Raw genomic sequence first — 72,089 nt, 5'->3', positions numbered from 1 at the left:
ATCAAGATTTTGAAGAGAAAAACATCAAGTTCCTTTAAAAGCATCATGTAAACCTTCTAGATTTATCTATAGTTTTAAAAGCCCACATTTAAGCCCTACAATTCACCACTCACTGTGTTAAATTTCAGGTATGCAATGATTAATGTTTTGCCCCTGCCCTCAAAGAGCACTTATTCTGGTGGGGAAAAAACTGACATTAAGACATAATTACAATTCAATCTCAAGAGCATTACAGAATAGGGTCAGAGAGAATGAACTTAACAACTCTAAAGGAGTCAAGGGATAAAACTTGTGCTGAGAAGTGGATGGGGATTTAGAAGTCCCCAGTCAGAAAAACCAGAAAAGATAAATGCAAATAATGAATGGAGGTGTGAGAGAGCAAGGTTACAATAGGGTCAAAAACTTAGTAGTTTACATTCTGAAGAAAATTGATGAAAGTTGCAGAATCTTGTTAAAACCTCTAAAACCCATCACAGTAAAATCACAGTAGTAACGCAATAATTTTAAAGTTTATATGTAAAATATTTTGATTTTTTCCTATCATTTGATATGACTTTTGGTTAGATACGTTAGGCCAAGTAAGGAAATAGCTCTTTGTTCTTAAATTGCTAACATTTTTTATTTAGAAATATTACCAAATTCTTAAACATTCATCAAGATGATCATATGAATTTTATCATACTTACCCTTCTATTGTAAACTCTATTCATAGATATCCAAAGAATGAGATAACCCTTATTCCATTCCTGAGATAAAATACGTTAATTGATAATTTTATTGATATTTATTGATATTATTATTTGAAGTGGGCATACTTATATGTTTAAGTCATTATTTCAGATTTTTGTCAATGTTCATAAATTTTATTTAAACTCTTTATTCTTCTGTCTAGTTTTGTCTAATCCTGGAGAAAAGGGAAGAAACCACTTTGGAAGCCGATTCCTTACCCCCAGCTCATGCAACAGACACCTCGCGAATCAGAAAGGAAGCCATCAGAGAAGTTCTCTCCAAACTCCTGACTCACCAAAGCACAGGTGAAAACAAATGGTGCCTTAAAACCATTAAGTCCTGGGAGGGTTTGTAATATAACCAGAGATACCCAAACACCAATTCACTTGTGTACACTTTATGTTCTTGACAAATAAATCAGAGGCTCCTACTGAGAATGGATGGTCCCTTAGCACCAGTTCATAATCCATCCTGCAAGGCTACTGCCATTCACAACCACCCGACTCTGTTGTTCTACAGGAGCAAGGATACAGTTTCCTACCTACTCAATTTTTCTATGTTGTTGGCACATTCTGTTTCCAACTCTATTCTGAGTCAATACCACTGAAGTGGAAGCTCACCCTTTTCAATGATCTTTTCAAACGAATATGTAGAAAATCTCATACTGAAAGAAGGGGTAAGTACTTACAGCTTGTTTGCTCCCCTCCTTGACATTCAGCTGAAATAAGAAATTTCCTCTGTTTTTTGACGCTGGCCCACAAAAATGGTCTTCTTCTCTGTTGAAGGTGGTAAGGGGAACGAATAGAGACCTAAAGAAGTTAAAAAAAAAAAGTGAAGCAATGACTTTATACTAAAAATATGCAGATTACTATCTGCTATGTCGCAGTCTGTCATCTCTATTTCTCTAGATTTGTAACCTTTGTCACAAACGTCTATGTATACTACATAACTTCAAAGAGCTGGTATAGATATCAAGATTTCTAAATGCCTATTTTACTAGTTAAGGGTGTGCAGATATACAGTAAAACAGGGATTTAAAACTGTTGAGGGGCACCTGGGTGGCTCAGTTGGTTAAACATCTGACTCAGTTTCAGCTCAGGTCATGATGCCACCTTTTTGAGTTGGAGCCCCATGTTGGGCCCTGTGCTGACAGTGTGGAGCTTGCTTGGGATTCTCTCTTTCTCTCCCTGTTTCCGCCCCTCTCCCCCCAACACAAAAGAATAAACTTTAAAAAAACAAAATAAACTCTTTTGAGGTCTCCATCCATCTATCTATCTATGAAAAACAAAGCATCACTAAACATAACAGGAGTAGGGGCGCCTGGGTGGCTCAGTCAGTTAAATGACAGACTTTGGCTCAGGTCATGATCTCATAGTTTATGAGTTCAAGCCCCGTGTCAGGCTCTGTGCTGACAGCTCAGAGCCTAGAGCCTGCTTCGGATTCCATGTGTCCTCTCTCTCTCCGCCTCTCCCACACTCATATTGTCTCTCTCTCTCTCAAAAATAAACATTTAAAAAATTTTAAAAATTATAAATAAACATAACAGGAGTAATATTCACCCATGACAGAATGGATGGATCTAACGACTATAATGCTAGGTGAAACAAGTCAGAGAAAGACAAATACGGTATGATTTCACTCATATGTGTAATTTAAGAAAAAGAATAAATGAACAAAGGGGAAGAAAAAAACCCAGACAAGCCAAGAAAGAGTCTTAATTATAGAGAACGGACGGTTACCTGAGGGAAGGTAGGAAGGGGTGAAATAGGTGAAGGGGATTAAAAATATACTTATTGTGATGAGCACTGAGTAATTTATAGAATTGTTGAATCACTATATTGTACATCTGAAGTATAATACTGTATGCTAACCATATTGGAACTAAATTTTTAAAAAAATGTAAAGCCAAGCATACCAAAATAGAGAAACAGAGTAGCAGGTTTGCACATACTTTTCCAAGAAATGGGTATTATCAAGCTCATAATGTTAACAGCGCCTCCACAGAGAACCCCCAATTTCCATCTACATATTTTTTATACCTATGTATATAAATGCCTCTGTATTTGACATCTAGGGGATCCTCTGGGGCATCTCCTCCCACCGCCGTATTCAGTGGTTAACGTTGATGACAGACTATAGAAATTCAATACAAGAAGGATCGTGAAGAATTTCTATCCTTCAGGATAAGGACTTAGGTAAACTAAGCCAGAAAGCCAAAATGACAAACAAGGAAATATTTAAAGAATACATTGTTGCCTTGTGACCAGTGGCAGAAAAAAAGGATGATAGGAGCTATTTATGTGTTCTACTTCTAGAGATCTTCTACGTTTTTATTTTTATTATTTTATTTCTCCTTCTGTCTCTTCATTTTTTCAGTTTATAGATATAATTGGCACATAAGATTGTGTTAGTTCATGGTATACATCATAATGATAGATGTACAGATTGCAAAATGATGACCACAGCAAGTTTTGTTAACATCCATCTCCTCACGTGGTTACAATTTTAATTTCTTGTGATGACAATTCTTACCTCCTACTCTTAGCAACTTTCAAATATACAGAGTACTGGTGACTGTAGTCACCATGATGCACGTTTCATCCCCAGAACTCTTTCGTCTTATAACTGGAAGTCCTTGTCCTTTGACCATTTTCACCTCTTCCCTTCTATTCCATTAAAAAAATTTTTTTTTTCACACTGGGAGTCTTGGTGATGGTTAACTTCATAATCCAGTTCATACATTTTACATGGTCAAGACCCAAAGACTAAACAAGGAGTTTGTGACTGTCTACAGTTTAAAGCAGAGGCTATTTGAGGCTGCCATTTTGGGAGAATCTTGACATGTAAGTTCACATTTCCCATCGTGGCTACATGATTAATTTCTCACAAAGTCACAGGCAGCCAAAGAACCACAAGGGACACACATGGGGTATTCTGATAGGGAAAAGGAATTATGATCTTTGCTCCATTTTTTTTTTAAAGCTACTTTGAAGTTGAACATGTAGTGTGGAACTCAAAAAACCCTTGAACCATGAAAGACAGTCTTGTGCTAAAGATGGCTGCACAGAGGCACTGGCAAACATTTTCTTTCCAGGGCTACAGAATCAACGTTTTAAACTTTCTAGTCTGTCCACATAGTCTCTGTTAAATCTACTCTGGCATTTTAGTGGTGGAGGGGGGGCGGGGAGGAGAAGTTATCACAGACAATATAGAAGCCAATAGATGTGCTGTGCTCTAATAAAAGTTTACAAAAGCAGATGGTCATCTGGATTGGCCCAAAGACCATTGTTCACTGATATCTAGCCCAGCACCATGAAGAAAGGATCTGGATACGGAGACACCATGGAGCATCTCACTATCCTAGGCTACTTTCCTCTAATCTTACATGTAAGTGTTGATCTTAAGACATGACTTCTTTTTTGGTCATTTCCTGTGTATCTAGAGAGAGACAGAAAGAAACAAAAGAGGACCTCTCCAGGCAAGAGGCGGTTGTGTTAAAGTTTTCACTTGCTTGAAGAAGAAGGAGGAGGAGGAGAAGGAGGAAAAGACTAAGAGTTGTCTCATTCTTCTTTGTTCCTACTGAACTCCCTTTTCCCCTTTTTCTCTTTTCATTCCAGGGTAGTTAACACACAGTGCTATTTTACTTTCACATTTCCATAAATTAATCCATGCTTATCAAGGTAAGTGTACTTTTAACCCCTTCACCTATTTCATTCATCCTATCCATATCCCTGTTGGTAACCATCGGTTTATTCTCTATAGTTAATAGTCTGTGTGTGTGCGAGTGTGTGTGTGTGTGTGTGTGAAATACCTTTTGACATGAAGTAAGAAGAGGTTGTGTCCTTGATGGCATCTTTGAACAGTTTAACCAAATCTACGACAGTCTGTTTTCAGATCTCTCAGTTCTGGGAGAAAATTCAATTTGTCTTGTTCAGGTTCCTGTCAGGTTGTCTTTGTTACTTGCGGTCGAAATTATTTCCCACTAGTAACAGATTTCAAAGATTGCTGTTGTTTCAGTTGCTGTCGTTTTTTTAGTGTTCAAATATATTATTTATGTTTTAAAAAAATTATTCACATTCTTTTATTGCTAGTACTGCAAATTTTCAGTATTTATGCATATTTTCAAGTATTAGTTTTCTTAGAAATGACTCAGCTCAACATTTCTTTCTTTGTTCAGGTTGGCTTTGACTGTGAAGATTCACAAGTGCAAAAATGCTCCTGGTTTACTTCTTAATAGATTATAAGCACAGTTACAATGTTCTTGGGTTCTTGGATATATTGGGTATCAGACATCTAGGGTGAGCATTCTTGCAAAATTGACTTCCCTAGATTCTGGCTGTTAGTGATCCAGGAGGCCCAACAAGAACAGACCATGAAGCCGTGGTCTATGGGGCTTATTTGGCTGAGGAGAGTCTTTGTCTATACGCGCAGCAAATATTTTCTCTACTTAAAGGAAAAATATATATTTGCAGGAGATAATTTACCTTCCAGGAAGGTGATTATTATTGTATGAAGGCTTTTAAGATTTTTCTGCAATGTAATTAATGTGATTTTAGACAAGGATTCCCTTTGGAGGATGGTTATGCAGTTCATGGACCTAAGTCTTCGCTGTACAAATATGGCCCATGGACCAACAGCACTATACTACTTGAAGCTGCTTATTGAAATGCTGATTTCCATACCCTGCCCCAGACCTACTGAATCACAACCCACACTTCCAAAAGATCTCCAGGAATTCCTACACAGATCTAGGTTTGAAAAGAAATGCTTTAAGAAACCAATGAAGAGAATCTTCCTAAATATTCTCTGAGGTTTTTATACAGGATAACAGTGTACCTGTGACCTTCATATCTGTAATTCAATTTTGTTTTCTACATGTAAAGGCCTTGGCACACATTTCATTTCCTTTAGCCTCTCAATTAGGTTATTTCATGTTCTTTTTGATATATCCTTGTTATCAGTCTTGTAATTTTATTTTTAAGTTTGCAAACCTTACTGTTTTCTGTGTGGACATTTGAGGATATTAGAAATTCTGCCATGCCCCAGGTGTCATCTTCCCCTTCTAATGTGCTGTTATAAACATTTTAATATTTATGTTTTACCTTCGCAGTCCAAAAAGCTTATTGTAACCCCCTTTATATATGGTTTTAGCGATAAAGCTTAACTGATTCATAAAGCATTACTTGGTAGATGAGTAAGCTATTGCCACCAGTATTACTAAAAGAGACAAGTATTTTCCAAGTTTTCAGAATAATAAAATAGCTTTTCTTAATGCTTAGTTATTTATTTTGAGAGAGGATGAGAAAGAGAACATAAGCAAGGAGAGGGGCAGAGAGAGAATCCTAAGCAGCCTCTACAGAGACAGCAAGGAGCCTGACTCGGGTCTTTATCTCATGAAGTGAACTGTGAGATCATGATCTGTGAGATCATGACCTGAGCCAAAATTAAGAGGTGCACACTTAACTGAGCCACCCAGGAAGTAGTTTCAATTCAGAGGTCTCTCTTATATTCTCTTCTGATGGACTTTTTCTCCACTCTTTCTATTTGAATCTTACAGATATACACAACAGGTATGCAACATGGTACCTGTTAACAAGTAATTCTGGTTTTTTAATGTTCCCTAGTATTCTGATGAATTTAATACTTTTTATGATGTTCAAAGTCTAGAACTATTGGGGCGCCTGGGTGGCTCAGTCGGTTAAGTGTCCAGCTTCAGCTCAGGTCACGATCTCATGGCTTGTGAGTTTGAGCCTTGTGTCAGGCTCTGGGCTGACAGCTCAGAGCCTGGAGCCTGCTTTGGATTCTGTGTCTCCTTCTCTCTCTCTACCCCTCCCTGCTCATGTTCTGTCTTTCTCTTCTCAAAAATAAACACATTAAACAAAAATCCAAAAAAAAAAATCTAGAATTATTTTGAACTGATGTCTGAATTAAATAACATATAAATTAGATTTGATGTAATTTTTGCACAAATTATCTTAGTGGGTTTTCATATTTGAAAATAAGTACTTGAGAACTATGTGCATGTGGCATTTCTTAGTATAATATATTCAATTTAAGGGATAATGTGATATTCGCAGCAGCTTCAGGCTTCAAGCATACTTAATAAATCCAATCATCCTGTTCCTCACTCTACCAGGTACACAGATTACAGAATAAAAGAACAACCTCTAAGTTGACATTAGATGTACATTAACTGAGTATGTGAGAGGTGCATTTCATGTTTTAAAAGAGTTTTATTTTCTGACACTGTAAATTATTGTACTGAAATAATCTATTTCATCTGTATGCTTCCAGATTAACATTTTATGTATAGACATTGTGGTGGATACATAGTGTTTTCTGCCCCACATGTACTTATTTGAATAATTAGGTTTCAAACTGAACCCAAAATAGAGAAGTCTCCCTATTTTCCATTGCTACGCTGAAAGATTATTAAGTACAATATATAAACAGACATAGATGTATAGATATAGATACAGATATAGAGATAGAGATATGTATATACACAGATATAGATGATATAGATATAGATATATAGATCCAATATACCAAAGAAGAAAAAAGGTTAAAACCCACAGGCTTATATAGCTTGAATGATTATTCAAGGTTATTCCATTTTATGTATTAACTTAGCAAAAACAAAGAAGGCAAAAAGCACAATCACCAACTCCTACAACCAAAATACACAGCAAAGCAAGTGTGGGACTCCTGCAGAAATTAATTGCAATGTTGTCAGGACTCCCTTTCTCTGCTTCTCATCCCAGCTAACACAGGCATGCTGTTTTTATTTTCTTCTACTATAGCTGCTTTTTTCCCCCCGTGGCAGAAAACAGCTGCACTGGGAGATGTGCATTTTTAGAGTGTCACCATCACTAGGAAAAAGAAATTCCCACACTCCCGCTAGAGTCAGGTGTGAACAGAGAAATGATGGAGGGGCCTGGGTTGACCCTGAATAAGGGTGATAAGGCATCACAACTGATATACTGTTTATCACAGTCAGTGTATCTTATGAAGGTCTGTGATCCTGGTCTGAAACACACAGCTGGAGGGCAGAACCCAGGCCCATAAAAAAAAAGCACAGGGTCATTGTTATAGGCTGAGCAGTATCCTTCCCTAAATACATATGGTGAAGTCCTAACACCCAGGCCCTCACAATCGAACTTTATTTGGAGATAGGGCCTTTAAAGCAGTCATTAGTCTAACATGAAATCATCAGAGTGGGCCTTAATCCACTAGGACCAGTGTCTTTATAAGAAGAGTAAATAGGATGCAGACATGTCCGTGTGCAAAAACATAGGGAGAAGATTGCCAGGGAGAATGTCTCAGAAAGAACCCAAATCCCAACACCTTGACTTTGGACTTCTGGCTTCCAGAACTGTGAGAAAGTAAATGTCTCTTGTTTAAGACACCCAGTCTATGAGACTTTGTTAAGGCAGCCCCAGCAAATTAATACAATCACTCAGAGAAGGGAAATCTCCTATTATAACCAACACACATTTTATGGTAAGAAATACCAGTATTACCTCAATGGATACCCATTAGGAGAGTATTCAATCAATTGGCGAACATACAGAAAATAGTAAGACTTTTTCAACTACTCACCCTAAGGAATTGTAGCATCAGACTGACTTAACACATTGCACAAAACAGGGGTCCTTCCCCACTGTTCACCTATTTACCTGTTATGTATCTTCTGTCAATTCTGTTCATAAAAATACTTATGTTTAATACAACAACTAAGTACATAATAATTTAGCACACAAAAACAGCATTTCAGTTATCCTACCTCTGAGTCAGTTTAGTGACTTGGTCTGGATCTAGGGAATTTTTCTGGCAAGTTCTCTGCACATTCTACCTTTCTACTTTGCTCATGAAAACAAACTGTCATATTCAGTGGAAATTTCTCTTCAATTTAATGCAAAACAAAAACCATGTACATGTATGAATTACATGAACAGGGAGCACATATCCTGTATTAATTTCAACAATTATCTTTATTCAACGAAGACCAAAGTACCACGTGTTTCTAGAAAAGCTTTAAGTCACCTCAGTGTACAAGACACTGCAGACAATATATCTTGCTTGGTGTTTCAAGAAAAATGTACCACTCAAATGAAATTTACTTCACAGTTATATAAGTGTAAATCATTTTTTTCTTTTGCTGTTGTTGTTATTATTTATTTATTTATTTATTTATTTATTTATTTATTTGAATTTTGAGAGCGAGAGAATGCATGCAGGGAAGGAACAGAGAGAGAATGGGAAAGAAAATCTCAAGTAGGCTCCGTGCTGATATAGCACGTAGCCCAATGCAGGACTGGATCCCATGAACCATGAGATCATGACCTGAGCCAAAATCAACAGTCAGATGTTTAACAGGCTAAGCCACCCAGACTGAGCCCCAATTAATCTATTTAGAGGATTATTTGAAATCCTCCAAGCAAAAAAGTCTACAACATCCTTTTTTCCCTGGTGAGCATACAGATGAGCTGCAGACAAGTATCTCTGTATAAGAAAAATTGCCAAACTCTAAATATAAACAGGGAATTGTTTTTCCTCTCTTGACTTCGTGATATCCAAAACCCTGGGTATAGATTGAAACTGTGAACAACCAATTTCAAATGGCATCTAGAGCAATGAATGCTTCTTTCCAAACATATTTAAGAATTACAAAAACAATTTATCTTCCACACATTCCTACTCATGGACAAGTTATTTACACTGAATCTGTTGAACTGTGCTCTCACAGTGAGATATAATTTGGGAAGAAATTGAGTGTAATAAAGGTCTTTTGTTTCCTAAAGATCTTTTTCTTTAAGATCTTCACAAGTGTCAGAGCACCTGGGAGGCTCAGTAGGTTCAAGTATCTGACTGGTAGTTTTGGGCTCAAGTCATGATCTCACAGTTCCTGAGATAGATCCCCACATTGGGCTCTGTGCTTTCAGTGCAGAGCCTGCTTGGGATTTTCTTTCTCTCCCTTTCTGTCTGCCCCTCCCCCACTTGTGTATGTATTTGTGTGTGCACAATCTCTTTCTCTGTCAAAATAAATAAACATAAAAAAATATTCTCATGTATCAATATATGTATATACCCTAGGCCACCTTTGTATTTTAATGGACTCCCAGAAACAATTATCATTACTTGAGATGTTTTTCTGATTTAAGACACACTTAAACATGTGTACAATTCCTTGTCATCCATATTTGATAGCCAGATTTTAATTCATAAAGAATCAAACCTCTTTCTATCTTTAATCATTATTTCTTTTTTAAAAATATCAATAAAGTTTTATTGAGAGAATCTAAGATGATAGTCCCAATTTGGAGATCATATTTGCACTGCCGTAATTTTAAATAATGAAAATACCTTCCCAGATATTCCCAGGTGGGATGATAGTGTATTCAGGAGAAAAATACTTGTTATTTCTGATAAGCTAAGTATCAGAGGAAAACAAGTGGTAATAGCATTTTATCTGACTGAATTCTTTTTTTTTGATTAGGCATACCCATGGCACAATGCCAAGCTGAGGGATTTGGTTTTGAAAGGCAGAAAGCGCCTAAAGGAAAATTACTGATCATACCTTGGAACCAAAGTAAGAACGTTTTGCTTTATCTTTTTTATATGGCACTGGATATTCCAATTCGTAACAATCTGCTTGTAGACAGGCAAGGCAGGTCAAATTAAATCAGAATTTTAAGATCCAATTTGATCTAATCTGTTCATGGAGATAAAACCTCCATGTTCCATCATGCCAAATATACCGTCTTAACCAATTTGTTTCCTTATCTCCCTTTTGACATTTTATCATGTGACAGACCAAGAAACAACACTGATATCCCTTGAAGAGTTTAATTCACATCTGGTATCTTTTAGAAAGCTTTCCTGACAGGAATAGCAATCATAATATGAAATCACTCACTTTTAATCACCTCTTTAAATATCACATGATTTACATGCACACAAATTAAAGTTTTGGAAAGAATATGTCAAAGTGGCTTCAAGGCTGATAGAGTTGAATTCCTCCCCAAGGCCTCAAGAGAGATTTTGTGACCTGAGACACACACTCAACTTTGTTTATAATGCATGGATAGACATTTGATTGCCCCTGGGAAAATATAGCTAGTACAACAGTTGTGTGAACTTCTGACAAAGGAGTATTTAAGAAACTGGGACTCAGTGAAGGAAATTCCCATGGGGAAATTTAGGAAGATTAGACCCAGTAAGGCCCAACTAGTTGATTTCATGTACTCCACCATTTTCTCTGTAAAATATCTTCATGGGAGCTGAAAATGTAATCCTTTTGTCTCATTTTTGTGGTTACAGAAAGTTTGTTGGGGAGACAGTAGGATCCAGCCTCTCTGTTCACCTGTGTTCTCAAATCCACGAAACCTCTTTCAGGTATTCCTGACAACTCCCTCACCAAATGCTACTCTGGGCTCATGACACCGAGAAGGGAGTATTAGGGAAAATCGTCTAGCCTGTAACAGAGGTAGAAGAATGCAGACATGAGGGCTATAGGAAATTTTATTTGAGCCCATTTTACTTGGCTTGGGTTGGGATCTAAGTCCCAATATTCTCCCCCACGTCAGAGAATAGCAGATATACAACATTCACTATGTGGCTAACCACTCATGGCATCATTTCCTGTAGAAACTGGCATTCTCAGACTTCATTAGGTTCTGGTTAATTTATTGCTAATAGAAAGTTAGACTATGCTAAATAATTATATAAAGGTAACAGATACCTCCCACTTATTTTATTTCCGTAATGGAGGATAGAATTGTCAGAGGCTTCGTTTTCAATTATGGATCCTCCACACTTTGTGAGATCTTCATCAAATTTCTCAACCTTCCTGTACCTCCGTTTATTATGTAAAATACACATAAAAATTTTATCTACCTGGAATGTGACTGTACACATAACTCATTTAGAATAGTCTCTAGCACATGCTAAAAACCTAAATAATTGTTAGTTATCAGGATTTGCAAAAGATACTCTGAATATTAATTTGCATACTATAGTCTCCATGTGGCGACTTTGGATACACTTTGAACACTCTGGCATCTGGCTTTTCATTTATTGTATAGCACAGTGTGGCCACCACCACTAAACGTTAGGAGGAAAACAACAGTCTTTTCTGATCTTCTGACATAATACAGAGATTGACACGGGTGCCTGGGTAGCTCAGTAGGGTAACTGTCTGGCTCTTGATTTCAGCTCAGGTCATGATCTCATGGTCTTGGGATCTAGCCCTGTGTTGGGCTTTTCACTGGGTGTGAAACCTACTTCAGATTCTCTCTCTCCCTCTCCCTCTGTCCTTCCCCATCTTGCTCCTGTGTGCTCCTTCTCATAATTACATACATACATATGTACATCAGCAATTAATAGAAAATAATCCCTTTTAATTACAGGGTGGGTCAGGGTGCTTCAGGTAGGAAACCTATGCCCCACCCCCCCACCCTGAATAATAAGTGAATCCAGTGACCTTATCTGAAAAGCAAGCAACATGCCCATTAAAGTCATATTTAGTTCCCATTTCCTCAGAATGGATTTAAATGTTGCCTTCCTCCCAGTGTAATGAATTTTCTAGGGTAAATGTGTATTTTAACTTGACCCTACCAGAGACTTCAAAACAACAGATTAAGCTTTATTTCAAGAAAGAGACCCCGGGGAGCCTTCTTTGAAGCCAGCTTGACAGTTTTCTACTGTATGCGGGTAACCTGTGAGTCCTCAGGTTCTGTTTCAGACAAAGGATTTTCACCAGGGGATATAAGCGACAATAGAATACATTTTGGAGAGAAAATCCTCTGTGGAAAACGACCTCTGAGGAGATTACTATTTGAACCTGTGAATGTTAGGGGCGGGGGGGGGGGGGGGTGGCAAATTCAGCCCATACTACCTCTAAGCTAAAAATTCAATATTTTTTGTTTACATTTATTTATTTTTGAGAGACAGAATGAGACAGAGCATGAGTGGAGGATGGACAGAGAGAGGAGACACAGAATCTAAAATAGGCTCCAGACTCTGAGCAAGCATTCAGCACAGGCTCAAATCCATGAACTGTGAGACCATTGACCTGAGCCAAAGTCAGACACCCAGGCACCCCTGAAAATTCAATTTCCTTAATAGATAACAGAACTACTCAATTTACTTGCTTCTTCTCAAGTTTGTGTCTTTCGCTAGTTTTATCATTACCTCTAATTTTTGTTGGCACACTTTCTACTATTCTCAGATTACTGTTTTTAAGTTGGTAAGATGTGCATTGGTATCTTTTCTTTCATTCTTGCTGCTACTGATTTCTTTCCTGATTTTTTTTCTTGACCAGTTTAGCTTAGATTTTATGCAATTTATTAATCTTTTGAATAAATCAGACTTGCGCTTTATTTTCTCAATTGTTTGCCCGTTTTTCTCGTTTGTTGTCTTCTTTACTATTTCAGTTTTGTGGACATACTTGGACATTGTCTCACTGTAATATTCCTAGCTGCCTGGTGGAGTGATTTGAAATCATTTTTCCTTTCTGTTATAAACATTTAATGCTATCAACATCCATCTAAACAAACCTTTTGTTGTCACTAATTCAGGTTGATATGGTTTATTTTCCTATTACTCAGTTGGAATTTTTTTTCTCATTTTCTTTGATTCTTAAACCAACATGTTATGTGAGGAATTTCCTTATACTTTGTAATTTTAGTTTTACTAATACCCATGGTAAAGTACTCTGTTCTCACTTAATACCAGGAACACATTTTCTCATTTGGTTTAACTATGCACCTTATTATTTATCCACAATTTTAGATTAATGCAGTTGAGAAGGAATTCCAAATCATTTAAGGATAAACAAGATTTTATATATTTCTTTTTTTTAATGTTCATTTTGAGAGACCACAAACATGAGCAGGGGAGGGTCAGAAAGAGAGGGAGAATCCCAAGTAGTCTCCATGCTGTCAATGCAGAATCCAGTGCAGAGCCTGAACCTACTATGAGATCATGACCTGAGCTGAAATCATGAGTCAGATGCTTACCCAACTAAGCCACTCAGGTGCCTCTATATATTTCTATTTAAAATGTATCCTTGGGGTGCCTGGGAGACTCAGTCAGTTCAGCGTCCTACTTCAGCTCAGGTCATGATCTCGGAGTTTGTGAGTTGGAGTCCCACATCAGGCTCTGTGCTGACAGCTCAGAGCATGGAGCCTACTTCAAATTCTGTGTCTCCCTCTCTCTCTGCCCCTCCCTCACTCATACTCTGTCTCTCTCCCAAAAAAATAAACATAAATAAAATAAAATAAAATAAAATAAAATAAAATAAAATAAAATAAAATAAAATAAAATAAATCCTCCATTCCACACATGGATTCCATTTTGATAATCACTTCTTCATTGAATTCTCAGTACAATTCTCTTGAGTTGCTGTTAGTTTTAAGTTACTAAAATACTTTTCATTGTACTTTCCTACTCTAGTTTATTTTAAAACTCCCATCTCAAATTGTATATAAAGCTTTCTTTAAATGTATTCCTAATCACAGAATGACTTCCTCTATTTAGGATGACAGGGAAGAAGTTTTTGAGAATAAAGTGGGCAAATATGGTTATGTCCTTACATTACTCAGTGTGCTTAATGGTTTGCCTCATCCCCCAACAAGCCCTATTTGGTTTGCCTGTTCAAATTCTCCTTGTTCTTGGACTATGGGATTCACGGAGATGCATGCCACACTATGCCTCACTAACGGACACAAAACCACAAAGTAGTTCACTTTGGCCACCATGTTTCTTTCCAACCACAGCCACTATTTAGGGCTGTTCTCCAATTCTGTAGTTACACTATAGTCTGCCAATACACATTGTGCTTCCCATCCCATTACAAAGTCATCACCTCAATACTGTTGCCTCAATCTTAAGGCAGTAATGTGTACATGCATTTTTGGAATCCTTATTTTTAATCTTCAGGGAACAGATGCTTTTTTCCATATCCCTGCAGCATAGTCACTGACTCATCTATGAAAGACCAAAACGCCCATCTTCTATGGGGCCCCAGGCTTTAAAAGTGATTCTTTGGGAACCCAACTGCCTCAACTCTTATTATACAGTTAACAATTCATTATAGCACTATTCTTCCAAGGGCATACCTAGTACTTATATCAAGTAGGGGGAATGAACATTGGTAAAGATGGCTCTCGCACTATTTATTAAGGCTTGTAGAAAAGTTGGCCACAAGAACTGGCAGGTATCCAAATTTAAAGTTCTTGGTATTTTGTGTTCCATAACAAAGACATATCACCTACACATACACACAGTTCAGTCTTCCGCCAAGTCTGCCATATTTCCTAACACCTCATCGGTTACAATTGACAATGCAGCCAAGATAATCTGAGACTACTAGGATATCCAGCCAAGAGTCTGATTGTATACTTGGAGGGCAAAGGACATGCCCAAAAATTAAAAAAAAAAATCCACATGTTGCAGTTATTAGAGGAACCATTAGATATGTTAAGGACAACACTGACACTTTAACATTTTGCCTGCCATCTGCTAACACATGCACAAATAGAACCTATTTCTAAGAAATACTTCATGTTCTACTGAGCTCTGGAGAGAAGAATTGTGATCATAATCCTTATGACTCCGTAGAATGTGTGGCTCTAAAAATACTCTTTCCTAACCCAATTAATGAGCTTTTCTGAAATCTCTTTGGGAAGAGGAATAAAAAAAAAAAATCTAGTTGAAGCCAAACTTAATGTGATATTTCTGGTAATTATATTTTTAGCTATGTGTGGAACAGAGTTAGCCAAGTCTTGCCGGGATATTTTTCATTATCAGCCAAACATCTCTGCACTTCAAACACTTTTTAAAGGAAAAAATAATGCTAATTTTGAACTGTTTTATTTCAACTCACATGTTACTTTATCCTGAATCTCATCTTTCTCCACATTTAACAAAACTCAACATGTTTTTATTATAAAAAAGTTTAGACATTTGGGATGCAAGGGACCTACTTCAATATAATTAAGGACATGTATGACAAACCCACAGCTAGGATCACACTTCACTGTAAAGTGTTAAAAGCTTTTCCTCAGAGATCAAGAACAAAATAAGGGTGCGTATTTTCACTATTCTCGTTCAACACAGTACGCAAAGTCCTAGCCAGAGCAATACGATAAGGGGAATAAAAAACACCCAAATTTTATGATGTAATCTTATATAGAGAAATATCCAAAGACGCTACCAAAAAGCTGGTAGAACCAATGAAGTAATTGAGTAAAAGTGCAAGATACAGAATCAACAAACCTATTAGTTTCATTTTGGAGCACTAACAATGAAAAATCTAAGGAAAAAAAAACCATTCATATTCATAGTAGCATCAAAAACAGGAAAATAATGTGGCGCCTGGGTGGCCCAGTCGGTTGGGCATCTGACTTCTGCTCAGGTCATGATCTCACGGTTTGTCAGTTTGAGACCTGAGTCAGTCTCTGTGCTGACACCTCAGAGCCTGGAGCCTGCTTCAGATTCTGTGTCTCCCTGTCTCTCTTCCCTTCCCCCACTCATGCTCTGTCACTCTCTCCTTCAAAAACAAACATTAAAAAAAATTTTTTTAAACAAAAACAAATAAGGAGTGCCAATTATATAAGGGGGAAAGGCCAATATCTTGAATATAGTGTTGGCAGAACTGGAAAACTATCATCAAAAGAATGAAACTGAACCCCCACCTTACACACAAAAATTAACTCGAAATGGATGAATGGCTTGAAAGTACAACCTGAAACCTTCCTCCTGGAAGAAAACGTAGGTGGAAAGCTCTTTGACATTTGTGTTGCTTAAAATTTTCTATATTTGAGCCCCAAATGCAAAAGCAACAAAAGCCAAACAAGTGAAATTGTATCAAACTAAAAACCTTCTTGTACAACAAAGGAAACCATTGACAAAATTAAAAGGCAACTTATGGAATTGCAAATCATATCCAACAAAAAGCCAATATCCAAAATCCACAGATATGTGGGAAAAAATCAGGTTAAAAGACAGCCAGAGGATCCAAATACACATTTTCCACAGAAGACATACAGATGGTCAACAGATGCATGATAGGTTCTCAATGCGGCTGATAATCAGGGAAATATAAGTCAAAACTACAATGAGAGGTCCCCTCATACTTGTTAGAGATGCCATTATCAGGTGACCCATGTTGAGTGTAGAGAGTACTTAAATAAATAGAACTTAAAAAAAAAAGGCCATTATCAAAAAGACGAAAAACTAAGAAGTGTTCATGAGGGTGTACAGCAAATGAAACCTTTGTGCATTGTTGCTGTGAATGTCATTTGGTGTCACCATTAAGGCAAACCCTATGGAGGTTGCTCAAAAAATGAAAAATGATCATGTGAACCAGCAATTACAGTTCTGGGTATTTATCCAAAGAGAATGAAAACACCAACTCAAAAACATGTATGCACCCCCTGTGTTCATTTTGCCATCATTTACAATAGTCAAGACATGCAAACAAACTCTATCAAGGAAGCAATGGAAAAAGAAAATGTGTGTCTCTCTATATACTATGTATACATACAGACAAATGCACAATAGACTATTATTCAGCCGTGAGAAAGAATTTTCAACATCAGGATGGACCTTGAGTACTTTTACAGCCACTGCTGTTTCCTAAGGGGAATTAAGCAAAGACAGAAAGAAGCCAATACTTTAAGGTCTCGCTTGTATGTGTAATCTTAAAAACAAAACAAAAACAAAAACAACGGCAAACTGATTTCATAGATACAGACAACAGTTTGGCGGTTACCAGTAAAAGGTTGTAGGGAATGCACTAAAGGGTAGGAAACTAGAAACTTTCAGGGATTAGTCATGTGGATGTACTATATAACACACTGACTACACTTAATATGTACTGCATATGCTAAAGTTGAGAATGTAACAGATATTGACTAGACTTATTGTGATCATTGGGCATTATACACAAAGTCCGAATCGTTATGTTGTACACCTATAATTCAAATGTTGTGTATTAATTGTATCTCAATAAAAAATAGCACAGTAGACATGGTATAAGATAATCATGGATTATAATTTCTTGTTTTCTTTTGAAGGTTTATTTATTTTTGAGAGAGACAGACAGTGAGAGTGAGTACTAGAGGGAGAGGGGCAGAGACAGACAGGGAGCACCTGAATTTGAAGCAGTCTCCAGGCTCTGCCTGTCAGCTCAGAGCTCAGTGAGCGCCTTACACCCAAGAACCGAGATATCATGACCTGAGCTGAAGCTGAATGCTTAACTGACTTGACCACCCAGGTGCCCCAATTATAATTCCTGTTCTTCCAAACATTAGCTGTTTACCAAAAACAAGTTACATCAACTCTGAGAACCACAAATTGATTTTCTGATAATTAAATACAATCACATGCACATTTTTCTAACTTATTACAGAAAGAAATCTTTAAACAGTAGCTGTTATTTTTAATAAACCTCTAATCAATAGCTAGCTTTTAGGTGTTTTCAATTCTTTCACAAACAAGAGCCACAAATGAGAGAAATAAATCTATCAGTAATTTTCTTAGAAGAGTTCATCAGTTATAAAATCTCAGAATTGGGAAAAACAGATCTTCATTTTATTTATAATAATCTAAGAGCTACAGAATTTAAATAAGTTGATTGCAAAACTAAACATCCTGCTTCATGAGAGGTCACTCTTTCTTTAAGGGTTACTTCATGAGAGGTCACTCTTTCTTTAAGGGTTACATTTTTAAATTATGCCATATAATATATTAAGTCTCTAAGGCTACAAATAAAATGGCAATTGTAGTGTGTGTATACACACACACACACACACACAATTTTATTATATTATATATATATTATATATAATATATATGTACCATATAGTGTGTGTGTGTGTGTGTGTGTGTGTGTGTGTGTGTGTGTGTACAGACTAAATTTATTGCTATATATTGCGATAAATTCTGGTCCTGAAAACACTTTTTGATTGGTTTTCAAGGGACTCATCTCAGAAGTAGACATGAGTCTAAGAACTTAACCAAATTTTAGGAAAGCAATTCACCTTAGCAATAACATGTGCCAAAAACTTACACTCTTTTTCCAGTCTTCAAATTTAACTCAATATGAGGACATTAATGTGAAAAAAAAGCTCATAAATTTATGAAGGGTCTATTTTACCAAACATCCAACATGTGTAGGTCAATACTTTCCCAAGACTAACACTGAGACCATATGCATATTTTATAAAGTATTAGTAGCAGAAAAATTAGCAAAAAGTGGTCCTGATTTATCCATATTTAAGAGAAGGAACAGCCAGTTTTCTTTGAATGTCATTCTTGATTCAAAGGTTATCTCTTTTTTGATACAATTAGAAAAGTATTATGAATAATGATATCCCTCAGCTCCAATTATGTTCTGCAAATTAGAATGAGGTCAAATGTTATGCCAGTTACCAAGAGTCCAACAACTGTGCCCAGAAATCTTCAAAATGAAGAAACATTTCATTAATTGTAAAAACACGTGTTTCAAGGAAGCAAGTCTATTTTTTTGTAGCTATACGTGCCCAAAAGAAATAAAATTCCACAAGAGATAGAATGTTGAATTTAATAACTAATGCAATATACTAAAAAGTTATAAATGAGTAACGCTGAAGAACACACTTCAATTTGAAGTATGAGCTCTTTGAAATGACTTCTTACTAAACTGCTTTAATGTGGTTCCTTTCGTTATTCCTTGACACAGGAAAATGACCTCTCATCACCTCAAAGCCCATCTGCTTGAACCTGTTATTTTAATTGGCGATTCCACTGAACTGAGCAGAAAAGCAACACAGCATAATAAGATTGATCCATTAAAGCGAGTAAAATTGGTCACTTTTAGATTTTTTTTTTTGGCAATCTGAGCCTTGGAGAAAAGGAAATTTATTTTACTTTGCAAAATTGACAATCTGGTGTAGGACAAAAAGATGTGCAAATATGAAGATGTCACAAAGTATTTTTGTTTATGGGACCACATGGAACTCTACCTGTCCCAACTTATACCATTTCCCCAAACACTCAATTATTTAGTCAAAGCATAGGTCACCTGATGGGGAAAGAGTCAAGTCTGAAAGTCCCAAATTTATAATTACAGGTGTATGTACCTATTACAGTTCACTATGGTATTGCTCTGTAATTCTACCTTATTTAGACTCAGAAGTACAACAATTTATTTGGATCTAGTTCTTCAGGTCAGCAATTCGAGCTGGTCTCAAACTGGACTCACGCATATACTTTCAGTCAAAAAAGGCAAAAACATGACAGACATCTTAACGCTTAGGCTCACATGAGCACATTATCACTTGTGCCAGACCCTATGTATCCAAGAAAATCTCAGGGGCAAACAAATTGAAGGGATAGAAAAACAGTCTCTATACCATGGCAAGACCATCTATACATTAATTTCATGGAAAGTGAATACAAGGAGAAGAATAATCAAGGTCATTTTGGCAAACAGTATACCACAGATAGTCTTTACCAACTGAATGAACACATGCCAAAGAAACATTTTTCACCATAGTACAGGATTATTTAAAAAAACGAAACAAAACAAAAAAACAACACCCAACTTTCCTGGATACCACAATCTAACTCTGTAGCATCTGAATCATGGATTCTCGACATTTCTGTGAACATAAATATATTTGTATCCATTCTGGTTCTGGGTAATACTGAGTAACCATACTCCATCTGCTCTCTGCCAATGAATCCAATTATTAAACCTGAAAGGACTGCACAGAACAGCTGTTGGAAGACTATGAAAAGAAATAGTAGCAGGCAGACTGAGCAAAAACACCAAGTTTGAAGTATCACTGAGCAGTTAACAGAGTTACCAGTGTTCTCAGCGCCCCCAACATTCTGTAGCCTGAACTCGAGAACAGAAACCACAGTCGGTACAGCGGCACATACATAGCTCTCCGAGATATTCTCTTGAGGAAACAAAAGGAACTCCTAATGCTCAGTGAGGGATGGATAGAGACCTTTTATTGTGTGTTTTCCTTTCTCTGTTCTCTCAGTGTCCAACTCACCAGCCCATCTCCGTGGGGGCAGCAGAAGCTAATGGTAACTACACGAGGCTCAAAATTAAGGAATAGAAACTTTCTTCTTCGTTCAGTGAAACCACAGTTCCAAGAGGGCAGGGCCATTCCACATTGTTTTATTTTTCCTCACTTTCCCTTCTTCCTTTACTCCATGCCAGACACAGACATAATCACAGAAGTGTACAGCAAGCAAGTTAATTATTCCTCTAAGTTTTTGGCTGAATGACAAGGGTAATCTCATTGAAGAGGAAGTTACAGGGAAGACCGCAAAGTGAATGAAATTCAGAAAAGAAACAGTATACAGTTTTTTTGGGTTTTTTTGTTTTGTTTTGTTTTGTTTTTTAATACACTGGGCTCACACCATGTTGAACATGCATGGATTTTTTTTCCTTTTTTTTTTTAAATTTTCTAATGTTTATTTACTTTTGAGAGAGACAGAGGGAGAGGGAGAGAGAGAGATAGAGGGGGGGGAGGGAGGAAGGGAGGGAGGGAGAGAAACAGAGTGCGAGTGGGGAAGGGCAAAGAGAGAGGGAGACACAGAATCCGAAGCAGGCTCCAGGCTCTGAGCTGTCAGCACCAAGCCCAAGGTGAGGCTTGAACTCCCGAATCATGAGATCATGACTGAGCTGAAGTTGGATGCTTAAGCAAGTGAGCCACCCAGGACCCCTGGATTTGTTCTTAATAAGCTAGTCAAAAACCTAGAAAACTGATTTAATGGATAGACAATAACCCAGGTTCTAGAATGATCACTTGGGTAGTACACATATTGCATCAATTCAAAGAGCAATGCAAAGATTTGGAAAAATAAACTTAACAATGAAACTGGAGCCAACAAAATATGTTAGAACTTGTGGCCTGAACTTCACCATGTTCATTGCTTAGCGGCACAAAAATGACCCCATCCTCAGTATAAACTGGACAAGACCCAGAGTTTGTTAATGTAATACTAAAAATAACCAGGTTACAATTTATATTTATTTGGAATACAAAGAAACACAAAAAAAAATTAAACTCACACTAAAATTACACAGGCAATCTACTATATGGTAGACTTTGAAGTGACTATTATAAAAATGCTCCAACAGGTGATTTTTCCTTTAAAAATAGAAAAATTTAGGGCACCTGGGTGGCTCAGTGGGTTAAGCATCTTACTTCGGCTCAGGTCATGATCTCACTGTTTGTGGGTTCAAGACCAGCTGTGCTGACAGCTCAGAGCCTGAAGCCTGTTTCCAATTCTGTGTCTCCCTCTCTCTCTGCCCCTTCCCTGCTCATGCTCTATCTCTCTCTCTCCTTCAAAAATAAATAAAAACATTAAACATTTTTTTAAAACATTGAAACATTTAGAAAGTCAAGGGAAGAAGATTAACAAAGAAATGGCAATTTTAGAACTGAAAAATTTAATAAGGGAAGTCAAAATCTCGCTGGATTGTTTCTCAGTAGCAGAATGGATGGAACAGAGTAAAGAGTCAATGAACTCCTGGAGACTATTTTCTGTTGATCTATCTAAATAGCACAGGAAAGGGATGGAAAAAAAATGAATAGAGCTTCAGACATTGTTAGACATTCCTAAGCACTCTCAAGTTCAGGTTCTAGGTATCCAAAAGCCAAGAAGAAAGAGTGCGGTACTAAAAAGTATTTCAAGAAATGCTGTCTGAAAACTTCTTTAATTTAGTGAAACACAAATTTCTAAATTCCAGGAATTCAATGAATTAAAAATGTAATAGACTCAATAGATCTTTCTCCAGAGCCATCATAATCAAACTGTTGAAAACAAAACACAGAGAAAAATACGGAAGCAGCCAGGAAAAAAAAAAAAAAAGCCATATTAACAATAGCAAACAATTCAAAGGGCTGTAGATTTCGCAGCAAAACTACAAAGAGTAGAAGAGGGGCATCTTGTTTTCATTTATTTTTAAATAGAAATTATATATATTTAAGGGGTACAACACATATGTTAATAATTACTACCAAGCTAACATATTTCTTTAGTTATTTTGTGTATGAGACTTTTTTTAAAAGAAGTGTTTATTTTTGAGATGTAGGAGGGGCAGAGAGGGAGACAGAGGATTCAAAACTAGCTCTGCGCTGACAGCAGACATCCTGATGTGGAGCTCAAACTTACAAACCCCACATCAGACCCTTAACCAACTGAACCACCCAGGCGCCCCAGTGTATGAGACACTTGTACCTGAAATCTATTCTCTTGGCATATTTTCGGGGCTCCACACATTATTATTAAATATAGGCATCATGTGTGTATATTAGATATCTAGACATATCCTATTCAACACTTACTCTGTACCCTTTTATCAACATCTCCCCATTTCTACCTCCTTTGCCCATCAGCCCCCAGGAACCACCATTCTACTCTATTTCTTTGAGTTTGCCTTTTTTTTTTTCTCTTTTAGATTCTACACATAAGTCTGATCAGATATTATTTGTCTTTTTCTGTCTAGCTTACTTCACTTCGCATCATGTTCTCCATGACCATTGAGTTAAGTGGCATATTTTCAAAATACTAAATAAAAAACTCTGTCAACTTAGAATTCTGAATCCAGAGATAATAACCATAAGTAATCAAGTTAAAATGACAATATTTTCTTATCAAGAAAATGAAGAAAATCGTAGCCAACAGACATGACCTTAAAGAACTGCTAAAGAAAATTCTTAATATAGAAAGAAATGATTTCAGAAGGAACCTTGGAATATAAGAAAAAAAGTTAGAGAATTGTAAATCAGCTACTCTTCTCTGAAGACTTCAAAATAGGTTTGACATTTGCAACACTTAAACCATTGCTTAGCAGGATTTTTTTTTTCTTTTTGGAAAAACATTCTATGCTCTGAGATTAGAAGAGCACATATTGTTCAAATGCCTATACTCTCCAAAGAAATCTATACATTTAAGGCAATGAATATCAAAATACCACCAGAATTTTTCAGAAAGCCAGAACAAACAACTTTAAAATTTGTATGGAACCATAAAAGACCCTGAATAGCCAAAGCAATCTTGAAAAAGAAAAACCAAGTGGGAGGCATCACAATTTCGGTCTTCAAGCTGTATTATAAAGCTGTAGTGATCAAAACACTATGGTACTGGCACAAAAACAGGTACAGATATCAGTGGAACAGAACAGAAAACCCAGAAATGGACCCATGACTGTATGGTCAAGTCATGTTTGACAAAGCAGGAAAGAATATCCAGTTGACAAAAGACAGTCTCTTCAATAAATGGTGCTGGGAAAGCTGGACAATAACATGTAAAAGAATGAAACTGGACCACTTTCTTACACTACACACATAAATTTGAAATGGATGAAAGACCTAAATGTGAGACAGAAAACCATCAAAATCCTAGAAGAGAACACAGGCAGTTGGAGAAACATCTTACCAGACATGTCACTGGAGGTAGGAAACAAAAGCAAAAGTCAACTATTGGGACTTCATCAAGGTAAAATGCTTCTGCACAAAGGAAACAATCAAAAAAATTAAAAGAAATCTTAAATATATGGAGACGTAGCACTTAAGACAACAGCAGCATTAAAACAAGAAAGTGAAGAAATCCCTATGATGGTAACATTTCTACATTCCAATTCAAGTAAAAAAAAAAAAAAGAAAGAAAGAACTGACTCTCAACAGAGCTCTTTTTTTATTTTGTAAACCCCAAATTAACAATTAAAAACTGTGAGATCTATTAAAAGTCACAATATAGAAGTTAAAATAGAATACTACAAATTTTTCATAAACCTCCAAGAAAGCAGCAAGCATTAAGTAGGAGAAAATCAACAGAAAATAAAATGTAAAATAGTAAACTCAAAGCCACACAATTATGTTAAAATAAATCATCTAAAGACACCAGTTAGGGTGCCTGAGTGGCTCAGTCTATTAAGCGTCCACCTCTTGATTTTGGCTCAAGTCATGATCTCACGGTCATGAGAGTGAACCCAGGCTTGGGCTCTGTGATGAATATGGAGCCTAATTAAGATATTCTCTCTCTCTCTCTCTCTCTCTCTCTCTCTCTCTCTCTCTCTCTCCCCTTCTTCCTCCCTATCACACTCTCACTTTTGCTCAAAAATAAATAAAAAATATCAATTAAAACACAGAATTTATCATAATGGGTTAAGTAACACATGATGTAACTATATGCAATCAACAAAAAACTTGTTACAACTATAATGATATAGGTAGGCTGAAACTAAAAGGATGGGGGAAAATCATTAGTAACACTATTTAAAAGGAGGCAAAAATGGCTGTATAATGTAAGACAAAGTAAACTTTGGAGCAAAGAAAACTATCAAAGATAAAGGCATATTTTTGTTTCTTCATTTACTGTAAGTAACTTTAATGTTGGTACTGCACCTATCACTGACTTTATATTTTACTATTTTATTATCGAAGTATTTCTCCTGATTATTTATCAACCAGTAATTGCTAAGATCTTTAGACAATTAAGTTACTAAATGATTATCCCAAATTTGTCTCCACATTCTACATAGAAGATTACAAAGGACTTCAATTAGTCTATAAAAGAATAACCAAATGTTAAGATTAATTCCATTATCATAAAAATTATTAAAGCTATATATTAAAAAGAAATAGAATAAGTAGTCAATAGAAAAAGTGAAAACCTTAAAAACATAGATATTAACATTTAGGTAAAGGAAAAGTATGTCTTCCTTGGGTCATTGTGAACCTGGGAGAATGCGTTAAAATATTATTTGTTGGAACTTAGATCAGCCACAATTCTACATCTGGAATTTAACCATGATATGACCTAGGACACTACTCATAAACGTCCGTTTTATACATAAAACATATACTTGCCAATACATGTTCTCACATATTTAAGTACCCGAGGATACCTCATAGGTGAAACGTAACCCCACGGTACATTTAGTTAATGTGGGAAAACAGCGTATTTGAAGCTTCGGTGCACAATATGGAATTTTTTTTTTTTAATTTTTTTTCAACGTTTTTTATTTATTTTTGGGACAGAGAGAGACAGAGCATGAACGGGGGAGGGGCAGAGAGAGAGGGAGACACAGAATCGGAAACAGGCTCCAGGCTCCGAGCCATCAGCCCAGAGCCTGACGCGGGGCTCGAACTCACGGACTGCGAGATCGTGACCTGGCTGAAGTCGGATGCTCAACCGACTGCGCCACCCAGGCGCCCCACAATATGGAATTTTAAAACGTTTGGTCAATAAAATGAATCTGAAGAATATTTATCGTTTCCAACAAGATTCATTAAGAAAATGATTTAATATGCAAAATAGAAAATCTTGGTCAAAGTTTTTTTTTTGTTTTTTTTTTTTGTTTTTTTTTTTTTTAAGAGAGGGAAAGAGCATGAGCTGGGGAAAGGGGTGAAAGGAAAGAGAGACAAAATCCTAAACAGGCTCCATGTTCACTGTGGAGCCTGACATGGGGCTTGATCTCACAAGCCGGGGATCATGATCTGAGCTAAAAATAAGTAAGACCCAGGAGCTCCACTGACTGAGCCACCCAGGCACCCCAAAGCTGGTCTGATCTTTTAATCCACATACCATGTTCCTGTCTTCAGATGGTATACTTTTGCATAAATAAACTACAGCTCTGAACTCATTAGTATTTCAATTAGGGAGACAAATTACTTTAAGTTTTCTTTGAGTAATATGAACAGATGGCATATGTGTTCAAGATCAAACTATGGTAAAAAAGGATATCTAATTAGTCTCTTACTCAGTAAGACATATTCTTGTGGCAGGTAGCTAATGATTAAGATTAATGTAATGTTTACAACTATGCAAAAGCTTTCATATTATAAAATGAAGATGTTTAAAGTATATTTCACCAACTGTAAACCATACAACATGTTTATAGCTTGAGATCCAAATCTACTTCAATGCAGGGGGTTATGGAATTTCATGTTTTAGAGAAAAAAAATGGGATTAGGTGACAGACATGTGAAGAAGCAAATAAGGTACAATATATAACCTGTTTGAATGACAGTAAGATTATGACCATGTCAGTGAAGGAAGACTGATGGAAAATGAGCGGGGAATAATTTGGGCCAGATCAACAAGGGTGTGGCCCGCCAAGATCAGGAACAAGGACTGAAAATACAGATAATCCGAACAATGAGGCTATTCATCTGTCAGAAACATGAAGAATGACAGAAGATCTCCAATTGCTTCAGATAGCATCTATTCAATTGGTTTTAACCCCAAGTGTTTTCGGAAGATCATACAAGTCAAAAACAAAAACAACAAAAAACAAACCCAAACAAACAAACAAAAAGAAAATACGTGATTTGTTTTTGGCCCAAATTCAAATTAAAAGAAACACTAGTAATTCTGAAATTTAGAAAGTATGTCTGTGCTGAGAAGAGACTTTGAGAAGTTATGTGGTTTTATTTCATTTAAAAGAACACACGGGGTGCCTACCTGGCTCAGTTGGTGCCACATGCAACTCTTGATCTTGGGGTCATGAGTTCAAGCCCCATGTTGGATGCAAAGATTACCTGAAGCCTTAAAAGAAAAAAAAAAACCACAAAAACGCACAATTCCATTTTTTCCTTCTAAGCATTACATATTATTCTCATCACATTCCAGCATTAGATACATTTTTGCTTCATATTCCATGGAGTCAGTACACAGTATGGATTTTTTTTTAGATTTCTAATCCACCAAACAAATATTTTTACAGTAAAATATAAAAACTTGTTTACTTGACCACCTGATTACATAAAAAATGCTAAAACAGTTGTGATACTATTTATCAGTTGATTTAAACTTAAAATTCTTACTTTTTTCATGTTTGTCAAGCTCTATTTTTAAGTGAAGTAAATAACTTGAACATATTTGCAGATTTCAGACTTTAAGAAATTAAGTACTGAAAGTAAGCTGAAGTTTCACTGCTCTTTTAACTGTTCTCACTCTCCTTCCTCAACTCAATGCAGCTTCTTCTAATGCATCTTTTAAAGAAATTTAAAACTTTATGTGAATCCATGGACAATACTGCAGTATCTTATTTTTCATAGCCATAATTGTGTTCTATTCCATTTCTTTTTTTTCTTTTAGTTAATTTTTTAAAATTTTATTTAAATCCAAGTTAGTTAACATACGGTGTAATAATGGTTTCAGGCATAGAACTTAGTGATTCATCACTTACATATAACACCCAGTACTCATACCAACAAACCCGTCCCTAATACCCATCACCCATTTAGCCTGTCACCCTCACCCAAGACCCCACCAGCAACCTTCAGTTTGTTCACTGTATGTAAGACTCTCTTCTTCCTGCATTCATTCTTCTAAGTTGCTTTCACTTTTTCCCTCTCAGCATATAGACACCTATGACTGTCAAGACTGGGCTATATGGACAGATACAGACCGGGTTTATCCATTTTGACTTTGGGTAAGACACTGGGTTTTGTTCATGCATTTCTCCATAGTTGGCTATTTTGTTTGTTTCCAAATTTTGACTTTTACAAATGGAGACAAAAATGCTCCCATATGTTTAATTGTGAACAAATGCACATTAACACTTTGAATGTGCATAAACTGAACGGCTGTTGTATGGAATATATTCATGTTTATCACCAAAAAAATGTTGCCACAGTTTTCCTACTTTTTCCGAGAAATCTTATTTTTATATCCATCAGAGGTAGGTTAGGACTTCTCTTTCTCACAACGTTCGTAAAAATTGGTAGCATTAGACTTTCTATTTTGTGAAAAAACTGAAGTATGTGAAATAGCTCCATGTTTGAGAATAAGTCAATGTTAATTATTTTGTTAATATATTGGTTTAGCATTCTGGGATACTTGTATTTTTAGATTGCATGTATGAAATATGTAACTTATTCCTTTATTGATTCTATAGGGTGAGGACTCACAACCCCAAGATCAGGAATCACACTCTTCTGACTAAGCCAGCCAGGAGCCCTGAGAAATGGCTTGTACAATCTTTCAATAGAAAAAGATGGTCTTTTGTACTTAGGATTTTCAGGTCAACATAAGCCTTCATGAAAATGATGAAATAAGGCATCTTTAATCAAGGCACCCTATTTATCAGAATTTCATATAGCTTTACTCACCAAGGTAGGTAGAAATCTTACCCATAGAAATGTAAGTTTTATCCTATTTTTAATGCATTTTTTATCTTTTTAAAGTTTAGTTGAGAGAAAGAGCACAAGCAGGGGAGGGGCACAGATAGGGAGAGAGAGAATCCCAAGCAGGCTCTGCGCTGTCAGCACAGAGTCCTGTATGGGGCTTGGACTCAGGGACCGTGAAATCATGACCTGAGCTGAAACCAAGAGTTGGATGCCTGACAGGGCCACTCAGGCACCCCAAGTTTTGTCCACTTTAAAACAGAGATGATGAATATGTAATCTGAGTCTAAATGCTCAGGTATGACTGGCCATAGTGTCAACTTTCTAATTCATGCCTTACCTTTAGTCACTTCCTTTTTATTCCTCAAGAAAAGGATCCTACATTGTCCCTTATTCCATTGCCTTCCTACAGCTCTTCTCCAATCCTTCTATTTAAAAGTAGAGCCCAGGGGGGTCTGGGTAGCTCAGACTCTGCTGAAGTCATGATTTGGGGGCTCATGGTCTGAACCCATGTCAAGCTCACTGTTGTCAGCGAGGAACCCCATTTGGATCCTCTGTCTCCCTCTCTCTCTGCCCCTACCCTGTCCTTCTCTCTCTCTCTCTCTCAAAAATAAATAAATATTGGGGGGGGGTGGGGGTAATTAGAGCCCAAAGAAATAGAGGAGTCACACGAGGCCAAAAATGATTGAATAGTCAAGTTAGCCCTACTGTCAAAAGCTCCAGACTCAGAGTCCTTCCTCTGCCAGTGAACAGTTTTCCTGTTTTTGCACTGCAATGCCATTGACTATTCAAAGAGGTAACTTCACGATTTCCATAGCAATTGCGGCCTCTAAAATACAAATATGAGACTTTAAAGACTAAACATGAATTATAGTGGAATGGTTCTTTAAGACAGGTTTCAAATTGGACTCTTGTTGCTATCACTAGCTGCCACATCCACTCTGGGTACACATTTCTCAAGGTCCCTCCCACAAATAGAACAAGAGATATACCTTGATGGATAGAGATACAGGACAGAGCTATACCTCTCTGTATGTATGTCCAAGAAAAACTGCACTGAACGGATGATGTGAAACAGCCAAGACTTAATTCAAAACGATTCCACTGAAAAGAGATTGAATTCAACTCCAATGAAACAGAGGGTGGAGTGAGCTACCAGAAAAAGTACTGGGAGGTAGACAAAGGCACATTGGCCAAGGTGATTAGACCATTGGTGTTTGCTAAGTGACACTAATTTACTAACTGAATGGAGTCTTCTACCTTCCCACAGAGACTAGGAGACGGAGACACTCTATTTCTCCATGATTACATTTCAAAGGGATGGCTCCCAGTCCTTGAGAAAGCTATTTCTGGGTTGTAAAACTGGCAAAAGTCTAGGAGATTTGTCTCTCAAAGAGGCAGAGGAAGAACGTACAATTCCAAGTTTTCTAATGTAAATGCTTTAAGAAAAGAGAAGTCGGCATCAAGAGTCAGGGAGCAGCGTGTCTAGAATTTACTCAGGCTGCAGGTACCCGAAAGCTATCCTGCTCAATAGAAACTAGGGGTGCTGTCAGGCTGGTGTCCAAATGACAGGACACCAAGACTGGCATTGTGGGATATAAGCATTGGCTGAATGCGAAGACAACTCTGTTTGAAGTTTTGGAGAGCACCCATTCTCCAGCTCTGTACTCACAAGCACTGGCAGATAGCACTATGTGAAATGGAAACCATCACTTTAAGGTTTTCCCTGGAATCACAATTTTTCTTTTGTTATCTCAGTATCTGGATTCATCAGATGATTGAGGGTACCTCAGGTCTAAACCCCAGAAGTAAAGATCACACCTGGAAACAAGTTATTAAGTGTCAAAAAGCTAACCACTTTGACAAAGTATCCTTTTTTTTTTTCTTTTAATGTTTGTTTGTTTGTTTCCTTGTTTATTTGAGAGACAGAGACAAAGCATGAGCGGGAAGGAGCAGACAGAGAGAGGGAGACACAGAATCCGAAGCAGGCTCCAGGCTCTGAGCTGTTAACACAGAGCCCAATACCGGGCTAAAACCTAAGTACCCTGAGATCATGACCTAAGCTGAAGTCTGACGTTTAACCGACTACGCCACCCAGGCACCACAACAAAGTATTCTACGTCCACATACAGATGTCCACTCAATTTGCTTAAAGGTTTAAAATAATGTTTGCTTTCACCTTGATTGTTGCAATTTATATTACTGGTGTTTCATTGTACTGACCTCATGGGTTACAAAAGCGCTTGCTTAGCTAGTTTCTGGTAGTTTACTTATAGGACAGATTTTAAGATAAGCTGTTTTTTATAGAAACATCGTGGCATAAATAAAAAATACAGTAACTGGAAGTTAACATTTATCCTCATTTTGAGTATCATTTTCATGGAACATTATAATAGATACTAGAAAGTTTATCATGTGCATATACCGTACCTGTTTAAAAATTACAAGTAAAGCTGTGTTCAGGTTGAGGGTGACTGCAAGATTTTGGAAAGAATTTTAGAATATTATATTTCAGCCCCTTTTTAAAAATCATCACATATTGGTATCCTTGCGAACATTTATGCATAAATTCCAAGTTTATTTCAACTCTCCATCTAAGAAGAAGTTTGAAACAGTCTCTTGGCATTTCCTGGCACAGGTGAGAAACATTGCTTTATCAGGATGAAAGCAATGAGTTAAGAAGCTCTTAAAGCCCTTTATTTTCGGGATGCCTGGGTGGCCCAGTAAGTGTCAGACTCTTGATTTCGGCTCAGGGCATGATCTCTTTGTTCATGGGATTGAGCCTCCAGTGGAGCTCTGCCTTGATAGCACAGTCTGTTTAGGATTCCCTCTCTCTCCCTTCCCCCCCACTCTCTGTCAAAACAAGCAAACAAACATTAAAAGAGAAAAAAAAGGCTCATCATCAAAACTCAGGCAAATGTGATTTTTATATTCTTTTACTCTCAAGGTCATTTTCAATATAAAAGATTTGTGACTGAAAGAACAGACCCCGAGAAGCAACTCTAGACCATTAATAGAAGTTACAAAGACATAATTTTAAGCTGTGTATCGCAAGTCACTCTCTAAACCTTATACCTGGTTCCAAGATGGCTCATTCTCAATGCCCTCCAACGTGGTGGATCCAAAAAAATTTCTCAAAAATTCAATGACGTCTTATGGCAAAAAATTGACTGAGACACTTGAAACACGATTACAACATCGTGTGTTTTATGAGAGGCTTACTCAAAAATATATTATTTTACTGCAGAAATCAAATGGAGAAATATTCTATTTATCTTGAACATAAATAAAAATTTAAGACAAGCATAATGAATTCAGAAAGAGAAGACAGAATGAATTGAATTGCAAAGTAAAGGGAAATTGAATTCAGGATCAGAGAGAAATCAAGATTAACAAAGAAAAGTGTGTGGAATTCTCATTTCCCCCCTCCATTTCTAGTTTTTAATCTTACTATTCACAGGGGCTCAAGTTTCTGGATCTAAGTTTATTTTACATCAGGTGCAAAAATTAAGATCTTCAGACTGGTCAGCTTGAGCTGGAGCAGAGAAACTACGGTGTTCTGGTTTTTGTTTGTTTGCTTGTTTGTTTTGAAGGCCAGGGCAGCGGGTCTGCACCGGCACCTGGGGCTCTCCCCGCACCACTCACCATCCCCGCGGTCACTACTGTTCAGTGTTTGTCCTCAATTTCTGGTCTTAACACAGAGTAGGGCAGAGGAAGGGACACCCCTTCTTAATCTTACATTTGCCGAAGCCTCGCTGTGGGTGGGTAACACTTCTGCGTGTCTTGCTTTGGGGCTTTACATCAGACGATTTCCTTTGCCCTCTGGCGACGCGGAAAGAACGCAGGGTCAGTTCCAAACCAAGACCTTAAAAGACCCAGGAGACACTCTTTTATCTCTGTTCTGCCATGAGACCCGTGTGCTCCAAGCTAGCCCACTGATTCCTTGAGCATGAGAAGCACCTGGAGCCAGCGAGCTCAATCATAGATTTGCAATGAGAAACAGGTGCTCACCAGCTGCCGCCTCCGCTGGCAGAGTTGTCCAGCTGAGCAAAGCCTACATCACGGGACTCTTGGGGGACCCATAGCGGAAGAGAATACAATATTCAGATTTAAGCCACTAAAGTCTAGGTGGTTGGTTACGTCACATTTTTATGAGATTAGCCAGCTGAAACATAGAGTAAGCCAGAATATGGATCTTCTATCTTTGAGCCCAAAACTGCAAAGTGGAACACCAGGTTTGCAGCTTATTGATGGCATTCATTCAGGCACATGCTCCCTCTAGTATCTAGGACTTTTTTTTTTTTTCATCACAACCTGGGCTTTAGGAATTGCTTAGTTATCTCCAAATTCCTGGGAGACCCAAACTCGAGCTGATATGTGATGATAACTCTCCCATTGTTTACCTATGTAAGCAATGTATTTCCTATTCCTGTAATCTCTTCCTGAAAGAGATTGACATCGATGTTGACACCAATGATTGTCAGTGATTGACGTCACGTTTTGAAACCCTCTCAGCCTCCAGCCTCATCTGTTCCATTGCTTTCGCTTGTTGATGACTCGTCCCCAAATTACAATTTTACTACGGCAGGTGTGACTAATTGGGAGTTCGACCTTCTCGTCAGGATGCCAAAGAACGTTTTTAGATAATTTTTATTTTTAAGAAAAGTATAAGACTGTGTGCAGGAAAAAAAACATATAATGTTCTATGAAGTACATTACTACTATAATGGAAAAGGAAAATAAATAAGTGAAATAAAGAAAGGAAAGACCATCAGATACAGATTGCAAGTCAAGCGGTTCAGTGTTTTCTAGAAACAGTCGCCTGCAGTGCATTTGGAGCTGGCCAGGTTCTATCAGAAATACAGCATTTAATCCTAATTACTACAATTCCGATGGAACGTACAAAATGGAACTCATTCAGGGTACAATAATGACAGCAGTAAGGAAAGCCAAAACAGGCTCTATAATAAATTACTGGGGTGTAAGACATTCATTTTCAATATAAAAGATTTTAAAATGAAAGAATAGACCCGCAGAGGTAACTCTAGACCATTTATAGAGGTAATGAGGAGATAATTTTAGGCTGTGTATCAGCGAGTGACTCTCTAAACCTTCTAACTGGTTCAAAGATGGCTCATTCTGCCTTGTGGAGAAGAGAGATCTTTACCAAAAAATTTAGGAGTGCCACAACAGATATTTGCAGGGTGGAGGGGCTGTTTGCAGTATCTGAACAGTATTTTACAAGGCAATCTAAGTAGGCACTTGCATACTAAGAGCCAATATTAGTAACTTAGAACTATTTTCTCCCATCCGGCCCAGGTAAAGCATTTATGTTAAATAAGTGGCTTTTACAGACATATTAGTTGGATGTGGACAAAGAGAGAAGAGTGTCCAAAAATATACAACATAATGCATAACTATTACAACATTCTAATCCTGACCTTTGTACACACACACACACACACACACACACACACACACACACACTTGCCATTTATTTTAAAAGTCTATCAGTCTTCTTACTTACGTTGGTTTATTTCATCCTTGTTTGGGTAAGTTTTAATAAGATTTTAAGTTATAAATTCTACTTAAGGACTAATTTTCTTGTCACACACATACATCTCTATAATTTTCCTTCTCCACACGGAAGTTGGGGTATAAGCAGACGCCACAGGAAACCCAAGCTGAGCATTTTCTTTGCTGTTCCTCTGATCTCTCACTGACCTTCATGGACATGAAATTTTGTCACAGAGACTGGATGTGCTCCTGCATTTCACTCCTCAAGTCCAAAGCTAACAGAACCCATGGTGTAATCCCTCCGCACACTAGGAGTCAAATATACTGCTTTCTGTCCCTGACTTATCTCCACCTCCACCATGGCTCACCCTGCAGAGCCTCGAAGTCTCATTCACATTCTCCATCTGGCCTGTGGAGTAGCTATCAATTCCAGACCTGTGTCACAACACTGCCTCATCACTTCCCCCTTGCTACTACTGCCCCATTCCAAGCTCACTGTCTATTAACTTTCATTTAGCCTCCCAAAGGGGAGGAAAAGAGATTTGTGAACTTTTACTAAAGCACATTAGAGCCACTTCTAGTTCTGTGTGTATCAACTTTGTAATTGATACTGCGATTGGTGTCAAACTTTCTATCAGGTGGTCTCCATTCTAGCCCCAAAAAACAACCAGGGCACTATTTCTCCCTGTATTGGGTTTATCCTTGAATTTGAATTGGTACAGGGGGTGAAGCAAGAATATATCCAAATGACCTCTTACTTCACTTCTGTCTCATTCCTCCAAAAGGCTCCTGCTTCCTCCCCTTGACATTAATAGTGTTACTTCTTTGAGGGCAAGGAACTTCTTTAGTGCTTTTAACTATCCGTTTATGATCAGGTGTCAAGACCCAAGTTTCCAAAGCACGTATCCTGACACAGACACAGAGCTGTTTTAATTCAGAAAGTGAAATAAACATTTTATCTGTGCAATAAAATTTCAAAACTGTTCTCTTTTTTTTTCGTCCTTATAACTAACACAGTAAATCAATCAAAAGCTTCTCAATGGATACATACATACATCCACTAGCTAGCCTCTTTACACTTTTGACTGTAAGCCTTTATAATGGCCCAGAGACTTCTTCAGCTTCTAGGAAGATGCTTCTCGATAGAAGGAGGTTCTGAGGGGTAGAAAAAGTGGCAGATTTGCTAGAAACTACAAATCCCCAGGAAGGACACTGAGGTGAGTTCACTGGCTTTTCTTTTGCCTCATATATCCCAGGCTTAGAGCAGAAGAAACCTTCAACCTGAAAACACCAACTGGTATAGACAAATGAAAAGCCAGAATAAAAGACTGGTCACTTCAGCAGGGAGCCAGGAGCAGAGAAATGTGACAATACAGAAAACTTTTAAACCACAATTCTGCTATTCCAAAGAACAGCATAGAAAAACCCCATCCATCCCTACCAAAGGCTGAGAAGACAGACTAGACTTCTACCCTTGTGTGGCCATAACAAGGCACCCAAATTCCCATCGGGGTAGCATCAAAGAAGGCTGAATAGGGATGTGGACTTTCATCCCTGGCTACAAAGTAATGATGCCCCTTTCTGCCTCAGGAGTGAGTAAAGACCACAAGGAAAGATTGTGCTTTTACCCTCTCCCCAGTAGTAATGAGGCATCCTACACCCTGCCATAGGATGGTCAGGACTTTTATCTTCACCCAATGTGAACAAGGCTACCATGCTTTCCCCACGACATCAGTGGAAGTCACATAGGGAGTAATAGTGACACACCTTTATGCCTCTCAACCAGAGAGGTATGAGTAGAGGCCTAATGAGGAAATGATACTCGTAGACTGACCCAACAGTAACTAGAAGCTCTCCCCATCAAGTATCAATGGAGGCTGAGTGCAGAAACTGGATTTTTACCCCTATTGGCAGTAATGAGGCAGTGCCTCCATTTCCCCTACCAGACTGGCATCATAGGAAACCAAGCCAAAGAGAAGGTTTAAATAAGATCCAGAGTTGTGTAATATAATACTTAACACAACCACATTGCAACAGAAAATTACTTGTTATGCCAAGGAACAGAAAGACCTAAAAATGCATGGAAAAAATGAGCAGCAAAAGACAACAACCAAAAGGACACAGATGTTAGAATTATTAGACAAAGAAATAGACAAAGCGACCATAAAAACAAAAACAAAACCAAAACACTGTCAAGATGAACACTCCTGACACAGGTGTAAAAATATAAAATCTCTCCAAAGACACAAAGTACCAGCAAACAAATATGAGACATAAGTAAGAATCAAATGAAAATTTTACAACTAAAAAATACAGCCATGCAAATAAAAAGCTCATCAGACAAGAACAGTAGTAGACTGGTAAGGACAAAGAAAAGTATCCATGAACTTGAAGACAGAACAATAGAAGTGACTAAATCTGAACAAAACAGAGTAATCTGGGAAAAAATGTGTAGAGCCTCAGGGAACTTATGGAATGGTAACAAAACATCCAAGATGTTATCAGAATCCTGGAAAGAGAGAGGAAGAGGGCAACACTGGAAAAGTGTATAAAGAAATTGTCACTGAAACTTCCCAAATCGGTCAAAAGACACAGGGCTACAGGTTTAATAAACTAAGCAAACCCCACATACGACAATCCCAAAGAATACATGGCAAGACACAACATAATTAAGCTTCTGAAAACTAAAGACGAGCATCTTGAAGTAGCCAGAGGAAGCAGCATTTTACCTACAGGGAAAAACAAATAGAATGAAACCCGTTTTCTCATAAGGCACGAAGGACCCCAAAAAGAAGGAGCATAATATTTTTGAGGTGCTAAAAGAATACAGTCGTTAATCTGAAATACTTTATGCAAAGAAAATATTTTGAGGGTATGAAGAATCAGGACATCCTAAGATGAAGGAAAATTGAGACTTTATTACCAACAGATCTACCCTAAAGGAGTAATTAAAACAAGTTTTGTAAATAGAAAGAGAATAACAAAAGAAAGAAACTTAGAACGTCAGGAAGGAAGAGAGAACATGGTCAGCAAAAAATGGGTATATATAACAGGCTTTCCTTCTTTCTCATCTTGAGGTTTCCAAATTATGCTTAATCAGACAAAAATTATAATACTATTTAATGTGGTTATATTCAAACTAATACATTATATTATATATAATATATATTATATGTATAATATATATCTTATAAGTAATTATATTGAATTGGATATATCTTGAATATATTATTCAAGTGAATATTAAATATGAATAGAATATAAATGGCGGATGGCCAATGTACATAAAGGGAAGCAAGACTCTCCTATTTCATCTGAACTGATAAAATTATACTACCAATAGACAGTGACAAGTTTTGTATGTATAATACCTACAGCAACCATTAATGAACTTACACAATGAAATCACTTCAAAAATCCTATAGATAAATCTAACTGGAATTCTAAAAAAAATGTTCGAGTAACCTCAAGGAAGGCAGGAAAAAGAAAACAAAGCCATGAAAAACGGAGAGAATAGAAACCAAAAAAAAAAAAAAAAGCCAGATTTAATCCTTAACATTTCAATAACTAAATCATATGTAAATCATATGAAAACGCTAATTAAAGACAGGGAATGGCAGGATGGGACTACAAGACATAATCCAAATATGTGCTGTCTACACAAGAGCAATATGAGGGATTATTATGGTAATGAAAATGTCCCTTCTCTTCACTGTATCAATGTCAATATCCTGGCCGTGATAGTGTATTACAGTTTTGCAAGATATTGCCATGGGTGGAAACTAGGTAAAGGATAATGTGGTATCTCTATATTATTTTCTACAACTGCAGGTAAATCTGTAATTATCTCAAAATAGAAATTTTAATTAAAAAACAAATAAACATTAAAATAAAAAAATACATTATTCTTGTTACACTCAATAAGCTGAGGGTGATATTTTAGAGGCAATACTATCAGATATATTACTATATGGGGTAAATCACCAAGTCATATGTGAAACTGTTTTATTTGAGTGTAGCATTGAAGACTTAATCATTCAAGGTACTCACTTTGGGTCAGGACTGACATTACAATTCTGTGTGCAATTTGGGATTAGAAACTTCTCATGTAAATTGCTGGACATTGACAGGGCAGATGTATTGAGCTCCTACTTTACTAGATATAAATACAGTTAATATAATTTAACAATTTATTGGAGAACTACTTTGAGTATACGTTATGTTAAATGATAAAGAAAACAGAGGTGCCTGGGTGTCTCAGTCAGTTGAACAGCCGACTTCAGCTCAGGTCATGATCTCACGGTTTGCAGGTTTGAGCCCTGGGTTGGGCTTTGCGCTGACAGCTCAGAGCCTTGAGCCTTGAGTCTACTTAGGATTCTGTGTCTCCCTCTCTCTCGGACCCTCTCCTGTAGGCACTCTGTCTCATTCTCAAAAATAAATGTTAAAAAATTTAAATGATAAAAAAACATTAACAACACACATGAGTTGCTCACACTTATTTGACCATGAAATGTTGTTTCTTTTCTTTTTTTTTTTTTTGCTAACTTCTAACTTTATTCTCTCTCTCTAAAAAAAAAAAAAAAAAAAAAAAAGAGAATCCCAAGAGATAATCTGTGAGAACAATGCAACTATAGATAAGGTAATTGAATACAATCTTATTAAATCTAATAATTATTAAACCAAATTTTCCTACTAAAACAATAGTTGAGCATGTAAGAGATCTGTAAGGCTTTAAACTCTCACAGTTCATTAATAATTTATCTAGAAGTAATGTAAGCTACTATAAATTTATAAATAATCTGCTCCACAGAGGAATTAATAAAAAGCTCAGAAATCACTGTTTATTAATTTTACATTTGCTAAAAGCAATTTATCAGAAGACAATATAAAAAGGCAAATTAAAACTTAAGTCCCATTATACCTGTGGAATCCATTTCATCTTGTCATAAAGCATGTCTAAGAACCTCAGAAGTATCCAAACATTTCAAAAGGCTGACACTGTGTGCCTTTGGAAATATTAAAATGTATTAGAGTACTCTTAACACATCACTTTTTATGTACTAAAAATCAAGTTGTCTAAATTAAAAGTACTCTGGTTTGAGAAAAATTTAGCTATTCGTTCGTTCCTCTGGGATACTCTTTTCAGAAATCCAATTTGTGTGAATGTTTCAGGTAATTAATTTCTTAAGCTCAACCTACAATTTTTGAACTAACTGGCAATTATTAACCATGTAACAAATACCCGTTTCCCACCTAACATTATTCACAAAATACTATTCAAATAAGCCGTCTCCCTTACTGGGGAAGGGAGGAGTTGATTTCATACCAGAATTTCTGAGACCTGAAATTAAAACTTATCTCTTCTCATGATTTTCCTTTCTGAGATATGACATGACCTTTCTGACCCAACCAAATATGTTTACTAGGAGAGAAAAATAAAGTTGAAAAGTGAGAAGTGCACTGTTGGTGGACTGTCTTAAATTTCTTAATGGAAATCGACATTGTAATTGAAATACCATATTAAAAGTATACACATAGAAGGTAACTTGAATTTCTTAAGCCTCCATTTTCTTATATCATTAAGTTGGTATTTAAGATGTGACATTTCTGCAATGGATATTTCAATTAAAATGTGTACATATTATTTATTTTGTTAAGAAACACATATTGGGCACCTACTATGTTCCAGAATACCTGAGTGAGAAGCATCATTCAACCAAAGGAACAGTTCTATTCTTCACATAAGTTACACTCCAGTAGCAAAAGAAAAAATGTGAATACCATTTTAGAAGGCCTAGAAAGGGGACTTAATTTATTGATAGAAACGCTGACAGTGGCTCTTAGTATATTAGACTTTATACAAGGTTAAGACATACCAATAGTAATAAAAATACCACATTAAGGAATATGTTTTAGTTACCAAAAAAGAATCCAATTAATGCTTAGCTTTCTACTTTTTAGTTTACAGGCTGTATCTAATTAGTTTTTTGAAAAAGAAAAAATCCTAGGGAGATACATGGAATCTTGGATTGCGAGCAACTTGTTCTGTGAATGTTCCCCAAGATCAGCAAACATTGCTAATAAATTTTAAATTGGTAAGTGAGCAATATCTTGCAATGCGAGTACTACCTGATGCCAAAGGTCACATGATCACAACTGAGCCACTGTTTCTTCTCTCTCTGTGGGATTGTGAGTGACTGTCTCCCATGCTCATATGCTTGGTCTCAGGCCACAGTGTTTGGCAGAAATCAGTGATTTTTCAGAACGTTGGAAAGTACCCACGACTGGCACGAAAGTATTTTTTTTGTCACCTCAAAGCACTATGGACAGTCTTTTGCTTTTCCATGGTAAATAAGCTTAGAAATGCTTTGTTTCATTCCAGGTCAGGCCGCCTGCAGATAGAGACCCTTTCCTCTGCTGCCTTATTGCCAGTTACATTCAATGCATGAGATGATCAGAGTTCATCAAAACTGTACTATAGTCAACATCGGTTAGTGACAGCGAAAGTTGTCCTCCACAATAACCCTCTACTTTCTTGTCTCCCTCACACCAGCCTCTAAGGTTTTCAAAGGTAAGTGCAGGTTAATATGATTATTTTTCTTTACATTTTGTATTGTCTATATTGTTTTATATTATATTACAGTATTGTAATAATTTTAATGTGAATATTTTTGGGTTGTGGAACATATCTTCTGAGTTTCCATTACTTCTTATGGGGAAATTCGCTTTGATATACAAGTGCTTTAGATGACAAGCATGTTTTCAGAACAAGTATGCTCACAAACCAAGGTTTCACTGTACTTGCTAAATTGTTAAATCTACCAATACTATATATATATATATATATTTGAGTTTGTTTATTTATTTCAAAGGTGACTTATTTATTTTGAGACAGACAGAAATAGTGCAAGTGGGGGATGGAGGCAGAGAAAGAGGGAGAGAGAGAGAATTCTGAGCAGACTCCACATTGCCAGTAGAGAGCTTGAACTCACAAAACCGTGAGATCATGACCAGAGCTGAAACCAAGAGTTGGGTGCCTAAGCAAGTGAGCCACCCATGCATCCCTATATTTGAGTTTAGCACAAATTTTTTAAATTCAAAAAAAGTAAAGGTAATTTGATTAACAACTAATGTACTCATTAATTTCATTATATAAAAACAACTGAATTTCAGACTATTCAGTTTCATGTTCAAAATCAGATTATATCTCATTAAAAATGAAAAAATACGAATAGGCGTGCATAACTACATAAAGGTTTTTATATATTGGGCCAAAATATAGCTGACACTTGAGGACACATTTCACAGAAAAGTGATTTTTAAGGTGCAGGTGTCTGTGTAAATAATGAAAAATTGTATTTTTCTCTCTCATACATTATATTTCATCTTATTTAGTAAAGTACAGGAAAAACTTTTTAGATATTCTCATTTTCAAAAGATTTTGTTTTATTCCCTATTTTTGGTAAGCTTTCCAAGTTTCAGGGTTTTTATTTTTAGTCAAAACTAACCTCATGCCAAACATATCAAAATTCTAAACAATGCACACCATTTTGTCTAGCAAATCTCTCCTATGAATTATTTAATGCAATGTATACAAAAGAGCATAAGAATTCTAACTCTAAATAACTGGGGTTTTGCTAAAAGTTAGGTACATACATACAATAGAGCATATGCAGTCATTAAAACTTATATAGATAAATTTTTTAAATCATGAAAAATTGTCTTTAGTATATGAAAAAGCCATTCATGGTAAGTATTCACAGTAAAGCAGGAATAGAAGGAAATCACCTGAGTCTTACAATAAAATCTACAAAATAACATAATATACACAATATAGAAGTATTTTTCTCATAAAATCAAGAGGGCAAGTACAATTGTTCTCATAATTTTTATCTAGCATTTCAATGGAAACTTTCACTAGTATAAATAGGAAAAAGAAATGGATAAAAAGTAGAAGGAAGGAAATATTTTTTTTTTCTCAGATGACATGATTTATATACAAAATTCTTGACTCTATAAAAATCTCCTGGGTTTAAAAGGGAAACAAACTACTAGGAGTAAAAAGTGAATTTACCTGGGATGGAAGTTTAAGAACACCAGTTTTTAAAAAAATTAATCTTATTTCTGTATACAAACCATAAGCAATTAGAAAATCGAACTTCTTCAAAAAGCGTAATTTACAACAGCATCATACATACAACATGCTTCAGAATAAATTGAGGAAAACCCATACAAGAGCTCTTACCACTGAAATTCTAAAACATTTCTAAGATAAATGAAGTAAGACCTAAATGAAATCAGAGATGCATTGTTCATGGGTAGAAACACTCACAACTATTACATCCAACCTTTGGCTTCAACGGAATTCATGTAAGAAACACAGGAGGCATTTTGAAGTAACTAACAAGTTGCTTCTAACATACATATGGAATTAAAAATGATCCATAATGCCCACTATCATGGTTTTTTTTAAAGGTGGTCTTTAGTTATTTCTACCTAATAACCCATGCCAAAATTATGTGCCTTAAATAATAATTTGTTGGGGCGCCTGGGTGGCTCAGTCGGTTGGGCGGCCGACTTCGGCTCAGGTCACCATCTCACAGTCTGTGAGTTTGAGCCCCGCTTCGGGCTCTGGGCTGATGGCTCAGAGCCTGGAGCCTGCTTCCAATTCTGTGTCTCCCTCTCTCTCTGCCCCTCCCCCGTTCATGCTCTGTCTATCTCTGTCTCAAAAATAAATAAAACGTTAAAAAAAATTTAAAAAATAAAAAAAAATAATAATTTGTTATCTTTCAAACTCTATGGATTGACTGACAATTCATACTTATGAACTTATGCAGACAGTTCATACTTGGGTATGCCTCATAAAGTTGGAGTAAGTAGTGGACTGGAATCATGGTACCTTATGACTCAGTCTAAGACGGCTTATTTACTTCTACATCTGTTATTTCAGCAGGGATGCCTACAAATCTGGAACAGGTTGACCACCTCAGGGGAGGTTTCTACACGTGACCTCTCTATGTGGCTAGTTTGATGTTTCTCATGCCCCGGCAGTAGTCTCTGAGTAAACATCCATGCAAGCTCACTCTATCCAAAACAAGTGACCAAGGTGGAAACTAAGTTTTCTTATGACCTGAGGAAGTTTCACTTTTTCACTTTGGCCACACTCTAACAATTATGCAAAGGTAGCCCAGAGTCAACGTGGAAAGGGTTATATGTAATCGGGTTTTAAGGCCAAGAAGTAAGATTCTCTTGGTAGCAGCCTTGAAGACCAGCTGTGACAATTATCCCCCTGACCTGAATGAGGCATATTCCTTCACATTCAAAACATACGCATCCTCAAAAACTTCCTACATCTATGACAATACTTGTTTCAGGCTTGAAGTCCATGATATTATCAAATAAAACAGGTTTGAGGTGGATGAGTTTTTTTGGGTGTAGTTACATGGGTGCATTCAAGACCAATGTCAAAAAGCTGTTTCCTTACATTTTCTTCTAGGTATTTTGTGATTTCAGCTCTTACACTTAATTAAGTCTTTAATCCATTTTGAGTTAATTTTCGTGACTGCTGTAAGATAAGGATCCAGTTTTGTGATTTTGCATGTGCAAATCCAGTTTTTCCAGCACTGTTTATTGAAGAGATTCTCTTTCTTTCCGGTGTGTCTTCGGCACCCTTGTTAAAGATGAGTGACCCTATACGCTTGGGTTTATTTCTGGGCTCTGTATTCTGCTGCAGTGATCCATGTGTTTGTTTTTATGCCAACACCACGCTGTCACCACTACCACAGCTACACAATGTAGTCTGACATCGAGAACTGTGATGTCTCCAGGTTCATTCTTACTTCTCAAGATTGCTTTGGATATTCAGGGTTTTTTGTCATTCCATACAATTTTAGGATTGCTTGTTCTCTTTCTTTAGAAAATGCCAAACAAGTTTTGATAGGAGTCCTTTTAAAGTTGCAGATAGCTTTGGGTGTTGTGAACTTATTAACAATGTTCGTTCTTTCAATCCATGAGCACAAGATACCCTTCCATTTTTCATATTTTCCTCAATTTCTTTCATCGGTGTCTTCTAGGTTTCAGGGTACCAATCTCTCACTTCTTTGCTTAGATCAATGAAATAGCTGTCAGTGTTTGTTTAATACATTTAGGTGCTCTGATACTGGGTGCATAGCTTGTTATGTCCTTTTGATTAACTGACCCTCTTATTATTATATAATGATTTTTTTAACCTCTTGTTACAATTATTTTTACTGAGTCTGTTTTGTCTATTATAAGGATAAATATCATTATTTATTTTAGCTTTCATTTGCATGGAAATTTTTTTCCCTGTACCCCTACTTCAATCTGATGTACATCCTGAAGCTAAAGTATGTCTCTTATAGGCATTATACAGTTTGGTCTTTTGTGTTTTTTTTTTTTTTTTTTAATCCATTCAATCATTCATTCTATGTGTTTTGATTAGAAAATTTAATCTATTTAGAGTAATCTGTAAGGACTTACCAATACCATCTTGCTGTTTCTTTGCTGGTTTATAGTTCTGTTCTTTCCTACTCTCTTACCGTTTTCCCTTGAGAATTTATAATTTTCCGTAGAGCCACTCTTTGATTCCCTCTCTTCATCTTTTGCATATTTAGTGCAGTTTTTCAAGCTTTATGGTTATCATGAAGCATACATAAAATATCATGTAGTTGTAACAGTCTAGAGTTATAAATTCTTTTTTTTTAATTTTTTTTTCAACGTTTATTTATTTTTGGGACAGAGAGAGACAGAGCATGAACGGGGGAGGGGCAGAGAGAGAGGGAGACACAGAATCGGAAACAGGCCCCAGGCTCTGAGCCATCAGCCCAGAGCCCGACGCGGGGCTCGAACGCACGGACCGCGAGATCGTGACCTGGCTGAAGTCGGACGCTTAACCGACTGCGCCACCCAGGCGCCCCAAGAGTTATAAATTCTTTAATATGATAAAGTTATATAAAAAACTGCTACTCTTGAGGTGCCTGGGTGACTCAGTCAGTTAAGGGTCTGACATTGGCTCAGGTCATGATCTCATGGCTCATTAGATCGAGCCCTGCATAGGGCTCTCTGCTGTCGGCACAGAGCCCGCTTTGGATCCTCTGTCCCCTTTGCTCTCTGCCTCTCCCCTACTCATGCTCTGTCTCGAAAATAAACATTAAAACACACACACACACACACACACACACACACACACACACCCTTTCACCTCCCTCTTTACATTTTATGTTTTAACGTTATAATTTACCTCTTTTTGTCTGTGCATTTATTAATAAATTATTGTAGCTATAGTCATTTTTAATACTTTTGTCTTTTAACCTCTCTACTAGACTTAAGTAATAGCACACTGCCACATTCCAGTGTTGGGGCATTCTGAATTTGACTGCATACTTACCACTTAACTTTACCAGTGAGTTATATATTTTCATGGAATTTCAAATTATTAGTTACAGTTTTTAAAACTCCCTTTAGCATTTCTTTCCTATAAGACAGGTCTAATGGTGATGTGATGAACATCTTCAGCTTTTTTTCTTTTTTTCTTTTTTTTTTTGTCTGAGAATATCTTTATTTCTCCTTCAATCTGAAAGACAGCTTTTCCAGGTAAAGTGTCCTTGATTGGCTTTTTTTTTTCCTTTTGGCACTTTAAATATATCCCCCCACTCTTTGCTGGCCCGCAAGATTTCTCCTGAGAAATCTCCCATCCAAGTTCTAACCAGGCCAGACACTGTTTAGCTTCCGAGATTGGGTGCATTCAGGGTGGTATGGCCGCAGACATTTGTGGCTCTCCTGAGAAATCTGATAGCCTAAAGGGGATTTCCTTGGATGTGAAGATTTATTTCCTCTTGCTGCTTTTCAAATTCTGTCTTTGGTTTTAGCAAGAGATGTGTAGTCAAATAAATTTTAAACCAATTTGGCCCCATTAATGATTACTTTATTAAGCTTTGCCATGGTGAACCCCAAGCAGCCTTTTTGTTGGAACTAATTTATCACCACTACAAAGGTTACACCTTTCTGGGGAATCCATTCAATGCTGCAAGTAATGTGACATCTCTTATCTATGGCTGATGGGAATTAACTACTCCTAGGCTTGTATGAGCCTTGGGAATTTTTCAGCCTACTGATTTCTCATGGTGCTCCCTAACAGCCTCAGGGAGTTTTTCTCTCACTGATGCATAGATTGGCGTTCAGCCACAGGCTGTGCCCATCACCAAAGTTTGTTCTCTTTGTAGCTCTCTGATAATCTTCTTCACAAATTTTTGGTTTCTTGACCTCCCTGCCCTTCAAATACACCAACTTAACTCACTGAGAACATTCACTCTCATCTTCCTTGGATATGGCCTAGAAACTCTCCGGGTAGCAAGCTGGTGAAATTCTTTTCTCAGAGATCTGACTTATGGGGCCTGTTATCCAATGTGTAAAAACTTGTTTTATGTCTTCTTTCAGTTTTCTAGTTGTTTACCGAGAGAGAACTGGTTTTTTTGGCAGTCAATCCTTCATGAGTAGAACTGTGCTGTGTATTTTAAACTAAAATTTCTGGCTATGAACTATGAGGCCTTGCAGAAAGGGACATTAAGCTCTTCAGAAAACTGGTATTGTAATTGATTCGAAATGGATTATAATTAGGATATTAGAGAAGGTACTTCACTATGTTTCAGACATGTGCATACATAAGATTACCACCCCACGTGCACACTGTTAAAAAGGACAAGGATTATTAATAAATCTAGAAAAGGGGAATTGGTTTTGACTCTGTTTCATTTTTCCCACACTAGTTAAGTATTTGTAGGCCATCAGAATCTCAATGTGATTATATTTTGCCCCAGAAGTGAACATTTAAGCTTGGTGTGCTTCTTTTAATGCTGGCATGTCAACATTCAATTACTTTTTAAATGTGCATTTATTATCCACCTGCTATTTGGAAGATACATTGATAGGAATAACTGAAGTTTCAACCCATGTGGACACAAAACTATGCTCATAACACATATTCCTAGTTTGCATCCAATAAAATACTCATTCCTTATGATACTGATAGGTGTGTTATAACATAACGTGTATGGAGTACATAGTAAGCAACTGTGTGAAACAACAAAATGTCAAAACATGGTCTTATAAGCAGATATCTTTGTTACTTATCAAACTATGGGAATACATGAGAGAAGTGAGAGCAGGTCTAAAATGTCCTGTGTAAATAAATGAAATGAAATGAAATGAAATGAAATGAAATGAAATGAAATGAAATGAAATAAAATAAATCTCTGTATATTAAGGAAGTAAACTCACCATTGGGAGATCTAAATATGGAAGAAGAGAAGAAAATCAAAACAGGCATGGAAATAGGACTTTTCAAGGAACTTTTTAGAGGGAAAGGTGAAAGAGGTGTTGACTACAGTTGGTGTGGAATTTTGAGTGCTACATTGCTAACCAGAATTTTAGTTAGTGTTACTGTGTAATGACTTCTGTGACTCCTCTCTTCCATGTCTTCAATAAATTTTCAGGGAAAGCACATACTGCTTTTCAATGTTTTGAATGGGTTTTATTTACTTATTTCTTTATGCTGAGATGAAATTTGAATTAAAAATTTTATCTTAAGAAATTTTAGCTTTATCTGGGCTACACAGCAGTAAACAGTGGGATGACAGCAGCCCACGTATGATGCATGAATGCATACTGTGAATTTGCAAGAGGGTCCTACATTATGCAGCCTGGCCCAATTTATTTAATCGCAGAAGCTTTCCTCCAGGAAAATTTTGTGAAATCATTCCTCGAAGAACCAGATTGGGGAATAAGGCTTCACAATTTTAAGCCATTTAATTAAAATCTACACAGAACTAAACTTTAAAGCACTATATTTGTTGCCATAACAAAATACCATAGACCAGGTGGCTTCAACAATAGAAACTTAATTTCTTAAGAGTTTGGAGCCTTAAAGTCTGAGATCACAGTGCTAATATGGTCACGTTCTGATGAGATCTCTTTTCCTGGCTTGCAGATGGCAGTCTTCTGTGTGCTCACATAGCCTTTCCTTGGTGCATGAGAGTGGAGAGTTATCACTCTCTCTTCTTCTTTTTCAATTTTTAAGATTTCCTTTATTTTTTATTTTTTCAGAGAAAGAGCCCATGCTGGTGCACAAGGGCAGGGGAGGGGCAGAGGAAAAGAGAGAAAATCTTAAGCAGGCTCCACACCAGCGCAGACCCTGACTCAAAGCTTAATCTCATGACCTTGAGATAATGACCTGAGCTGAAATCAAGAATCAGACACTTAACTGACTCAGACACACATCCTATAGGATTAAGATACTACCCTTATGACCTTGGCTTACCTAAATTACTTCCTAAACACCATATCTCAAATACAGTCATTTGGGGGGTTGGGTTCAGCATATGAATTTGGGAGGAACACAATTCAGTCTATACCAAACAACATGAGAATTACTATCTCTAAACACATAAACATTACTTGTGATTGCAACTCTTTAATTTTTACACAAGAGTTACTGAAGACATATGCCAGAAAAACTAGATTTTAGTTACTAGCTTAATTTTTCAATGTTAGTTTAGCATTTTTTAGAGAAATTTGAAATCTATATTCTTGATATTTTTAGCAGAGACAGTAAGTCGTAAGCCAAACAAAGAGAGAAAACAAAGAAGGCAAACTAGAACAGTCAGAGTTAGTCTGATATTTTATAACTTATCAGAGTATAGGTAATAACACTTCAATAAAAGAGAATAGAAGGAGTAAAATACTTTTTCTAGACCACTTTCTTATAAACGTTAATATAAAGTTAAAGGAAACCCATTAGAGCATCATTTCATAAGCTGCAAATGACTTTAAGATTGTTCTTCTCTATAAATATTCATAAACACAATGATCTACTCTATATTTGGACCAGGTAAAATATATGGCAGATACTTGGGATAATAATGATTATAATTTCTAGGGGAACTCTGCAATCAAAACAAGGGTTTTCAACACAATTTTGAACGGCACAGAGAATGTCTCAAAAGTCAGTTGAGACTTTTACACAGTAAACATGAGTCAGTTTCATGGCTTTAATTTGTTAAAGTTACTATGAGCTTACAAACCACCTCTCAAAATACTCAGGATGTAAACTATAACTATTAACAATCTGCTAAGATTTTTAGCATGCTATTAAAACATTTTAATGGACTTAAATATATTAGGAAAAATTATGTTCCGAGATTATTTCAATTAGCTAGGTAAAGAACGCTTTAACCATTAGAGAATAACATCTCTTTAATTGCAGTTTAAAGTTAGCAAATGTAACTAAAAAGCTCAAATAAAATAGGATATGTGAAAATGTCAAAGTACAATAATGTTAAATAGGGTAACTATGACAAAGAGTAGACAATTTGGGAAAATAAGAAAAAAATATAACACTGAGGAAAAAAAATTATTCATAATAAACACAAACAAAAATAAATATTTATAAGTCAAATTATCTCTTGGGAGTTTAATTTACTTGCCTACTTAATAATAATTTGGTAATGGGACATGAAACTATCTCTGATATGAGAATTTGGTCCAGAGAATTATGTTTGATGAGTTGCTTGAAATCTCTGTCAATGTTAAGTTCTAGCACTATAAAGCAACCATTTTTTGTTATTAGGAATCGTAGGATAAAATACATCATGCAGGCTAATCCATCAATTAAATTCTTCAATGGTGGTAGATTATTTGCAAATATCGCCACAACAATCCCTCTCATACCTGTATCATAATCCTTTTCATCTCCTCCTATGAAGTACAGAGTCTGTTTTTACATCCTTAAATCTGGGTTGGCTTTGTGACATACTATGACCTATAGTACTCAACAAAAATGAAGTTTTGTGACTTTCCAGCCTAGCTTTTAGTAGGCCTTGCACCTTCCACCCTCTCAGGAGGTGAGAAAGCCTACCCTTTTGCTTCTATATAAGAAAGCCCGTATGTTAAAAGACCACATGGAAAGAAAAGCCAGCCTGACAAACAGAGCAGGCACTGGGGCCACTTTGCAAAATACAGACACATCTGAGAGGCCAGATGACTGCATCTTCATGAGTAAATACGGGCCAAACTACTGATCCATTCAATCGAGAACAAACAAATGATTATTATTTGAAGATACTACTCTACTCAGGGATGGTCTATTATGTAGAAATGGATAAATAACACAGGAATTTGTAGTCAGCATTGTAACAAAACCCTGAAGTATGTGGCACTGAATTTGGGATCAGACAGCAGGAAAAGGCTAGAACACTGATAAGGGGGCTGAGGAGGATGAATAAATGGGAAACTCTTGTGGAGCATGAAAAGACAGAAAGGAAGATGTCAGTGGAGTCTCAAAAAAGGTGAATCAAGCCCAGTGTTGGTAGGAAAACAAAAACAAAAACAAAAACAAAAACAAAAACAAAAAACAAAGAGGCAGAAAGCATGAGCCCAGGGAATCTGGAAGTTAGTAAATCTCTTTAAGAGACTTGTTAATCTGGACAAGGAGGTATCCGGTTAAAATGTTGAAAGTACCAAATGAGTTTTCCCACTGAGTGCTAGAAGATACTGCAAAAAAGAAATAAGAAAAGCAGATACTAATTTCTAAGAAATACAGAGGACTTAAACAAATCTTAAGAGCGTTATCCCATAGCAGCCTATCTCACTGCAAATAGAGAGAGATGAATCTCAGAAATAATTCTGGATATCACTTTTGGGACAGAGAGATTCACAGAACTATAACAATGTTTTTAAGAGAGGTGTCCTGGCCTAAGCACCACCAGCACAGACGATAAAGGCATGAGAGAATAAAAATGAAAAGTATGGAACGCCTGGGTGGCTCAGTCAGTTGAGCATCTGACTCTTGATTTTGGCTCAGGTCATCATTTCATGTTTCTTGGTATCAAACTCCATGTAGCACAGAGAGCAGATAGCACAGAGCAGATAGCACAGAGCCCGCTTGGGATTCTCTGTCTCCCTCTTTCTCTGCCCCTTCCCTGCTTGCACACATGCTCTTTCTCTCTCTTTCTCAAAATAAATAAGTAAACTTAAAAAAAAATAAAGAAAGAAACAAAGAAAGAAAGAAAAGTAGGTTCTGGCTGACAACGTTGTACGAACAGGAAACAGATTAAGAAAGCTGTGCATTCCAAACATTGGACACTTCTTATGGAAAAGAAGGAAACGCTCTGAGGGTTTAGCAAAGAGATGTGGCGAATAGCGGATTAAAGGGAACAACTCCCAGGTAGCGGAACCGTTCAAGATTCAAAGAACATTCCATTTTGAAACAAAAGGACCTGGACAGATGTGCTCAGATGCCTTTCCGTAATGCTATGAGCCAGTGACTCGTACAGTATTTTCCATTTCCATTCTTTTTGAATGCGGCTATCCTGCCAACGTCTGACCACTGTATGTGTGTTGAGGGCAGAGGGACTGGTGGTGGATAGTGTATCTTTTTAGTTTTAGGTGGGGAGAATAAAGAGGAAGCACCTGGGACAAGGGGCAGCCTAGAAGCTTCTTTCACATATGGATCATATATAGATCATGAAATCATGGATTGTGATACAGATGCACGTGACTTACACAGTACTCTTTAGAAATAAACCTAGGGGCATCTGGGTGGCTCAGTGGGTTAAGCCTCTGACTTCGGCTCAGGTCATGATCTCACTGTTTCTGAGTTCGAACCCTGAGTCAGGCTCTGTACTGACAGCTCGGAGCCTGGAGCCCGCTTCAGATTCTGTGTCTCCCTCTCTCCCTCTCTGCCCCTGCCTTGCTTACATTCTGTCTGTCTCTCTCTCTAAAAAAAATAAACAAACATTAAAAACATTTTTTTTTTTTTAGAAGTAAACCTAGAAGACAGAAAGGAAAACAAGACAGGGTAAACCAAAGAAGTAATCTTCAGTGAACTTCTCCATTACCAGTCAATGGAGTGTCAATCACAACAAAGAACTGTCACATCTTTGAGGCATTCCCTGGAGAGAGATTCAGCAAATCAGCAACCAACAGGCACAGTAAGTGGGAGATGGGTGTAACTTCCAGGAAACGGCAATATGAGCAAGGAACAGATCTACGCCATGTTTGTAACTTATATTGGAAGCTTCCCATTTGGACAGCTACACACTATATATTAGAGATGTCACATACCAGTGACGCTTGCTTTATAATTTATAATTACCCTGTATGAATAAAATTGTTCAAAATCTATCATCTGATGTATTTTTAGAAAATACAATGCTCTACTACTACATACTGTGCACGCCGATTTTTAAGAAACTTCGAGTGTGGCCCTGGTATGCATCAGAAACGGCGAGGTGGTGAACACGCAATGCTTAATTACATACATTTCCTGCCAAACCAAAGCTCACAGTCTACCAGACTCTACCTTGGAAGCCCATCACTGCAAAACTCTTTTAAATAATCAACAAACAACTGACAGGAAATTAAGCGAGTAAAAGTGCTTATTGATCACACTATCAATGTACAGAATCAAAAAAAACAATAGACTTTCAAAACCATCTCACTAAATGCACATCAATCTAGAAGTCAGAAAAGCTTTATGTGTAAGATTGTGTTCACGTGATATACACCAGAAACATCCCACTGCTTGTTATCATTCATGATCCAAGTTAAATTATGCCTGCTGGCTTAACAGTGGATCGACAATCAAGGCAAAGGCCAGTGTCCAGGGTTCAGTTAACATTTTGAAATAAAATGTTTAACAAATATTTGTTGAGCATTTACTGTACTACTATTGGATTGTTGTGTCACCAATTATCACAAACTTGGTGACTTAAAACAATCCATATTTATTATTTCACACTTTCCTGCAGTCAGGGGTCCATGCCACAGAAGTCCCCACTCTCTGAAATGCAGAATTTTATGCACTCTCAATTTTAGACTGCACGGAAGTTGCTGCTTTTACAATTACCTAGCTGTCAGACCCCAACGAAGGAAATGGCAGAATGTGATACGCAGAAAGTCAAGAATGTGCCAGATGATTGCAACCACTACTGGTTTATATATTTCTCTGTTTTTAAGTTTATTTATTTAGAAAGTGAGTGAACATGAGCAGGGGATGGGCAGAGAGAGAGAGAGGGAGAGAGAAAATCCCAAGCAGGCTCTGCGCAGTCAGCACAGAGAATGACCTGGGACTTGATCTAATGAACCATGAGATCATGACCTGAGCCAAAATTAAGAGTCAGACGCTTAACTGGCTGAGCCACCCAGGCGCTCCTGGTTTACACATTTCTCTCAAGCAAAGAGCATATATGTCAGGGATCCTCAGTAGATCTGAGTTCCTTAATACAGAGGCTCTAGACCGCAGTGGAACAGGGCAAAAAATCACGGGTGTTTGAAGTTACACAGCCTTGAGTTCGGGCTGTAGAGATTTCTAGAATATTTTAATTCTGCATCCATGAATTACATCTGACTTCATGGTAGTAAATGTGAATCTTGGGCAGTAAAACATGTTTTGTAAATTGACAATGCCCTGCATCCTCTCATAGCAATGCCTTGTTCTGGGTACATATTAAATCTCTTGAGAAATTTGAAGTACTTCATGCTTCTAGAAATTATTTACCACAGATCTTTAAATTAGAAATGCTTTAAATTAGTAAACTATTTTGCTTCCTTACATGGACTTATTTTATGCTCTAAAGAGTCATCTGTATGTAAATTTTAACTCTTTTAATATTAATTGTACATTAACCATCATCTACGTCATATCTGAGCAGCACATCTGAAGTGACCTTAAAATAAAGTGTTGATAATTTGAATAGAATCACTTTGACAGAACTTTTACCCACTCACTTGATGCCCTATGAAGACACTGATGAATATCAAGATGTAATTATCCAAAGCAGCAAGGGTTGCTTCTGCACAGTCTACAAAGTTTGATGATTAGTCAGACAAAACTGCTATCAATTATGGAGACAATTATCTTGCCTCCACAGTTGTGAGAGCTGAAGCAGAATGTCTCGTTCTTATAAACATTATGGACAAATATTTCATAACCATGCCAAGCACATAGGCTGACAAATTGCTTTATAGAGGCAAATAGAAAGTTTCATAATTTACTCATTTAAAACATGTTTATAAAGGGATCCCATGCTTATACAGATTTTTCTTTTGTCATTGAGTGAAATGAACTGTTTTGACATGTATAACGCAGCGTTGTTGTAAATTTTATCCAAGTGCCCAGAAATTATTACAATGTTCTCCAGTCTTCAAATACTTTGTGACTTAAAGGAACAAAAAGAAAAAAAAAGATTTTTAGAAAACATGACATGAAATAGCCAGGAAATTGAAATATTAATGAGCATAATCTCACCCTTGTACAAGAGCATGTAAATTCAATAAGTGTGTAACAGGTATTCCCCTACTCTTTGTACATCTTTCTTTCAATAAACAGGAGAAAGAAGCTAATAGTATTCATGTAAAACCAACCGGGTGAAAGGGTAGATGGATGGTCACCACCCATCTCTCTTAGACCCTTACAAAGTACGGGAATACTGAAAGCCCACAGCAAATATAATGAAATGAAGCAAAACATATGGGTCAATATTCTCCAGGGATCGAGTATGACTGAAAAGAATCCTTGGTTAAACCTGTGGGTATGATATTCACCAAGTTGGGTTCACACAATAGCACAAGTACCCTTTTCTTCACCATTTCCATACGTGGTTCATCTAACAAAACATGTAAAACAAATACGTAATTTAAAAATGAAATCTGAATGGATGCAAATATACTTGCCTATGCAGTATTCATTCCAGTCTGGTTTCATGACAAATTTTTATGAACAAATGATAATCTTTCTCTAGAATATAAGTAGATAATTTGCTTCCTAATTTTTATAATTGACCTAGAAGTAATAACGTAATGGTACCAATCTCATTATTTTAAAAAACATGTATAATGAATATGTAAACTATGCTTTGTGAGGTCTATGAGAGTGGAAAGTATGTGTACGGTAGTAAATTATTATTCTAGGATTCTTGTATTTCTGGAAAAACTATGGCCAACGAGTTGGAAAAATCTCTCCAAGAGCTAACACCTTTTCAGGTGCTATGCATTCCACCACCATGTATGAGAATTCTACTTGGTCCACAATTGAGCCCACCCTACTAACTGCCTTTCTATTTTTCATTTAGTCATTCCTGTGAAGATGTATTCGTGGTATTGGCTTTAGTTTTAACTGTCATTTCCTTAATGACTAATGACATTGAATATCTTGCCATGTACACATTTTCATTCAAAAATATTCTTTGGTGGGGTGCCTGGGTGGCTAAGTCGGTTGGGCGTCCGACTTCAGCTCAGGTCACGATCTCACGATCTCGCGGTCGTGAGTTCGAGCCCCCCATCGGGCTCTGGGCTGATGGCTCAGAGCCTGGAGCCTGCTTCCCATTCTGTGTCTCCCTCTCTCTCTGCTCCTCCCCCGTTCATGCTCTGTCTCTCTCTCTGTCTCAGGAATGAATAAACTTTAAAAAAAAAATTAAAAAAAATATTCTTTGGTTAAGTGCTCATATTTTTGCCCATTTTTATTACATTGCCTTATTTATGAGAGTTTTGCAGGTAACTTGGACTCCAGTCATTTGTTAGATATGTGTATACAAATATTTTCTCAAAGTATTGGCTTGATTTTGTATTTTGGTATAGTAATTTGCAAAAAGCAAAAAACTTTTAATGTGAAGGATGTTCAATATATAATTATCATTCATGATTTTGATTTTTGTCCATCAAGGTCACTGATTTTCTTCTATTTTTTCTATCATAAGCATTCTCTTTGCATTTAGGTCTTTGACCACATTTAATATGATTTTTGTATATGGCTGTAAGAAGGGACAAGGTTTATTTGTTTTCATCATCTTTGAAGTATTCCAACATTATTTGTTGAAATTACTCTTTTTATTATATTACCTTGGCACTACGAATATGAGGGTCTATTCCTAGACTCTCTATTCTGTCCCAATGATTCATATGTTTATTTTTATTCCAATACCATACTGTCTTGATTATCTTAGTTTTAGGGTAAGTCTTGGAATCAGATAGTAGAGTCCAACAACTTTAATATTTTAAAACTATTTTGGCTTTCTTTGCTTTTCATTATGAATTTTCAAGTTAGATTGTCAACTTCTAAAAAAAAATCTACGATTTTGATTGAGAGCACATGTAATGTACAGTTAAATTTGGGAGACTGCTGACATCTTAATAATATTGAGTAACTGCAAGAACAGTGTATTACTTCATATACTGAATTCTTAGTTTCTTTCATCAATGTCTTATTTATTTAAGCATACAAATCTTGTATATATTTTGTTTTATTAATCCTTAAGTATTTCATACTTTCATGTTATTAAAATATATGCCATTATCAGGGCGCCTGGCTGGCGCAGTCGGTTAAGCGTCCGACTTTAGCCAGGTCACGATATTGCGGTCGGTGAGTTCGAGCCCCGCGTCAGGCTCTGGGCTGATGGCTCGGAGCCTGGAGCCTGTTTCCGATTCTGTGTCTCCCTCTCTCTCTGCCCCTCCCCCGTTCATGCTCTGTCTCTCTCTGTCCCAAAAATAAATAAACATTGAAAAAAAATAAAAAAATAAAATATATGCCATTATCATAATCTCAATTTCCAATTCTTCCTGGTCATTGTAGAGATATAAAATCTATTTTTATATTTTGCTCTTGTATTTTCTAACACTACTCAGCTCACTTATTTGTTGTACTACCTTTATTGTAGTTTCTTTGGGATTTTCTACATAGGAAAATATGTCCTAAATGAATAAAGACAGTTTCTTTCTTTACAATCTCTGTGCTTTTTATATTTTTTTCTTTTCTGGTCCTGATTAGGTCTGCCAATCAAATGTTGAAAAAAATCTCCTAAGAGTAGATATCCTTTCTTTGTGGTCTTCATAGGGCAGGGAGTGTTGGGAAAGTACTTAATATTTCAGGATCAGTTTCCTAGTGGATGTTTTGTGTTCGATGGAGGACCATAGATTCCTTCTACCTACACTCACCAGAAATTTCTTTTATATCATGAATTAAAGTTTGACTAATGCTCTTTCTCCATGTATTGAGATAATCATTTTACTTCATTACAGTTCTGTGATACAGCGCATTATATTGATTGGTTTTTAAACACTGGCACACTGGCACAAACTTCCATTTCTGAAAAATTTGGTCATAATATATTGTCATTTTTATATATTGTTGAATTCTATTTTCTATAATTTTTAAAATATTGTGTCTTTCTTCATGAGGGATAATGGTCTATAGGTACATTTCTCATAATGCTTTTGACTGGTTTTGTATCAGGGTCCTTATAAATGCTGTCCTTATAAAATAAATTCAGACATGTTCCCTCTTATTTATGGGAAAAGTTGGGTATAAATTGTATTTGTTTGCTTAAATGTTGGGTAGAATTCAGTAACAAATTTATCTGGACCAGGAGTTTTCTTTATAGGATGATATTTAACAATGAACCCAATTTATATAATGGCTAAGATTATACAAAGTATCTACTTCTTCTTGAATAAGTTGTTAGTTGTAGCCCAAAGGAATTTTTCTGTGTTATTTACATTATCAAAATTTTGGTATAAAGTTGTTCAAGCTGTTTACGTATTATAATTTTACTGTAAGATGTATGCTTCCCCCTTCATTCATGACATTGTTTTAATTTTATCTATTAATCTTGCTAGAGTTTTATCACTTTTATTAATTTTTTAGAAAGAATCAGCTTTTGGTTTTCTTGATTTTCTGTGTGTGTATGTCTTTGTGTGTGTTTGAGTATGTATTTTTTGTGTGGGCAGGAGTGTGTTTGTGTATATTTCACTGTTTTCTGCTCTTCATCATCACCTTTCTTCTTGCTTTGCATTACATTTGCTCTTTCTTTCTATGTAAGGTAGACATTTGGGATAGCTCTAATTTTCTACTGTAAGAATATAATGCTATGCATTTCCGTCTAAGCATTGCTTTCAGTGCATCTTTCAAGTTTTTTATGTTTCCCTTTTCATTCAATATAAATATTTGCTAATATCATCTGTAATTTTTTTGAATCCATGTACTGTGTATTTAAATTAAAGGAGATTTTCCAGGTATTTTTTTGCTGTTGATTTGTAGTTCAATTCTACTGAGGTCAGAAAATATACATTGTATATTTCAATAACCTAAGTAATATGATCCTTGTCAATGTCCAGGTTTACTTAAAAACAGCGGGTGCCCTTGAATTGCTGGGTAGTCCGCTAAAAGCTAAAAAGGTAAAATTATTTCATTTTGTTGTTCATGTCCCATACATCCTTATTAATTTTTTGTCTATGTGCTCTGTCAGTTACAGAGAGAGGAGCACTCTGTACCTTATACTTATATTTCAGGTATAACTGTGGGTCAGTTTTTCCTTTCAGTCCTTTCAGTTACTACTTTATATAATTTGATGTCATTTGTTGGGCCTGTAAATGTTTACGACAATTGGCATCTTAACAAAATTGACCTTTTTCCTCCACCCACATGATTTATTTAAGTTTTCTTTATTTTCTTCCAGCATACTTTGCAAGCTTGCCTGCATTACAGAGAGCTCCTGCCTTCACAGTCTTCTCGCCCATCCCCCAGTAGCAAATTGCAGTTGTGTACTATTCATGGATAACTCTGTTTAAGCCAAAAGAATATTCTCAGTTTCTTTGTCAGATCATAGTCTTAGGAAGTTCTGGGCACTTGGGAATGGTGCTGGTGGTTGGTGGGAGGACTGTCCCGGCATTCCTAATCCTTTCCAGTACGTGACCAGCATTCTGTGTTCTTCAAGCCTAGTGGATTGGGCAGGAATAAATTTCCTTTCTCTGCCCACATCTGTACCACCTCTCTTCTTTATATTGATACAAGGTCCCAGGAGCAAGAGATTTTTCTTTCTGGAACAATTACTGGAGGTCTTTGCAGAAAAGCACGTGTGTCTACAAGCTACCCTTGTATCTGGAAACCCAGTTGCTCTAAACTGATGTTGGAGCCCAAACTCAATTTTAGAAATTTATTTAAGTTTGAGATAATTTATTCTTCCCTCTAACTATGGCAGCCAATTTTTCCTTCCATAATTTGTCAAAGGTGAAATGGTTCATGTCTTGTCTTTCTTCACAGGATTATGTCATTTTTTGGAATTCAGTTCCCTTGATGGCCTTCAACTTTGATGGACTCAATAAAAGTTATGGTTTTGTAGACCATCCAACTTTTACTCATTTGTTAAAACTGAGTGAGTTTCTTTTTCAGCTTTCTACATCCCAGGCAGAGGAGAAGCTCTGCTAAGTCAATCTTGAAGACAAATAACACTACTGGAGGACACAACAGCTGCCAAATTTAAAGACTTACAAATGTAAGAGTGAGAGCTTGGCAAAAAGCAGGCAAATAGAACGATGAGACAGGTTACAGAGCTAATTAAATGAATGCACACATTAATGTCACTGATTCATGAAGAATACATCAAATATCAAGAAAAGAGTGTAAAACATAGGGATGTCCAGCTGGCTCAATCAGTAGAGGATGTGACTTTTGATTTCAAGGTCATGAGTTCAAGCCCCACATTGGCCTTAAAGCTTACTTCAAACAAACAATCAAACAAACAAACAAACAGAGAATAAAAAGAATGTAGAAATATAAAAGGGGGAAAGACAGTAATGATATGGTATGCAAATTGATTAAAAAGAGTTGATGTAGCTATATTACTATAGATACAACAGATTTTAGATAAAAGTTTGAGATATAAATGAGTGTCTCATAAATAGACACATATAGTTACCAAAAATATAAAAAATGTCTATAACCCAGAAATGAAATATAGAAAAGAAAACAAATCACATAAATATATAAAAAAACAAATCAACAATTATACTGGGAGATGTTTAATACATCTCTCAGTAACTTACGAAATAAAAAGGCCACGTGCATTAAGTATATACAAGTATTGAAGACTGTAATTAACAAACATCTTAATAGATATGTACAGAACACTATACTCTAGACTTATGCCACACACACATTTTTTAAAGCCTTCATGAAACATTTATAAATACCGTATACTGATTCATACCAAATCTCGATAAATTTCAAATACTGAAGTTACAGAAAATTTCCTGTGCCTACAGTGCAATTAATTAAAAAAAATTAACAGCTAAAATATGACTAGAACATTCCTGTGTTTCTGTAAATTAATAAGTCCATTTATAAACAATTATTGGGCCAAAAGAAAATTACTAACATAGTAAGACAGTATTTGGGACTTAATTTTAACAACAATATGACACAATAAAAGTTGTGGAATGCCATTAAAAGAGTGTTTTGAAGAAAAATCAAAGATTCCAATGCTTCTATTGGAATAACAAAGGAAAAAATTAAAAGCTAAAATAGAAAATAGAAAAAGGACAGCAAAAATAACAGAGAAATTAATGCAACATAGAGTATGAACAAAACAAATTATTTCTATTAAAAATAATACATATTTCTAAAAACCTGTCTTATAATTGATCACAAAAAAAGAAGGTAACAGTAATTTTCACGAGTGCCACAGGCAATGAAATGATCATAATGAATATTATAGAAATTTTATGCCAATAAACTTATAATCTATGCAAATAGAGAAATACCTTGAAAGTTACCAATATGGACTGAAAAATAATGACTTTCTCTTGTTACTAACTTCTCTACTTATTCTACCCACTGGCAAACTATTTCTCTAATTCTCTGCTCTCTGTCTGTGAGTTTGACCTTTTTTTTTCTTTTTTTTTTTTTTTTAAGATTTCACAAATATTTCATACCATGCAGTATTTGTCTTTCTCTGTCTGGCTTATTTCACTTAGCATAATGCCTTCCAAATTCATCCATGCAGTATCAAATGACACAATTTCCTTATTTTGTACAAATGAATAATACTCCACTCAGTACATGTTTTAAATATATAAATGCAAATACATATACCACATTTTCTTTATCCATTCATCTGTCAGTGAACAATGGACATTCAGTTTGTTTCTCTACCTTGGCTATTGTGAATAACACTGTAATAAACATAGGAATGCATATATCTCTTCAAGATCATTTTGTTTCCTTTGGAAATATACCAGGAAGTGTGATGTCTGGATCACATGATAGTTGTATTTTTAAATTCTTAAGGAAATTTCATACTGTTTTCCATCGTGGCTGAACCAATTAACATTCCCATCAACAGTGCATATCTTCAACATATTTGTTATTTCTTGGTTTTTTGAGAACAGACACCCTAATAGGTATGAAGTGCTATCTCACTGTGGTTTTGATTTGCATTTCCCTAATGATGATTGATGCTGGGCAGCTTTTCATATGTATGCTGGCCATCTGTATGCCTTTGAAAAAATGACTTTTCATGTCCTTTGCCCAGTTTTAATTGAGCTGTTTGGTTTTGTGCAATTGAGCTGTATGAGTTCCTTACATATTTTGGATATTAATCCACTCTCAAATGCATGGATTACAAATATTTTCTCCCATTCCATAGGTTAATTTCTCATTTTTAAAATTGTTTTCTTTCCTGTACAAAAGCATTGTAGTTTAATATATTCCCAATTGTTTGTTTTTGCTTTTGTTACCTTTGCTTTTGCCGTCAGATCCAAAAAAGTCATTGCCAAGACCTGTGCCAAAGTGGGAACAGCCTACATTTTCTTCTAGTAGTTTTATAGTTTCAAGTCTTTAATCAATTTTGAGTTCATTTTGTCTATACTCTAAGTAATGGTCCAATTTTATTCTTTTGCATTTAGTTATCCAGTTTTCCCAGCACCATTTATTGAAGAGACTGTCCTTTCCCCACTGACTATTCTTGGCTTCCCTGTCATAAATTAATTGACCATATATGTATGGGTTTATTTCTGGGCTCCTCATTCAGTTCCATTTGATCTCTCTGTTTTTATGCCAAGAATAAAGTTTTAAAAAATGAATTTACCCAGGAGATTTTAAAGAATTTAATACATAGTTAAAATTTTTCAACAGTGAAAACAGGAGACACAGTTTAAAAAAAAAAGAGTGACACGAGTGACTTGCATTTAAATTATCACCCTGTGTGCTATGTTGAGAAGATATTGACATAAATGGGATGAGAAGCAGGAGAAAAGTTGAGATGGTATAGTATTAGTCTGAGTGTGATAACAAGACCAAGGTTATGACAGTGGAGATAACAGATGTCAATCTTGGGAAATATTTTGGAGAGAAGGTTGACTGGATTTCCTGATACGCTGAGAGGGAAATGTGAGTGGAAGAGAGTTGCCATAGATAAATCCAAAATTTGGAGGTTGGCCAACTAAAAGGATAGCATTTCTATCATTTGAGATGGAGAATAATATAGAAGGAGGAGGCTTAGAAGTGCTATAAGAAATTCTTTGGCTTTGGGGTGCCTGGGTGGCCCAGTCTATTAATCATCCGACTCTTAGTTTTGGCTCAGGTCATGATCTCATGGTTCATCAGTTTGAGGCCCACGTTGGGCTCTGTGCTTACAGCATAGAGCCTGCTTGGGGTTCGCTCTCTTTTCCTATCTCTGTCCCTCTTTCATGCTTTTCTCTCAAAATAAATAAATAAATAAATAAATAAATAAATAAATAAATAAATAAATAAATTTTTTAAAATTGGGTTAGAAGTGTCTACTAAACTTTAGGACAAAGGGAAATAGTTTAATCAAGACACAAAAGCACAGATTATAAGTGAAAGGACTAAGAAGACTATACTAAAATTAAAAACATCACACAGTGAAAATACAAGCCCTGAATAGAAAGTTATTTGCAACCACACAAAGGATTAATATTTCTAATAAGGACATTCTATGGATTTGATTCAAAACATTTGCTCTATACTTGTGGACCCATGTGCAATTCATAAGTGTACCATTTCATTTTAAATTGGGGGGAAATTTCCTAGATATATTTCTTTTGTATATTTCCAGTTTAATTTCATTCAATCAGACACAAAATAGGAATTTGGGAAGGTAAATATTACTAGCTTTAATTTTAGTCATGCACTTTCTCTGTAAAGGAGTCCAACTTTCTTATATCTATTGTTTCACTCTTATTTGTCTTCAATTATTTTTCAGTGAGTAACTGATTAATTCTCATACTGCTAACGTTAACGAGTGCTAGGTGCCAAATGAGTCGGTCTATTTAATTTATAGGTCTGCAAATTTCTTCTGTTACCAATGTTTTTAAAAAATGTGTATATTAAAATATATCTTACAAAATGTGGGGAATAAGCTTAGCAATTTCCTGGGCTTACACCAATGGGTTAACAAGACATAAAGAATTACAAAGCCATAGGATGCTCCCACCTGAGTTTGGGTAAACAAGATAAGGCACCCCAGAATAGAGAGGGGTGCAAAGGCACTCAATACATAGGTATATGAAATAAACAAGATTAGGTATTCAGGGCAAAAGTGTCCCCCAATTTAGTACTATAGCAGAAAGCTGCTTTCACAGGATAGACCAAGTTAGGTAAACAGGTAAATTGGGCTATAGACCCCTGCACTGCAGGTGAAGGAGCCCAGAGTGGAGATGATTAACAAAAGAAAAGGTGCCTTGTTAACCCTGAGGCTATTTCCCCTATCTGCCTTATCCTCTAGTTTATCTAAGATAAACAGACAAGGCGCCTCCTGTCTGCCATTAACAAACCATCTACCCATCTGCCCGGTGCCAGGATTTTGTTTTATACTGACCCAAACCCCAAACACCATATGTCTTCAAAACCCCCTTTGCCCTCAAGTCCCCAAGTTAATGTTCCCAGTTTCTTTGTCTCTTTGTGCACACCCATCACATTTGTAAGCCTTCTGATCTTAATAAATACGGGGCGAAAACCCTTATTCAGGGCTCTTGTCTTTTCCCAGACATTAACCATCTCTCACATTTTAATCCTGCATCCCACTCTTGCTGGCCAAAAGAGAACTTTAGACTTAGAGTCTACGACAACAAAATAACATATATACAACAAATTATACAACAAATTTAAGGAATTTAAAGAGGAAGAGTGAACACAGAAGAAACTACCAAATTGTAAGAACTAGAACATTATCTGTTCCTTTGCATTGCCAAAAATGCCTCTCTTGAGCTTACTTATATGGAAAAAAGCATGAGATATCTAAGTAGCATCTTCCTAAAGAAGCATTAGTCTGGAAAGTTCTTGTACATACAGTTCTTGAAAAATTTAAATGACCATGTGAACAAGCCTGATCTAACTTTCTGGAAAATGAAACAATAACAACAACACATGGATAAGATCTCTGGTTCTTCACTAATCAACCTCAAAACTCATGAGCAATGTTGTTTCAGATTATCTCATTGGCCAGGTGACTACAGATACAAGAGTTAGCCAAGCAGAGATTAGATAAATTTGTCCATAGAGAAGAACCACATAACAATAACTATAAACAACAATAAGGTCACTAACTTTTAGAGAGGTTTGTTATTGAGCAAAAGTCAGCTTATGCAAAGGATCACCAGTAGCAAAGGACAGAGGTAGTAAGGTGACTTGAAGAGCTTTGAAGAAAGGTTAGACAGATCTCTGGCAACAAGGAAGGTTCCAGAAGAACAAACAAATAATCTCAAAAGAATCAACACTTCAGTGACTGCTGCCACAAGAAACCACCTTCTAGTTAACACTAAATGGGGAAGAAATAACAACAAACTGAAAGAGCTCAGCAAACTTGGTACAGTAAGTCAAGCAAGAGGAGGGGACATCTGCTTCTTACTACTACCATCTCCATTCCATCACCAAGAGATAGATGCAAGAAGGAACACCGTAATACCCACCACTCCTGAAGTTGGGAAGATACCTGTTGTGGAGCTAATCCTGTATCCCTTCCCAACCTCAGGTTCAGTGGCATAAAACTAGTAAGTTGACGTCAGCCACTGTTAGTGTATTTACACCACTCAAATTGGCAGATGCTGCAGATCAGAGCTGCTTTTACCTTAGAAGGTCAGTAAACATTTACCGCTACAAACACTTTACATATTGTGGATCTTCCTTGGATTCTTTAACTTTAACTATATTTACTGAGATAGTTACTGGGATTCTTTAACTCTATTTACTTGGAAATATCTTAATAAAAATCTCAAATAATAATACAGAAAAAAACTATATAGTATCTTAGCCTCAAATTTGCCATTTATTTTAACCTTGACTGACACTTAACATGAAACAAGATGAACTATGAACTCAGAGTGTGGTCAACTCTCATGAAAAAAATATGTATACTGAAGACTTTTATACTACAGATCTGTTAATTTCCTTGATACCTTAAAACTTGAGGCCAACTTTACCTGTGGGAACTGTTGGAATATATTTCTCTAAAAAATGTTTCTCAGAATGCATGTTTCTCAAAAGATCTTTCAGAAGAAGCAAGCATGTGTTAGGTCCAATGATTCTATTTCTGATGGATATATATTCTATCACTGAGAAAACAACACATAATAAATAGTATTACATTTTGGCATTTACAGCAGTCCCTCCATCTTTCATGTTTAAATATCACATACCAGTATGTAATCAACAAAACACCTCATTCTTATCCATGCTGTCAATTCTTAGGATAAACTAGCATCAATTGTACCATAAGAGTAATAACTATTATTATTAGTTAATATCATCAATATTTTTATTATTATTTAATTATTTGAGTTCAGTTCTTTTTTATTATCTTATACGGTCGATCATTACCAAACTAGCCAAACCTTTCTGAATTCAGGGGTAGAGTGGGAACTAGAAGATAATTATCATGTAATATCTATTTTCTATAATGGGTACAGTGATATTCATTTATAACTTAGGCAACAGACTGCTGTTATCAACTCTTATTACATTCCTGATCAAGGGGTGATTTTTCATCCTTTTTGTTACTTTACTACAAAGCTGCAATGAACACATGTCCAAAAACTCAGTGTATAAAGCTTCTCTCTGAAGGAAAAAATAAATGACAGCCTTCATCAGAAAGAGTCACTCCTGTGTTCTGCCTCCATATCAAATGGCTGTAATTTAATGCTTTCTGAAAGCTCTCTTTAGACTTTTGTATTAGAGAGAGATAAAGAAGGAATCTAAAGTGGTGTTTTCAAATGAAAGCTTATTAAAAATATGAACTCTTGGGGCACCTGGGTGGCTCAGTCAGTGAGCCTCCAAGCTCTTGATTTCAGCTCAGGTCGTGACCCCAAGGTTGTGGAATCAAGCCCTGCCTTGGGCTCCATGCTCAACATGGAGACTGCTTAAGAAGTACTCTCTCTCTCTATCTCTCTCTTTCTCCCTCTGCCCCTCTTCACTGTTCACACTCTCACTCTCTCTCTAAATTAAAAATAATAATAATAGTAAAAAGGAAAAGCAAAAATATGAACTCCTATATCCTAGACACATAATATCATAATCTTTTGGAAAACAACAAAAATCTATTTATCTGCAGTCTCATAAGAGATTTAGAAGAGATTCCAAGTTTGGAGACAACTTGTTTGTAGAAGCGCACCTTTCAACTCTAAAAATTCCACAGTTAAGTAAAAAGAAAACCAAATACCTGCGTGATTTATTCTTTGATCCTTGTGAAATAATATCCCTAAAAGTATGATTTATATAAATAAAAGTATATAAATAAATATATTTATTTATTATTAAATACTATATAAATATATTTATATAAATAAACATATTTATGCCCTTGACACTTTAGAAAATATCTATTTCAAGAATGTTTTTCATATTTTTGCAAATCCACAGTCACATATACTATTACAGTTGACCCGTGAACAACATAGGTTTGAAATGAGGGTCCAATGACACGTGGATTATTTTCCAATAAATACAGTAGAGTACTATAAATGCATTTTCTCTTCCTTATGACTTCTTAACATTTTCTTTGCTCTTGCTTACAATCTTATAAGAACACAGTATATAATACTTACATAAAATATGTGTGAACTGACTGTTTATGTTACTGGTAAGATTTCTGGTCAACAGGTTATTAGTAGTGAAATTTGGGGGGAGTCAAAAGTTAGACACAGATTTTCAACTGTGCAGGGGATTGATATTCCAACCCTTTTGTTGTTTGAGGGTCAAGTGGAATTACGCTATCCCATGTCTCTTCATGGATTCCCTTTATAATTTAACAGCTAATATTAGTGTTTCACTACATAGCAAACACGTGTCGCAAATATAGACAAAATATAAACACAGTCTACTTCAACAAAGAAAAACTCTGTCCAAAAGTAAGTGGCTTTAGAGGCCGAGTTCTACTACCATGATTGAGAAGAGAAAGACAAGGATATTCAGAGATAAGCTATTTTGTATGAATAGAATTTATGTGCATGTGCTCTTATAGTATCAGATGCTAAATATCCAGGGCTGGGCTGTGGTCTCATGTTAAAAGCATGGAAAAAACCCAACAGTGGGTTTCAATGAGCATGGAATAATTATAGGCAATAAAATGAGATGACTATAGAGAAACAAGCTACCTGAAAACACATTCTACTTTATACTGGTGCTTTATTCCTGTCCTACAGTAGGAATTTTAAAATTCAGGTTAATGGCTTTTGAAGTGAAGTTGTATTTATACACAACACAGTATGTAACATTTAGAAAATAAGTCATTAATGAGATTGGGATTTAGACAGAATATTTGATCTTTAAAAGGACAACAAACCAGATCTTTCGAGTAATCCGAGCAATGAAATAAACTAGTAATCATTGTTGAAGTAAGTTTATCTGCCTTTAAAAAGCTGTGAACTGGTATGCAATATGATCAGCCACATGGCGAAACCATTGCACAGTGTCTCATACTGAAACCCGAGAACAAGAGAGATGATAAAAGAACCCTGTGTAAGCAGGAGCTATTGGCAATGTCAAAGTCCCAAAGAGAAATATCATATGTCCAAATTTATAAAGAACATCTCGTTAAAGTATAGTCAAATGACCTGCTTGCTAATATTTGATGAGACAAAATAACATTTTTCCAAATCAATCAAGCAAGCAATAATTAGTCTTTCTTTTGAAAAATTTTCTACTTCCATTATTCCTCCAGTTTACTTTTAACAATGGCATGGATTTAAGTTTTCAATCTGTAATATATTACCTGAATCTTTTCCCACGTGGGATAAATTCATTCTGCCATATTTGTGTCTTATTTCCATCATCACCCAAACTATTCATTATGTCTCTGCAATATGACATTTAGTTGTACCAAATAAGTTCAACATGAAGGAAAGAGGATCCAATAGAGACCATATGATCTTCATCTTTTCCAGCTTTGGTGACATATAACGGACATATAACACTGTGTAACTTTCAGATATACAATAGGATGATTTGATATACACACACATTGCAAAATGATTATCTCAAAAACTTAGTTAGCACATCCATCACCTGCCATGAAAAAATGTTTTGGAGAGGTGAGAACATTCAAGATCTACTCTTTTGTCAAGTATAAAATATAATATTGTCAGGTCACCTGGGTGGCTCAGTCAGTTGAGCATCTGACCTCAGCTCAGGTCATGATCTCACAGTTCGTGTTTAAGCCCCACTTCAAGCTTTGCTCTGACAGTGAGGAGCCTGCTTCAGAGTCTCTGTCTCCTTCTCTCTCTGCCTCTACCCATCTCATACCTCTACCCCACTCACCACCACCCCCCCCCACCCTAGAAACTCTCTGTTTCTATGAGTTTGGCTGTGTGTGTGTGTTTTAAGATCATACAGTATTTGTCTTTCTTGTCTGACTTATTTCATAACACAATGCCTTCAAGTTCCATCCATGTTTTCCCAAAAGAAGAAAATATTTTAATCATGTTAATGAAGAAAGATTTTTATTGATGAGGCACCAAAAAGCAAGGGCATTTTAAGAGTAAAATATTAACAAGTTTGATGTATGTATTTATAAACTGTAAAGAATACAAAGAAACCTGTGAGAACAAAATAACAAGTAAATAAAAAATGAGCAAAGAATATGAAGGGCAATTCACTGGAAAAGAAACACAATAGGCCAACGCACATATGAAAGGAAGTTTCATCATGCTGATAATCAGGGAACTGCAAATTAAAGCTCTCATCACCATTAGTTTGGCATGAATAAATAAATGTAGCAATATCAAAACTATGAAAACTTACATAAATCCAAGTCTGAGCATACCTGTGCAACAACAAAATTCTTAATTATTTTCACAGTAGCTAAATATGCCAATCAAGTAAGTGGAAGATTGCTTCCAAAGGTACTCCAAGAAAGGAATATAAATAAGAAGTTATAGAATGAGTTTAACAGAAATTATTTATTCCTTAGGCTGTGATAAAATGGAGGCACAAATAAGAACTGTTTGTAAGGGGATGCCTAGGTGTCTCTGTCAGTTAGGTGTCCGACTCTTGATTTCAGCTCAGGTCATGATTTCCTGGCATCAGGTTGGACTCCATGCTGACAGCGCAGAACCTACTTGGAATTCTCTGTCTGCCCCTCGCTCTCTGCTCCTCTCCCACACCATGCACACATGCATGTACGAGCGCGCGCTCTCTCTCTCTCAAAATAAATAAATACACTTAAAGAAAAGAGTGGTTTATAAGACAACACTTTGATGTAGAAGTAGGTTTTTTTGGGTTTGGTACAGCTCATCAAAAAGATCAAGGATCCAGCACTCTGCCTTTCTGCTCTACTATTTGCAATATACATGCGTTTTATTCTTAAATGTTGTCCTACGTATGTCCTATATATGCCAATGCCCTAAAGATTACATCCACCATAGGGAAAAAAGACAATCAAAGGAATATAGCTGAAAGAGTGCCCCTCTTTAGACATACTCTTTTTATTCAGGAAGAAACATTTTCCCAGAAACCTTGTGACAGATCTGACAAAAGATTTACTGGGCAAAACCGAGTCCGGGCAGCTTGGCAAACAAATACAGGACAAATGTATTGGGGAAAATTACTTTATATATACCTCAGTTCCAGTGTCTTCTTTCTGTGTACAAGGTAGGGATCAAATAACCTATGGTGAGTATAACATAATGTATAAACATGTTGAATCACTATGTTGTACATCTGAAATTAATGTGACATTGTATATCATCTAAAGAAACTAATTTAGGGGTGCCTGCGTGGCTCAGTCGGTTAAGCATCCGACTTCAGCTCAGGTCACGATCTCGCGGTCCATGAGTTGGAGCCCCGCATGGGGCTCTGGGCTGATGGCTCAGAGCCTGGAGCCTGCTTCTGATTCTGTGTCTCCCTCTCTCTCTGCTCCTCCCCCGTTCAGGCTCTGTCTCTCTCTGTCTCAAAAATAAATAAACGTTAAAAAAAAATTTAAAAAAGAAACTAATTTAAAAAAATAACACATGTTGATTGCCCAAAATGATGAAATTAACCAGATCATTAAATAATATCCATTTATTTTCCATGGTATTATTTTAGTAGTGAACATCTTTGAAATATTTTTAATAAAAGTTAATGTGATCATCCTAATGAATTTTAATCTTGCCTAGAATGTTCCCCACCCGAAAATTACAGTTTAATTTTTTTTTCTTATGTTTATTTATTTTTGAGAGAGTGACACAGAGTGAAAACAGAGGAGGGAAGAGAGAGAAGGAGACACAGGATCTGAAGCAGGCTCCAGGCTCTGAGCTGTCAGCACAGAGCCCAATGCAGGGCTTCAACTCACAAACCACGAGATCATGACCTGAGCTGAAGTCGGACACTTAACCGACTGAGCTACCCAGGCGCCCCCAAAAATCACAGTTTAAGTAAATTAATACCACATAACAAGACAATTATACATTTTTTTGATAGTAGAGAAATATACAAACTTTAAAATCTAAAATTCAATTTCTGATATATTTTTGCTTCCTAGATTCAGAAAATTACAAAAGCAACATGTGTATGAATGCTTCCACATCATCTTCAGTGAGATTAAACTGTATGCATTTCAATTAGACAGTTTAATTATATTTTGCATATCAGTATTCTTAAAACTAAATCTGAAGGAAAGATTAATAACTGAATTAAGAATAAGAACAGGAGGCCACATTAATTAATGAAGATATTTTTAATAATTATGGTCACACATAAACAACAATACAAACAATGAGACAGTGATGTAAATTACAGAACAGTGATCTTTGGATTATTATATAAAGTAATTAGCAATTTTATTTATTTATTAATTAATTTATTTATTTATTGAGTATAACTCATGCAATGTTACATTAGTTTCAGGTATACAACAGAGTGATTCAACTTCTTTAAATATTGTTATACTCACTTCAAGTGTAGGTGCCATCTGCGACTCTAGGCTGCTATTGGTAACAATGTATTAACAGTGCTATTAATAACGCGGACTATATCGCCTATACCTAAAAGGCAAATTTCCCTGATTTGTTCACTTTTTACCTGGAAGCCTGTACCACTTCCCTGCACCCTTTGGCTCCTCCCCACAAGCCCATCCGTTTGATAACCATCAACTCGTTCTCTGTATTTATAGGTCTGACTCTGCTTTTTCCTTTATTTGTTTCTTAGATTCCATATGTAAGTGAAGTCATATAGTATTTGTCTTTCAGCCTGACTCATTTCACTTAGCATAATAACCTCTAGGTCTTTCCATGTTGTTATGAATGGCATGAGCGCATCTGTTCTTATGGCTGAGGAATATTCTATCACACACACACACACACACACACACACACACACACACACACACACAGTATCTTCTTTATCTATTTGCCTGT

This window comes from Acinonyx jubatus, chromosome A1 (genome assembly GCF_027475565.1).
Source record: "Acinonyx jubatus isolate Ajub_Pintada_27869175 chromosome A1, VMU_Ajub_asm_v1.0, whole genome shotgun sequence".
In the NCBI taxonomy this organism is placed as follows: domain Eukaryota; kingdom Metazoa; phylum Chordata; class Mammalia; order Carnivora; family Felidae; genus Acinonyx; species Acinonyx jubatus.
The sequence above is the reverse complement of the archived record's forward strand: the minus strand, read 5'-3'. Positions refer to the sequence as shown.